Source organism: Phacochoerus africanus, chromosome 15 (genome assembly GCF_016906955.1).
Source record: "Phacochoerus africanus isolate WHEZ1 chromosome 15, ROS_Pafr_v1, whole genome shotgun sequence".
Lineage (NCBI taxonomy): Eukaryota > Metazoa > Chordata > Mammalia > Artiodactyla > Suidae > Phacochoerus > Phacochoerus africanus.
The window spans coordinates 122,606,654-122,678,742 of record NC_062558.1 but is presented as its reverse complement, the minus strand read 5'-3'; positions in this window follow the sequence as shown (position 1 = coordinate 122,678,742).

The window sequence follows — 72,089 nt, the reverse complement described above, 5'->3', positions numbered from 1 at the left end:
GAAAGCCCTCTGGTGGGTACTTCTGTTGGAATCCTTGGCTGGTGCAGTGCTCTTGTAATTTTCTACCTCTACCCACACAGACCCTTGGTCTTTGGCCGTAGATTCTGGCCTCTTTCCTCATGGATCCATTTGCATGCACTCATTTTCTAGCTCATTATTGCAATGGCCATTATGATTACAACTGGCTTCTTAATTCATAGCTGGTTCTAATCATTAAGACAATTATGGTTAATTCATAGCAGCTCTTATGGTTATCATTATTATTCATCTATTCAGTTTCATTTTTAATATAATTATGGCTTCAGCCAGGACATCTCAGGCCTACAAGAGGTGAGGGTACACCATGCAGTGCAGTGCAATCAAAATAGCAGGAGTCTCTTTATTGCAAAAACAATATTATAATAATAAAGGGAAAAAAAACCTGCCTAATTTCACCACTCTTGCAAAACTGTTTTAATTTTTTCCTAATTCTTTCTAAAGCACTTGAATGCTTTTACTCTGTGGTAATTACAGTGTGAATATGATTTTGTATTTTGTTCCAGTTAACACTACACCAAATACAGTTTTTCATGTTGTTTTACTGGGTCCATCAATTTTATGATGGATTAGAATTTGGGTCTCCAGCTGCATGACAGTCAGCCTGTTAACATAGCCTTTCTGAGCTAAACTGATAAAAGTTTATGATGCTTTGCTTGTCTATTGAGGTTTTTTTGAGGAGTCAATGGGAGGACATATAGGCAAATCATTAGAAGAGGACTCAGAAAAAGGAGTGTCAATGCCTGTTAGCTCCTATTTTTTTTTCTCTCTCTCTTTTTTTTTTTTAACAAGATATATACCCAGCAGTGGGAATTGATGGATCATATGTAGTTCTGTTTTTAGGTTTTTTTTGAAGAAACTCTGTATTGTTTGCTATAGCAGCTGTACCAATTTATATTCCCACCAACAGTGTACAAGGGTTCATTCACTTTTCTCCACATCCTTACCAAAATGTTATTTTTAGACTTTTTGATGTTAGTCATTCTGACAGGTGTGAGGTGATACTCCATTGTTTTGATTTGCATTTGTCTAATAATTAGCATTGTTGAGCATCTTTTCATGTACCTGTTGGGCCCTCTGTTTGTCTTATTTGGAAAAATGTCTGTTCAGGTCTCCTGACCGTTTTTTAGATCGAGTTATTTATTTTTTTTGACATTGTGTGAGCTATTTAAATATATTTAAATATTAACCCCTTGTCAGTCATAGCATTTGCAAATACCGTTCTCCCATTCCGTAGGTTGTCTTTTCATTTTGTGGATGGATTCCTTTGCTGTGCAAAAGCTTTTAAGTTTAATTAGGTCCCTCTTATTTGTTTTTGGTTTTATTTATTTTGCTTTAGGAGACAGATCTAGAAAAATATTACTACAATTTATGTCAAAGAGATTTCTGCCAATATTCTCTTCTAGGAGTTTTATGGTTTTAGGCTTTTACATTTAGGGCTTTAATCTATTTTGAGTTTAGTTTTATATGTAGTGTGAGGTGACTAATCTCACTCTTTTACATGTAGCTGTCTCTCTTAGCTCCTGTTTTATCTCCACCAAGGTTTTGACTTCAGTTTTGACCTTGGAACAATATCTTATCCTTTGGGGCTGAAAAGCTTGGTCGTTGAGATTCCTCTAAAAATGAAGATATTTCTTGGAGTTACTGAGTATTATGAATTAACAATTGATTTTTGTGAGCCAAAGCCACTAAGACATATCCTTGGGAAGCCATATTTGGCCATTTTGCCAGACTGGTCCTGATCATTTCTGGACTATAACTTGTCTTTCTTAAGTCTTCTTACCTTCATTCCAAAAAAACAAAACAAAACAAAACAAAAAACCCTGATGTCTATATGATTTTAAACTTTCAATTCTTTAATTTTCCTGATTGCAAAAAAACCACAATGTTAATCTTTAAAATACATTTAAAATTTTTGAAACCATCCTCCATAACTTCACCACATGCAGACAACTGCTTTATTTTTAGATAGTAGTAATCCCGATCCCTGTGAAATGTGGTATGCCTTTTCACCCTGCCATGGAGAGCTGTCCCTTTCATCTTTAATGCCTGCAATACAGTTCATCAAGTTAATGGCCTCTATTTACTTGCTCATCCCCTGGTGGTTGGACATTCCAGTCGTCTTCAGTGTTCAACTGTTATGCATAATACTGCAATAAGCAGCTTCACCTCATGATCATTTTTCTTCTTTTAAAATACTTCTCCAGGACAAATCCCCAGGAGTGGGATGACAGAATCATAGGGAGTAAGCTTCTTAATAATGCCCGAAACATACTGATGGGACTTTCCAGAAGATTTGCACCAATTTTGCTCTCATGTCTTTCATACAGCAAATGCTTTGCTTATATTCAGGGTGGCCAATTAACATCAATTACTGAAAAGCATAGGACACTAGATTAAGGAGAATATTTTAAAATGAAAAAGTGCAACCCTGTTTGAGTAAGTGAATAATCATTAATAATCATTCAGTGTTTCCTCTCTCCCCTTTGCAGTAATCTCAGTTGTGCCCTCAGTTTGCCTTAGGTATCAGAAGTAGAGAAGTGAGTAAAATAGAAAGGGAGAATAGAAATAACTAAGATTGATAGGATGTGTTTTGGCTTAATGACAAATAATTTTTTGTAGCATGGATTTTAGTAACAATCCTATAAAGGCCTAAAGGCAAAGATTAATCCCATTTCACAGATAATAGAACTGAGACTCAAGGAAGTGCCATGACTTGGCCAGCATCATCCAGCTGGTCAGCTGCCCAGCTTAAATGTGGACTCTCATCTCTTGGTCCTCTAACTTCTAAATTGGTGTTCTTTAGATGGCATGATTTCTGTTGCCATTACATGGTTTACCTATGAACCAGGAAGTATACAGTTAAAGTGCTGATTTCTCTGATAATGATGATAATAACAAAACAAGTTAGCATTTATTCAGTGTTTACTGTGTGCCAGGCACATGCGTTATCTTGTCCAATCTTCATGACAGCCCCAGAAAGTATGTATTAATATTATCTTTACAGATGAGGAAACAGAGTTACAGAGAGGTTAAGTAACTTACCAAGATCACAGAGCTAATAAAGTGTCAGAGCCAACACTTGAAACCAGAAAGCCTGACACAGCTTCTGCTCTGGCACCTGCTATGGGACCTTGGCCACATGTCTTCACTTTGCTGAGAACAAAGTTCCTGTTCCAAGAAGGGACCTCCTTCCACCTGGTCCTGGTTGGAGAAACAGGGCCAGGACTGCCTGCAGTGTCAAGGGTGGAAGTGAACAAGCAGAGGAGCAGACCAGCGCTTCTCAGGCACTCCGTACTTAGATTGTCTACTGAGTGGCCTATGGCAAAAAAAAAAAAAAAAAAAAAAAAAGCGATTGTGAATTCCCTTTGTTCTCCCCTTTTATGTTGCCCAAAGGAAATCCAAAGCAAAAAAAATGCCCTTTGAAGCCATTCTATATGAAAAAATAAACAGACCCCTTTACAGTGAGAAACTCCAGCCTCAGAGCAGAATTTCAGGAAAGCTGCCCTGATTGCTAATGTCCCCGAGGAGGGCACCCCCAGAGCCCATGGCCGAATCCTTCCATTTCTTTATCCTATTCACCAAATCCTATTCCTGACAATTTCCATTCTTTTTAAGTTGCATGAACAGAGATGCTTAGAGCATCCTTTAAATAATAAAAAAGTCCATGCATATTGTAACTATGAATAAGCTTGATTCTTTTCTTGTGCTCAGAATGGCAGTGGCAATGGCCGTGCTTTGAATTGGTGGAGAGGATGTGAAGGGGAGGGAAGGAATTGATTTGAAGAGTGGTCTTGGCGGCACCCGCTGGGGTCCTAGAAGACATTTTCTTGCTCATTTCCCTTTCCTATCAATGTGCCTGTGTGCGCGCGCGCGCGCACACGCACACACGCACACACACACACACACACGTTTCTTTGATGACAAGAATGGTTTTGGCTGTTGTGGTCACTGGTTACTCTTAAAATAGTGGCCTTAACAACAAAAGATTCCCACCCAGAATGAAATATTGAGTCCCCAGAGCACAGAGGCTCAGAGACTCTACCTTTGGCTCCCTTTGATCTTGTACTCACAGTGCCCTCTGTGGGAACCTACCATGTTATGCCCTTCATTCCACTTTCCCCAAGTCCCAGCGGAGAGCTGTGGGTCCCAGTTGCCTCAGGCTCTGACTTGGATCTGTGTAACACTGATTTTGCTGTGAAGGATTTCGAGCCTGGTTAAGGAGTAAAACAAAGATCACAGCCTAGTGGACCTGCTGAAAGCAGCATTTTGTTTGACCTGTGTGAGGTTTATGAAATATTAAACCTCATGAGAGTTTACAGGAAAGTGGATGAATCAGAGCTACAGCTGCTGGCCTATACCACAGCCACAGCAATGCCAGATCCGAGCCACATCTGTGACCTACACTATAGCTCACAGCAATGCTGGATCCTTAACCCACTGAGTGAGGCCAGGGATTGAAGCCGCAACCTCATGGATCCTCAGTTGGGTTTGTTAACCACTGAGTCAAGGGAACTCCTCATGAGGTATAAAGTGGAAGATTTTGTTGGGATGTTGGGTGGCCTCACAATGTGACATCGGCCACCTTCCCTTTTTGACAACACGTGATTAGCAGCTAGGAGCGGCAGCCCACTCCCTTCACCACAGTCCCCACTTGCCCCTCTGGATGCATTTATGTCCCCAATTGGTTCCCTCAGGTTTAGGCTTTCAATGCCTGACTTGAAGGTCTGAGGGTGAACATAGATCCTGGAGTCTTTCTGTCTCTGTGATCATGGCCATGCTGGCCTGCCAGAGTCTATCTTGTCCAGGAGTCAGCTGTCTGTCATTTCTCCCTGAAGGATGACCTCTGATTGGCCAGGACAGAAGTGGTGTAGCTGGTGATGTGGAGGCTCCCTGCCCATTAATCTACAGGGCATGTGCCTTGCGCTGGTCACCCTGCACAGCATTGTTGCCCAGCCCTGAGCTGGGCTTACAGGGGTGAGTGTGCAGAAATCATTGTCAACGTTCCAGGCACTTACCTCTTTCTTAAGAGCCCATTCTTGTGTTGCTATGATCATTATATTAGTTGTTAAGAGATGTTTTTCTGCCAATGTCAGCTATTCATTTCACGCTATATCCCCCCTTTCTGTGTAAGTATATAGCTTTACTTAAGCTATAGTGCATTTGTTTTGCACATAGATATACACACACAAACACTCTGCCTCACCCTCACCTTCCCCAACCCCAACCTTCCCCAGGACGGGGGTTTAAAGGTAAAGGACAGGACAATAAAGGAAGTGGCTCTTAGTCCTTCTCTCCCTGAACTCCAGGACCCCCTCACCCTCTGGTCAGGAAAGTGAGCTCTTTCTAATATTATTATTATTATTACTATTATTATTTAGTGGCATGAAAAGACAATCCCTCTGCTGCTCTGAGGCAATGCTTAATGGTATTTGGTCATGTCATTAAGGATATGACACCCCATTCTTTGCTCTAACCCTCTTACCCAAGTAATTATCTCTGCAGCCAAGTTTTTGTTTTTTTTTTCCCCCAATCTGGAGTGTTCAAACCGAAAGTACCATGTATTTCTAATTTTGCCCAGAAAACGGCACAGGCTACTTTTCCGCTTCCTCCCTCAGAAGCTTTTGGTTCATTGAGAGGTCAACATCAAAAGACTGTGATCCAATCCTAGTCCACCCATGGCTGTGAGGCTGTTTGAATGCAAATGATTGCTCTGCAAATGATATCACTCTCACTCTCGTGCTCACGTTCTGATCACTAATTATTCCTCATACCAGGTATTATCCTAGGGGGTCAGGATGATTATAGAGGAAATTCTCTCTCTAATCAAGTCTGGATGCAAACATAAAATAGAGCAAATAACCACCCTGAAAGGCTACTGCTAACATATGCCTCTTTTTTTTATTAACTTGCTTTACTGGTTCAACAAAGAAGAAACGGGTAAATTTCCTAGCCTCCCATAGATGCAGCTCACTGAAATTGGGCTCTGGCCCACATCTCAAAATTGAGCTAGGCCACTAAACACATTTCCTTTGGCCTCTTTAAATCACATGTAGGAGAAAGGATTGAGAATGCCACAAATGAAGAGTTTGGTGGTGTTTTTCTTAAAGTAGCTTGAGCAGACAGAGTCAATTGTTTATAGAGAGATTGAGGAAACAGCATTATTATCAGGGCTGGTACCTTCTTTTCAATTCACTGCTATTGATTAAAACTTGGCAACATGTTCATTGTTCATTTGCATGGCGTTCACATCACATACCGTCAGATGACTGGCTGTGTCTCCTAATTCTATCCTTTAAAACACGAGATGCCAGATAGCATGATGGATTTGCTCTAAATTGGCTTAATTTCCAGCCAAAGCCCCCTGAAATCTGAAAAGTTGGTGAGTCGAAAATAATGTCCCAGATAAGTCCTAGGGAATATGAAATGCTTTCTAGTACAGCTCAATTTTGAATCATGTTGTAAACCTGATTGCATATTCAAACCTGGATGGAAACAGCTCCTCAACTGATCATTAATTTTCTCTGTTTCGTAATAGAGATGGGTAGACATTGCATAACACATGAGGGTCTGATGTGAGTAGTAGAGACTAAACCCCATGAAAATTTGCTGCATGCATTCTGCTCTTATAGGTAAAGAGATTAAATGGCATTAGATATTTCTATGTAAATTTCACACAGGCTCCATGAGAATTACCTGCTCAAAACTCATTTTTCTCCTGTAAACCCTCTTCCTTCTCTGTATCACCTACCTTGATGAGTAGCCCCATTACCTATCCCACAGCCAATCTAGGAATTGAGTCATCTCTACTGACCCCTTCCTACACCTTCAATATCCAGTCTGGCACCATGTTTTCCTTGAAAGTTCTCCGTACTCTGACACCTCTTTTCCACCCCTTGTGTGGGGTTCTTGGTTTTGGTTCTCATCACCTGGAATAATAGTTTTTAAGTGATATGCCTCCATCTTTCTCTCAATACTATGTCCTCCACCCTAATCTTGCCTCCAGAATGAAATTCTGAAAGTTAGGTCTCCTTCCATCACCACACCAAGGTATGTCTCCTTACACACCACTGAAAACAACTTTTAGTGGATTCCTGTTTTCTATGAGATAAATGCTCCGATGCAGAAGAAGGACTCAGCCTTTCACGCCCTTGCCCTAATCTACATTTATGGTCTATTTTTTTTTTTTTGTCTTTTTGCTATTTCTTGGGCCGCTCCCGCGGCATATGGAGGTTCCCAGGCTAGGGGTCTAATCGGAGCTGTAGCCACCCGCCTACGCCAGAGCCACAGCAACGCGGGATCCGAGCCGCGTCTGCAACCTACACCACAGCTCACGGCAACGCCGGATCGTTAACCCACTGAGCGAGGGCAGGGACCGAACCCGCAAACTTATAGTTCCTAGTCGGATTCGTTAACCACTGCACCATGACAGGAACTCCCTGGTCTATTTTTTTTTTTTTATCCTTTGTCACTTTCATTTTAGGATTGAATCACAGCAAATTTCTTGTTCTTCCAAGTTTCTGGACCTTTGCAATGTTCCCTGCTTGAGAAAGCTTAAGAAGCTTCAGGAGTAACCTGAAAATATGGACAGGCATTTTCATCTAATTGCCTGGGTGGCATATGCAGTTACTATCATTGTCTTACCTGTTACTATCCCCCAGTCTTCTAACACCCTGTCTTGTCCAACCTGTAGATTTGGCCATATAGTGATGTCTGTATTCCCTTTCATATTTGTAGTTAGAGTAGAGCCAGAATTCCTTTCCTTCTGCTTTTTACTGAAGCAGAACCTTTAGGATTCTAAGCACCATTCTCTGGTATCTAGAAATGTTTAGCCTACAGGTTCTCAAACTGCAGTGAACATCAGAATCCTCTGGGGATCTTCTTAAAATGCAGATTTGTTGGTCCCCACCCCCAGAATTTCTGATTCAGGAGGTCTGGGGTGCAGCCTGGGAATCTGCATTTCTAACAAGTTCCCAGGTAACGCTGATGTTGCTGACCTAGAGACTGCACATTGAAAACCACCACGTTAGGCATTGCCCGTCATGAACAGAAGATGCGAGGTGGATTCTGAGAAGACAGACACCTCTTGGGGACAGACTGGGCTAAACTGTTATTTTCAGGCTATTGGTTCTGTCTTTGGCTTGTGGTGAGATGTGGATTATTACAGAATGGTGCCAATGGATCTCTGGAAACAAACTTGTCTCTGTGAACAAGGGAACAACCAGTATAATTTTTGTCAATGTGAGCTCCACAGAGCTAGACTCTGGGTGTCACTTCTCCTGTTCCCATGCCAGTGGTAATCCTCAGGCCAGTAAACATCCTTAAGAGTCAGTGAGCCCCACAGCTCTCGGTCCTTCTTTCCATTGTCTGGGTATCCTGACCATGGTGATGTTGGCCACTGCAAGTTTGTGTGCTTGATGCACAGTGAGGACAAATAATACCAAAATGCCAGAGTTTGGAGCGGAGAAAGATTTATTTCAAGCCCATGCAAGGAGACATGGATTTGGGACAAGAGGTAGCTCATGCACCAAACCCCCAACTCCTGAAAGCTTTCAGGAAGGATTTTTATTTTTTATTTTTTTTAATTTTTAAATTTTTTTGTTTTTTTATGGCCGCCCCCATGGCGTATGGAATTTCTCAGGCGAGGGGTCAAATCAGAGCTACAGCTGCTGGCCTACACCACAGCCACAGCAACTGGGGATCCGAGCCGCATCTGCAACCTACACCACAGCTCACGGCAATGCCAGATCCTTAACCCACTGAGCATGGCCAGGGATTGAACCCTCATCCTCATGGATCCTAGTTGGGTTCGTTAACCGCTGAGCTACGAAGGAAACTCCTCAGGAAGGATTTTTAAAAGCCAGGTGAAGGAAAGGAGTAGCAGAATATGTGATTAGCTTGTGCCCAATTCTCTGGCTGGCTGATAGTGAGGTAACAGGGCCATGTCGAAAGGGTTAACATCAGTCCTTGGTTCTAGGAAGCCAGTGGGCTATATATGCGTCTCGTCATCAAGTAGTTAATAAGTTCCATTTGGCGGGGAGTTCACCACCATAAAACAGCTAAGGAAATGTGCATCAGAAAATGTTATCCAGATACTTCATTCCTGCCCCTCCCCTCTTTTTAGGGCCACACACGTGGCATATGGATGTTCCCAGTCAGGGTCCAATCAGAGCTACAGCCCCATCTTTGACCTATGTTTTGCAGCAATACCAGATCCTTAACCCACTGAGCAAGGCCAGGGATTGAACCCACGTCCTCATGGATTCTAGTCGGGTTTGTTACTGCTGAGCCACAGCAGAACCTCCCCTAGATACTTCAGAGAGGAGCTAAAGTGGAGAATGTCGGGGAGGGGCCTCACTGGGAGGGCCCCGAGGGTCCTGCTCTAGTACAGTGATAATTTTCCCTCTGCCTGGGTGGTACTTTTCTCTGTAATCTCCTAGATATCTTGAAGATGGTGCCAATATATTTTCTGCAATCCTTCCCAATCCTTCTAGGATATTTATTGACTCCCATGTGTCCAAAAAAGCCTGTGTTTTTTATAGCACGAATCAAATGATATTATAATGATTTGGCCCACAGATTTAGCACTTCCATCCTAGAATAGTAACTCCTTGGAGGATAGAGTAGATATATATTTAGATGTGTATGTGTGAAATATATATACGTATACAATATTTCTTCTTTTTCTCCTCAAAGCCAACAAATGTTTGTCAAATGAATGAATGAGCCTAACTTCCATGCATGTTGCAATTGCCCCTTTTTCAAGCATGTAAATCTTGTTTGGCTGTTGGATTTCAGCCTCCTATATGGGGGAGTACAACATGTTCTACTTTCCCTGAGCCCCAAATTGAATATACAGTCAGAATTAAAAAAAAAAAAGAAAAAGAAAAAGAAAACTTGAGGATAAATTGATTTTCATCTGCTTCTGGGAAATGGGAGAGCATTAGCAAGGAGGGTTTCCACTTTCTAGCCATCCCTTCTGAAAAGATTAAAAGCTGTCTGTTGCTTTAAAGTCAAGATGTGTATGTGGAAGCTGGATGAAAGCACTGTACTTGGCCTAAGAGTCTATCTCTGATTGAGATAACAATGGCCTTTGAAAGATCAAAGAGTTGGTCTTTTCCCTGGAGTCATTACGGCTGTTAATAACCCTTGCTGACTTTTTCTTGGGTGAAAGGGAGGGCTTTCTTACCTCACTTTCATCCTGACCGTGTAGCTCTCTGCTGGGTCTCTGGGTCTTGTTTTGGCTTAACTACAGGTCTTCTGTGAGAGCGGGAGTGGATGGGAAGTGGGGTCAGTAGGATGTGAAGACCCTTGTGAAGGTAGCCGTGAGGAATTAGAGGATGGTAAGCTTATCTCTGACAAAGGGCTGTGTTGATTGGAGGAAAAAAAAAAAAGCACAACATAAAAGCTGAGAATGTTAAGCAGCAGACTTGTTTGGGACTTAAGCTCAGGAGGCATCCTGTGAGATAGCTCTGAGGGATTGTCTGAAGAGGTAAGGGGGGAGCCAGGCCATACAGGAGTTTTTGCAACAAAAACCAGGTCTTCTGAACAGCAGAAGATCACTGCTAGTGGTGGGGTTGGGTGTAGGAAATCCTCTGGTGTTGCTCTCGTGCTCAAAAGCCTACCTCACAGCCGGCTAGCATTCAGGGGTAGTGGACATTTGGCAATGAAAAGTGAACATATTTGATTGCTTCTTTTCCTGCATCTTTTAGGATAGAGGCTTATTGCTCAGTCTTTCCTCTTTGGAGTGTCCTTTGGCCTTTGCCATGGATTTGCCTCCAGGCAGAGAATATCTTCCTGGCAGCTCTGGTTCTTGTGACATTTCAATTTCTCTTCATGTTAACATGGAGCTTGGCCTTCTGGCTTCAACATCAGCCTCTCTTAGCTTGGGTTAACATGAGTCAGTGCCAGATCATTGGGTCCGCTCTTGCAGAGCTGACAAAAGCCAGATCCTGAGACTTCAAAGGCAGGTGCTAGAGGTGAGCCATGGTGAATTCATCAAGGCAAATGATTTCTTTGGAGTCCTCTGAGCAGCTGGCCCATGGTCTCCTTGATCTTGCTGAACAGTGTTCTGCTCAAGTTGTAACAGATTTTAAAGTTCATTTTAAGGTGACCTTTTCTACAGAATGAAATAATGACCCTTCCTGGAGGCTTTGTTCCTGACAATAAAGTTCAAGTCTTTATGGATTTATTGCTACTCTTTTGGATACAAATAAGTGGTTTTCTATTTTAAAAGGGAGAGGAGTTCCCGTCATGGCTCAGCAGTGGCAAATCTGACTGGTATCCATGGAGGATGCAGCTTCAATCCCTGGCATTGCTCACTGGGTTAAGGATCTGGCATTCCTGTGAGCTGTGGTGTAGGTCACAGAAGTGGCTCAGATCTGATGTGGCTGTGGTGTAGGCCAGCAGCTATAGCTCCAATTCGACCCCTAGCCTTGGAACCTCCATATGCTATGGGTGCAGCCCTAAAAAGACAAACAAACAAACAAAAAAACCCAAAAACCCACCAAATAATTATTTATGGAGTTCCTGTCGTGGTGCTGCAGAAATGAATCCGACTAGGAACCAGGAGGTTTCAGGTTCGATCCCTGGCCTTACTCAGTTGGGTTAAGGATCTGGCGTTGCCGTGAGCTGTGGTGTAGGTCACAGACTCAACTCAGATCCTGCGTTGTTGCGTCTGTGGCATAGGCTGGCGGCCATAGCTCCGATTGGACATCTAGCCTGGGAACCTCCATATGCCACTGGTATGGCTCTAAGAGGCAAAAAAATAAAAAAATAAAAATAAAAGGGGGAAGCACCCCCCCCCAAAAAAAAACAGTAGATCTCTTTAAAAATTTTACTTAGAGGCAGATAATTTGTACATGAAAGAGATAAGAGAAGCTGCTCTTCAGAACAAGGCTGAAGGCCTAATAGGACTGGCCTAATAGGACTCAGTGGGCATCTGTTTGAAAGTCATGTCTAATCCATTGAAAAGGTTGGAGTGGGGAGAAAGTAAGGTTTTTATTCAAAGCTTCTACCATTCTCAGTCTTTAATATTGGCAGATGCAGAGATGGAGCTAGCTATGCTGGCTTAATTCAGACTGAAAGCTGAACATTGAAAAGTTCACGAAAAGTTCTGTAGCTGACTTTTTTTCCATTAGTGGTGTTTAGTCAATGCTATGACTTCAAGAATAATCATTTTGATGTTCTGAATTTCTCTGCAGCACCTCATTGACTCTTGTAGGATCTGATATCAGAGCCCATCTTTGTCTTCTCTGCCATGACTTAACTTCTCTTTCATCTGCTAATGGCCTTAAGACCAAATGCTGTAAATTTTCTCCGTAGTGCACCATGTCATTTCTGCATTGTCTCTATAATTTATATAATATATTGGTTTCTAAACTACTTAACTTTATGAGTAGCAAACGACACACATTGCCCAATAAGGGCCATGTAAAATAAACTGTGGCCAAAGCACACATTTTTTCATTTTGCAGCAGTTGAGACCAAGGAAGAATGCTGGGGCCATTTCAACCCTACCTTGTTATGAAGTCCTGCTGCCTTTAAACATATTCCCCCATTGCAGGAACAGAAGGAGACCCTGTTGCTAAAGGCATGGCTTAGGTTTTTAAAAATGGGATTTTGAGTGGATTTCCTGCTGTGGCACAGTGGGTTAAGAATCCAACTATAGCAGCTTAGGTCGCTGTGGAGATGCAGGTTTGATCCCTAGCCCTGCACAGTGGGTTAAGAATCCAACTATAGCAGCTTAGGTCGCTGTGGAGATGCAGGTTTGATCCCTAGCCCTGCACAGTGGGTTAAGAATCCAACTATAGCAGCTTAGGTCGCTGTGGAGATGCAGGTTTGATCCCTAGCCCTGCACAGTGGGTTAAGAATCCAACTATAGCAGCTTAGGTCGCTGTGGAGATGCAGGTTTGATCCCTAGCCCTGCACAGTGGGTTAAGAATCCAACTATAGCAGCTTAGGTCGCTGTGGAGATGCAGGTTTGATCCCTAGCCCTGCACAGTGGGTTAAAGGATCCGTGTTGCCGCACCTGCAGCACAGGTCACAGCTGTGGCTTGGTTTTAGTCCCTGGCCTGGGACTTCCCTATGTTGTGGATGTAGCTTTGAAAAAAAATCAGCTTTTGGGAAGAAAGCAAGCAAGTTTGGTCTTTAAGACAAGGAATCCTTAACCTGCATCTGGCGTTGCCCGTGGCTCAGATCCCGAATTACTGTGGCTCTGGAATAGGCTGGTGGTGACAGCTCCAATTAGACCCCTAGCCTGGGAACCTCTATATGTCATGGGTGTGGCCCTGGAAAAGACACACACAAAAAAAGAATCCTTAACCTAAAAACCGGTTCCAATCCCCAAAATTAATTTGTAAGGTGATTGTCAACATGTTTGTCTCCTCAAAATGAATATATATATTTTTTTTTTTTTATGCTTTTTAGGCCCACACCCATGGAACATGGAAGTTCCCAGGTTAGGGGTCGAATCTGAGCTACAGCTGCCAGCCTATGCCACAGCTACAGCAACACAGGATTTGAGCCATGTCTGTGACCTATACCACAGCTCACAGCAATGCTGGATCCTTAACCTACTAATTGAGGCTAGGGATTGAACCTGCATCCTCATGGATCCTAGTCCAGTTCGTTAACCACTGAGCCACAAAGGGAACTCCTATGGTTGCTTTTAACAGCAAAGAAACACTGCCTCATTTTCCACCTTGCCTGCTAGGAAGCTCAGTGTGAAAGTTGGTGTCATGCAGATTTCAGCTTACATGGCCCTTCTTGAGAAAGGTAACTTAATTAATTGGGTCTAATTACGTTAGCTGGGTGTTCTTCTGCTCACTCTAATTTACTGTATCTATTTCCCTAGGACTGTTGAAATACGGCACCACAAATTGTGTGGCTTGGCACAAGTGATGCTGATTAGCTCACAGTTCTGGCAAGCTAGAAGCCTTAAATCACAGTGTCAGCAGGGCTAGTTCTCTCTGAAGGCTCTAGGAAGGAAGCTTTCCGTAGCTCTTCCGAGCTTCTAAGGGTTCCCGGAGATCCTTGGCCTCCCTTGGCTTAGAGCAACCTCACTCCAGTTTCCGACTCCCTCTTCACCTGGCCATCTTCCCTCTGTACCTGTTTCCTCTGTGTGTTCACATGACCTTCTTATAAATATACCAGTCCCTGGACATAGGGCCCACCCTAATCCAGATGATCTCAGCTTTACTTCACTAACTCTATCTGCCAAGACCTTCCTTCTAAACGAGGTCACATTCTGAGGTCCCAGTAGAAATGCATTTTGGGGAGATGCAACCCACAGTACACATCATGGTCCATATTTCCTTCGCAGCACCCATCACAATCTGGAGTTATTATTAACAAGGTCTTCCTTGTTTACTGTTTGAATCCTTCCACCATGTTTCCTATTCTAGCACACTAAAATATTAGTTTTGTGAGAGTCTGGGACTTTTCCATCTTATTCCATACTGTATGCCTGGCATTTAGTAATAACTTAAAACTATTCTTGTTCGATTAATTATTCAACTGATTTAGAGCTCAATTTTAATAGCGTGTCCCTGCTACAGTGTGTGTTCTTCCTTTTTTTTTTTTAATGGCTTTTCAGCTAACCACCTAAAATCCTTTTGAGAAGAAGAGGTGGAGAAGAAATTGTGAGCAAATAAAAGGCAGTTGTTTGGAACTCACCATGTATTTTTCTTGCGGAATAATGTGATGAATAATGATGAGATTCCCAGGCCATCTTTTAAAGCTGAAAGTTTTTAAAGATAAAGCCTTTTAAACTTTAATGTACCAGAAATATTATATATTGGCAATGAACAAAACTAAAAAATGATGTATTCAGTGTAGTTTCTTTTACCATTGCAGGTACCTGGCATAGAGTAGAAGCTAGGCAGTATCTGTTGAATGAGTAATAAAAACAAAAGAAGCCACCAAGATACGTGGACCACTGTAGGTTCTCTTTTCTCACTAAAGAAAATATGGTGAGGTGTTGAGGGTGGAGTGGAGGCAAGATCTGAATTCTTTTTTTTGTTGTTGTGTTTTTTGGTTTGTTTTTATTTCTGCCTTTGTTTTTGTCTTTTTTCTTTTTAGGGCTGCACCAGCAGCATATGGAGGTTCCCAAATCTGAATTCTTGACTTGTTGTTACTTTGGGCCATCTGCTGTTTTCAGCTCACCTGGAGAATGCTTACCTGGGCTCTGGAGAGACCTTCAGGTTCAAATGTCCTTAACAGAGGCACAGCTTGGTCTAAGTCTTCCAAATCATATCTTTCCCTGAGCCCCTTGGTGTTATGCTGAGAATAGTGAAGAATTTGGAAGCAATCCTTCATGAAAATGAGTCTGAAACGTGGTATGGAAATGAAGCTGTGTCACAGTTTATACATTTACTTTATTTATTTATTCACTTATTTATTTTTATACTTCTTTAGAAATGACTCTTAGAGTTCCTGTTCTGGCACAGTGGGTTAAGAACCTGACAGTCTCCATAAGTGTGTGGATTCGATCCCTAGCCTCATTCAGTGGGTAAAGATCTGGTGTTGCCACAGGCTGTGGCATCGTAGGTCACAGATGTGGCTTGGATCCGGTGTGGCTGTGGCTATGGCTCCAGCTGCAGCTCTGATTTGGCCCCTATCCCAGGAACTTACATATGCTGCTAGTTCGGCCCTAAGGAAAAGGAAAAAAAAGACTCTAAAAGGGGGAAAAAAAAAAGTGAGAGGTAGGTATGAGATGGGGGTAAAAGGTAGAACATCTATTGTGTTTGTTGTCTTATTTAAATAGATCACTAGAGAAACAAACTCTAGAATATTCTAGAAGGATTTTGCACTATAGTAGTAGAGCCTTTTATATCTCCTTTGCTCTTTTTAATGGAATGAAAGCCTTTAGCTCTGGAATAGGTGAACCATCAAAGTTAAGTCACAGCCTCGGTCCCCTTGAAAGAGGACATAGGATTGAGTGACAGTGACTGTTGAGTCCATGTTAGGAGTTCAGAGACACATTTCAGGGGTTCTGACAGATGACATCACCTACTGCAATGAACAATTATATTGGGAATAGAACAATAACCTTTCTCTTTATGACTGCTGCCTGAAGTCGCTGACATAACTCTCTGAAAAACATTTCCTTTTCAAAGGAAAAAGTAAAACATGTCCTATGGCCCTTGTGGAGTCAATTAAGGGCTGGAGTGACTGTGAGTGCTGTGATTGGGCCCCATCGGAGGAACACAGAGCTCTTCGCCTGTATTCTGTGTGTCAGGTGAAAGCAATCAAGCAAATCCAGTGATTCATCTGACTATCCAGAGTCCTTACTAAAAGCAAGATTACGTAGAGCAGCATTAAGTTTATTCCTGTACTTGATGATGTCTTTTAAGGGGCATCCTGCCCTTTTTTGGGGTTGATCTTTATTAATTGAGGGAACATGAGCTGTTTTACTAGATAACCCCCACGTTCTATACAGAGCCAGGATTTGAAATCAGAAACTAGCTTCTTGGCCAGTTCTCCTGGCCACTTCATTTATGGAGCCCCATATCAGGTCCTAGAGAGGCAGAGCAGATCTCAAGATTGGCCGATTTAGTAAGTCAATAGCTCTCATGTGCGCTGGTTCCTTGTGGATATCTCATCTACCGTCTCTGCTCCACCTTTTGGAGTGAAAAGAAAGAGGCCACCAGCAGCAGCCGAGATGATGCACTTTATGTCTAACGGGGGAGAGGGACTAGTCTCTTTTTCTTATCCCTGAATCCGCCTCTCCTTAAGAGTCTTGGACTCAGACGGGCCCAATCTGCCTCCCATCCCTGAACCACAGGGAAGGGGATGGGTTAGCATGACTGGCTTAGTTTTAGTCAATTGTTTGGTATGCAGTGGATGATGAAGGGTTAGCCACAAGGTCTCCTGCAGATGCCAGCATTTCTAGGTACAAACCTGATTCTGATTCATTCCCTTGTTAGCTTAGACAAGTGTTAGCTGGAAGTTCATGGTGTTTCCTTATAATGCAATGACATTTTAAAATATTGGAGCACGTTTACATATGTTGTCTTATTTCCCAGCTACTAGGCAGGACACATTTTATGGCTCCTGCTTAAATGAGGAAATAGAGGATCAGGGAAGATGTATGTTTTTCAAAGTCATACCACACTGCTAGTTAGCATCGGAGCAGAGATTGAAACCTATTTCTCTTCACTTCTGGTATAGCCAGTTATATGTCTGTCTACTAGATACAAAGTCACACACTAATGAGCAGTTCTGGGTAGAGTAGGTATCTAATGAGGTCATTTTATGTTGTTGATTTTACTTACTTTTAGATTTCTATACCAGGACTTGAGCATTTTATTTGTCTTAATTCTCCTAGGCAATTTCTAACTAGATTTTTGCCTCTTAGACCAAGCCTGAATGCTCTAGTTTTTCTATCCCCAAGGACTTCAGCAGTTAAAAATTCTTAATGCTGGAAGCTTTTTATGCATGAAGAAAAAGTTGAGGAAGAACATTACAGCAGCCAAATCTCCAGGATATGATGCACTTCCTCTGCAAGGAATTAAAACTTTTTGAACTTCTTTGTTTCATTAAAAGTATAAGAACAAGCATTAATTAACAGGAAAATTATTAAAATAATGCATAAAACATGTCCTGCTGGTGGCTGGAATCTGACAGTCTTAATTTTCTTTTTCTTTGGCTCTGTATGTTCTATAAATGGTACACAAAACATAACCAGCTTGCCACAAATTAATTTCATTTGGAGAATCTATGTGTAATAGGGGTGTGATTTTTAGAATTGTCATATTGAGAGATAGTGGACTTTACTTTGCAACAAAGCAGTGTCAGAGGACCCTAGTAGAGCAGATTAAACACACACACACACACACACACACACTCAACATGTGTGAATAAGCGAACTCTCACCTTTTTCAAATGACAAAAATAAAACCAAGACTGGTTCAAATTCTTATGGTCTTTTATGGCAGAGCCAAAGCCAAGATTCAACACTTTTGATTCCTAGTCTAGTGCTCATTTTACCAAGTTAGGAGTTGGGGAAAGCCCTTCATGCCAGTGACCCAAAGAAGGTAATTTAAATGAAATCTGTAAGTAGATAGTTATGCAGAGTTAGGGGAAAGATGCTCTTTATCTGGGCAGGTCCTTCCATGTGGGGTTTGATTAGACTCATGTGAGGATCACGATAGAATTAAGTTTCGGATTGGTAGAAGAAGCTAGGTGAGGATGTTAAGATGAGGGTTTCAAGGAGTCTTAGTTTTCAAACTGTCTGTCAATGCTTCCTATTGAGGAATTCAGGGAGGTTCCTATAAATGAACAGATGATTTGCCTGGGCAAGAGTCTCCTGGAATGGTGAAGCTGAATTGATGGAAACTGTGGGTTGTAAAGTTATGTTAATGCAGGCAAAGTAGACTACATAGTGTAAACAGCTTCGGTTTTCAGAAGGGGTGCAGATGTCTGGAGAGTGGGCAATTCAGAGAGCAGCCAACGAGATGAGCAGAGCGACTAGTGCCGAAGGATGCTCTCTCCACTTACCATTCCTTCTTGGGTGTGAAACTTTCTGAGGAAATCCTAAGAATTATTTCTTCTGGAGAGTTTAGGATGTCAACTTTCCTTAGGCGCTAAGGAAATGAACAACAGCTTTAGAAACTTAAAACTTAGATATCTTCAGGACAAGGCTATGTGCTGAAACATTATTGAATAGCAAAACAAAACAAACCTAAGCAAAAAAAAAAAAAAAAAAAAACCAGCTACAGCAGCAAAAACAACCAAAACACTGTTCATTTCAAATGAATATTTCATTTGCAACCTTTGGAAGCAATGGATGGTTAACTGGTCACTCCAAAATTGTTTTCAAATGATTGGTGTCTAGGGCATAGTTAATCCTTATAAATCTGTTAGTAGATGTAATACTTACCTATGGCTTATATTTTGCAGTTTAATGTCAGAAGGGCCCAAGAAGAGGAGTGGGTCTACCTGCAGTATATTCCAGATGCAGTGGGTCAGTTGATCCCCTTCCAGTGAGTTCTCCAGAACCACTCTTGGTTTTGTACGTTCATTGGAATCACTGGGCTGGGCATCATAGTGAGGTTTAGTTGCAAAAGTCTAGAAAGAGTTAATGGTAGATTCTATTGTGAGGTTTTCAGTTTATCAGATACCTTTGTTATCTACTGTTTTCTTGTTTTTTTTGGGGGGGTCCTTTACTTTAAAAATGCAAAACCAGTTGTTTGAGATCCTACCAGGTTAATTTCCTTTGTTTCTAGACCTCTTTTTATTGCAATCCCTATTCTTTCTTCATGATTCTGCTACAAACAATAAAAATAGAGGTAGCTTTTCTCTAATACCCAAGGATACCTAGATTGCTCGGCCTGGAAGCACTGGACTTATTCAGGAGAAATTGGTTAAATTTCCACCTCTCCATTTTTCTCCTCCCTCCATCACAATTTTTGGCTCTCAGATGAAACTTTGAATGTTGTGACATGGGAAAAACTCCAGTTTGCAGTAAGGAATTGGTGAAATCAATCCAGGAGGTCCAGAGCTGAAACCATTTCCAGGCAGCTCCCTGGCCCAAGAGACAAGCAAACATTGCTGAAATGTTTAAGAAGGAATTGCCCCTCCCCCAGAGTCCCTTTTGACGTCTGTGTGGCTCAGATGAAGAAATTGAGGTCCCCTGTTCAGAAAGGAAAAGTGATTTGCTCCAGAAAACAAGAGACTCTAACCTTTTCCAACATAAAAATTGCCATTGGCAAAACAATTGAATTGTAAGCCTTTTTTGCTACCTTCTTTGCTCAGAAATGTTATCATTAGTATGTGTAGTGATATTTGTGATTATTCACAGCATTAGAAACAACAGCTTGAGTACAGACTGTCTTTCTTCTGAGAATATCAAGCCACGTTTGGGTCTTTTATCTCAGCTGGCAGAACCTGACACATATCATGCTCATTCTGGCAGATCCAAGGCTTATTAATAAAATATTGATATGTGTTATGTATTTATTCATATTTCATTGTAAACATATTTACCAATTCTGTTCCTCTCAGATAAAACAGTTAATGAGTTCAAAGGAAAAGATGTCACGAGGGCAGCATTAGCTGCTGAAGATCAAATACAAATATCAGAAGGTAACACCAACTGTTTTCAAAGTTGTTCTTTCAGTATTTGAATAGTAATGTCATAGACTTCCTGCAGTCATTGAAGTCTCGAATCCTCATTGGATGGAGGGATTCTGTGAAACCTCCCCCGGCTGAAACCTTGGGAAACCTAACTAAACATTTCATATGTATAGGTGTTCCCTTCCTGTTTTTTCTCTAAAGATGGGAAGAAATGAAGTGCATTACATTAACAAGATTTTTTTTTTTTTTTGTAAAAGAACAGAAACTCAATGTTGGAGGATCTCTTTCCACTTTTTTGGGGGTTATCTTCCCTGCCCCTGAACCTTAACTAATTGAAAAAAACTGCAAGACTGGCAAAACCAATTTTTGAAAGTAATACTCTGACTGTATAAGAACAGTAGTCCACCTTGAGCAAGAGGCATGAAAACTAGAACCTTACCCACTGTTCCAGCTAGTTTTTTACCCATTAAAGACAACTACTACACAGATGCACGTCTTTCTCTATTTCTTACCCTTACTGAACTCCAAACCTGCTCTGACTCCACATCTTCCCATCCCAAGGAGCTGATGTGCATCAACTGGATAAAGCCTTCATTCTATCCACTTCAACTATTTTCTTCTCATGCTTTGAAAATCCTTGTCACCTTAATAGCGCCTCTTGCTAATCCTGACTCATGCCTAAGGACTAGGTGAATGCCTGCCTTCTGTTCTCTCCCAGCCCATCTAGATAATCCTTTATTATGGCCTTTAGCATACTGATGACAATTGCCTCTGTTACTTTCAAGAGAACATAAGTTCCTTGTGTTGAAGGGGAGGAGACACTTATATATTTCCCAAATGAATGAATGAATGAATGAACTGAGTTATGTAGACCCAAAGTGGTGATACCTTCTTACTAAGCTTGCTTGTTTGAATTTAGCTATGCTTCTTAACCTGGCCAGACGTCAGGATTGAACTGGGTCAAAAGAATGTGTATATTGAGATTTAGGGTAACTGGAAAGCTGCTAGTTATCATCAATTGCTAAGGAAAACTCTCCAGATTTTACTTCCATGATTCAATTGTTACTTCATGATTCAGATGATGTTTACAAAAAAAAGTTAGCTATTATTGATCAGTTCTTGGAAAATTACTGCTGGACATTCAACCTAGTACAAACATTCTCATCTTAGGGTTCTCTCTGTTCACCTTGCCCACCTTCTTCCCTCTGAGTTGTTTCGGCAGCCTTAAATATCATGGATGTTTTAAAATTCCTGCATAGGCTCAGTAGTATTGACTTGATGAGTTCTGGTTCCTCTGGATGAATGAGTGCTGTCATTTTCTAGGCTGGCTGTTACTTTGAAGATCCACGTCTTTAAAATATGAGTCAGTACCCTTGGGCATGAGGTCTTGACGGATCTAATTTCTTAGCCTTTGCTAGGAAAAAGGCTTCTGTCTCTTTTGCTTTCTCTGTTATAGTATATGGCTCTTTGGAGTTCAAGTGATCAGCTAAAACATGGCACACGTTTGAATGAGAGGAAAAGAGACAAAGGTCATAGTCATTGTAATAAGTCATGATAGAAACGAGAGACGAGGTGTCATCAGAGGTTAGATGAGCAGCAAAGCTCTCTCAGTCGTATTTGGTGCCCTCTGTTCCTCCTTTTCATCATTTGTCTTCTCCTTAACTTTATCCTGACAGAAGAATCTCCCAAATGATGTCATCAGCATTTATCATTCATGTGTGTGTGTGTGTATATATATATATATCTGAGTCACTTTGCTGTACAGCAGAAATAGGCACAACATTGTAAATCAACTATAATTTTATTTTATTTTTTGTTTTTTTTAGGGCCGCACCTGTGGCATAAGTAGTTTCCCAGGCTAGGGGTCAAATAGGAGCTGCAGCTGCCGGCCTATACCACAGCCACAGCAACTCAGGATCTGAGCTGTGTCTCTGACCTACACCACAGCTCACAGCAACGCTGGATCCTTAGCCAACTGAGCAAGGCCAGGGATTGAACCTGCATCCTCATGGATGCTTGTCAGATTCGTTTACACTGAGGCATGATGGGGGACTCCTGCTAAGATTCTTTAATACGCTAATATTTATGGTGAATCTCAAAGGGAGGGGATTAATGTGGATTATCCCCAAATTTAATTAGGATTATCTCCCTTCCCATTCCACCTCCACCCCACCCCCACCCCCCTGCCAAGCATTTTAGTAGATTAGCTTATGAGGAACAAACTTGGGAATTTTGCTTTTGAGATATGACACCAACAAAACCTCCTTATAAGAAATGTTTTGCAGCCAGATACTTAGCATTAAAGGACTAGGGATTTTTAATCTTGGAATTATTGGTGATGAATAGTTTGACTAACCTGCCATAGTTTTCAAGGGGTGAGAAACTCTGAACCATTCATTGTGAGGTCATAGCTTCAGCCTTACTGTGGATGACAGTCCTACTGTGGAAGATGGCTTTGGTGAGCAGACAGTTACGCAAATGGTGGGATAACCTCAGTCACTAAGACCCTGGCAAAGAAGTAAGAGCGAGGGTCAACACAGAAACATTGTAAACCTCGTGGCTTTGATCAGAAATGTAACACTTTGCGATCTAGAAAGACTGCTATGATTCCCATTTAATAAATAAGGTAACTAGAGCTTTCAGAAAGGTTAAGTGAAGTATCCAAAGTCACATGGCTAAAAACTAAGTCGAGGGCCATGGGCTTTATCCCCCTCCTAGTCCAGTGCTCTTTGCTCTGCTCTGCATTGCTTCTGTGTGATGCAGGAGCGAGGGGATTGGCATTAATTAGAGAGGGAATCTGGGGGTTTGTATTATGGCTCTTACCTTGGTGTATCTTTGGATAGAAATAAAAGTCTGTTGGTTTCCCATTTCTGTCATGTTCTTACTCTTTTTTCCTTAACCACATTATGGTAGCCATGGCAGTGAATGAGATTTTCATCCCAACATGTCTTATGTCGTGACCTCTTCTCTCTACTCATTTATATCTTTCTGAGAAATCCAATTTGTGGACCACATGTTTTTTGTCAGGGAGGGTCTTGAGTTAAAATTTCTTTCTTCTTCTTGAATTAAAGGAGCAGGGGCAATAGGGGTTTTTACTTAAGCCTTAGGTGTTTTAAATAGAGAAAGCTTAATGATCTAAATAGAGAACTAGGAACAAGTTTTCTTGCCATATCTGGGAAGAGAACCCACTGGAGACCTTTAGAAAGAAAGTAGAATGAATGATGAAAAGCTGGCCTCAGAGTTTTTCTTGCCTTAGAGTTTCTGTACAATAAATATTTGTACTATGTCACTAACACAGTTCAACTGTATGTCACTTAGTCTTTCTCTAATTTTTTTGTAGTTTTCAATATGTCCAATTCTCTGAAGATGATTTTAAGAGATTGGGACAATGACAAGTGGCTTTCTGAACCTTGAAAGTAAAATAAAAAGAAAACAAGGACTTAGTCACATGGAAATTCTGATTCTTGGAAGTGGAGTACGATGCAGTGGTTCTTAGGCCACGTTCTCCCATGAGACACAGGATGGGTAATGCTTCATGATGCCTGTTGGCCTACCTAACACTGATTGCCGTGTCACTTCCTTCTCTTTTATTCAAGAGGATCTATCCTACTAAAAAGTAATTGTTTGCAAATTTAGCAATTTATCACTCATTTTATTTTTTTAAAGTGTGTATGTAAAATTACTCTTCATCAATCAGGAAACCCAAAGTTCAACAATGCTGTATGAAGACAGGACAATATTACTGATTGAGAATCAACATGTCTTAAAGGCTGTTTCAGTATTTCCATGTCAATGGAATAAACCACACACAATAACATTTTAATGTAAAATTCACGCACAATTTGGAGTTTTCTCTACAACCAAAATGTTGATTTAACATTTCTGTATTATGGGGGCAAATCCTGCCAACAATGAATGTTTTGCTTCTCTGTTATAGTCAAGATTCTGAGTTCTTTTTTTTTTTTTTTAAGAGTATAGTTGATTTACAGTTTTGTGTCAGTAGTTACAACAGAAATTGACACTAATGTTACTTTAAATCAATACATTAACAATAATGTTTAAAAATAATTCAGTGCTAAAGATTCCTCTCTAATTGCAATGAATGATTCTATATGTTTGTAAACTTTTTAGCTATGTACAGAGATAAGTAAAAGCTTCCCTTCCCCCCTACTCTTTCCTCCCAATTCTGTTCCCTTCCCAAAGTAATCACTATTTATGGTTTTCTTTCTTCAACAGGAGAACATTTAGGTGGTGTTGTTGTTGTTGCTGTTTTTACCTTTACAAACAATGCTGCATTTTGTGCACATGGCCAGTATTTCCCAGTCTGAAGAGAGTGCCTGTTTTAAACTTTGACAGATGCTGCCAACACTGCCAAAGGACTAGAGCAACATACCCAGGCATCAAAGTCTAAGAGATGACCCCTTGCCCCCTGCTTTGCCAATACTGAGTGTTAGCACTCCGTATTTTTCTATCACTCTGTATTTTTCTAATTTGGTGGTAGAATGATGGCAGGGTTGTTTCAATTTGCATTTGCTTGGCCACTAGCGAGAAAAATAAAATCTTAATAATCTTTTTGGCCATTTCTCTTCTTGTAGGAATTCACTTTTTGGAACTCGGCTGGTTATTTACCTGTTGTGTCTCAACTCCAAATCCATTCTTTGCATTCTGCTCTGTTCTCCTGGAACTGGAACTGTGAAAACTGGATTCCTCTGTAATCTTTGCTTCCTTGGGTCTATGATTAGGAGGAAGTCTATACTATAGGGAGATTGGAAAGTGGGAGAAAGGGAGAAGGGACCTCATGTTGCTATTAGCCTTTATCGTCCAGCAGTAGTTGGCTCCAGCGACTGGCTTCCTGCAGCCTCCCTAGAGCAAGACACATCACTCTTCCCCTGACATTTGCACCACCACCTCAGGTTCTGGTTGTCCTACCTCTTGATTTTCTTGTGCCTCCAGGACTAGCAGTGATATTGACTTCCTATTTTATCTAGGTTCCCTCAGTGTCTCCTCTTTCTTCCTTCAGCAGTCCAATGCTTGGGTAACCAATTTGCTGTATGAAATCTGCTGTTTGAAACACCTAATGTGTTTCTTTCTGGTCTCCTCACTGACCTTTGACTACTGGCTGATGTTTTAGTTAGGATTTCTGTATTACTCATACTAGTTTGCAAGAGCTTTTTCTGATTTAATACTTTGTTTCATTTTGTAACTACATTCTCCCAGTCATCCACTTGTCTTTTAGCTTTTCCTACATTGTCTTTTTTCTTGCAAAAGTTTTATAATTGGGTGGGCGGGGGTTAAATCCTGTTCTTTATTTCTGAATCTTATGTTTTGCTAAAACGAAACAAAAAGACCCCTCTATCTTGTAGTATAAGACATATTTTTCTATATTCTTATGTCTTATGGTTGTCTTTTTTATATCTAGTTTTTCAATTCATATCAAACTTACGTTTGTGTAATGATGGAAGCTAATAACCTTTTTCCCCCAAAATTAACAGCCACTTGTCATGACTTAGTTATTGAATGGTTGGTACAGTCCCAACTATTTGAAATGTCATGATTGTTATATGCAAAATTTCCATTTTCTTTTGTTTGAGTCTTTGCTTGAATTCCCTAGAAAACACAAAAGCGTGAGTCAAAGATTATATGAAAATGATTTAGTAGAGGATGCAAGCCTTGGCCCTCAGAATGTGGGGAAATGAAAGGTCATGAGAAAAAAAAGGAGAGGAAGAAAGTACAAAGCGGTTAATTACTGAACTGGCCACAGCCTCCAAAAAAAAAAAAAAAAAAGATTATTTCTCAGTCTTTTGAGGCTGGCAACAGCATAAATAATGACTGTGTCTTGGTATCGTCTGATGGAGGCAAGAAGATGAGAAATTTATGTACAGGCTTCTTTCTTAATCTTGTCTGTTATCTCTCATTGGTCAGATTTTGCCCCACTATACTTCACTTTGGAGCACTTTCCTGTTCTCTGAACCACTGTTGATCTAAAACAAATAGACCACTATTTCTTCAGCAAAAATGGGTTTATTCAGACTCAGCAAAGAGTTGTAGTTCAGGGTCTATAATCATGGTGAACCCTGTGCAAGAGCAACACTCTTCTGTAGAGACAAAAAGGAAGTTGGGAGGGCTGTAGTAAACAGGGCCCATGGCTTTTCGTTGGCTAGGATGTGACAGTCTTTCATTGGCTGAGCTCTTGCTAGGAAAGAAAAGAAAATCTTTCTTCTTCCTGTTGGACTCTGCCATTATCTTACGGTGTGAGAACCCTCCTTTGTCTTTGAGTTTTGTTCAATTGAGGTTTCTGCTTATTGACTTTTTCACACTATCACCCCTATTTTCGGTTTCCAAGGAAGTCAGAGCAGCTGTGGATAAGACACAGTCAATCTTGGGCCAGTGACTGTGACCTCACTGCAGCAGGCACAAGGATGCTATGCTGGAACCCAGCTGTAAGTCTCTCAAGAAAAATGAGACATACATCAGTATTAGAAGAAAAGTGATGGCTGGGGGCTCCAGGGTCTCCACTGAGCAAAAAGTCCAGACATGGGGAGCAGGTGTATCTGACTGAAATTTAGGGATGTGCATACGCTCTACACTGTGGATCAAGAGAGTACAAATGGGTCTATTTCTGTACTCTACAGTCTGTTCTACTGATCCATTTTTCAATGTCTTTATATTTGATGACTCCATGTTTGGAAAAAGATCTTTCTCACTTCTTTGTATTTTATAGTCTGCATAATATAGGATCATAAATCTTCTTGAGATTTTTATTAGAAATGAGTGATTTCTTGATTAATTTAAATAGAACTGACATTTTAAAATCCTTTCTGGAAGGCAAATAACCTCTTTCCATGCATTGGGTGTTATTTGAGCTTGTACAATTAAAAAAAATATTTCCTTCCCATCTTGCATATGACTTGTTGATTTTTTTTAATTCCTTATTTTTCTTGTATTTTATAATTTTTTTTCACATGTTATTATCTACTTGATTATTTCTGGCTTTTTGTATGTTGTTATTATTCAATTCAGTCAATTCCCAGATCTTTCCTATTAGTAACAATAGTTGGCCAGTGTTTTTTAATTGGATTTTTATGTAGATGAAAGCATTGATAGCTTTATCTCTTCTTTTCACTGTTTATACACTTTGTTTCTATTTGTAATTTATTTACTCATTCTCCAGTTCAATGTTTGTTAGTAAGTGTAATCCTTAATCCTTTTGAGAAAATGCTTCTGGGAATGTTTTACCTTTAAAAAATGTTTGCTTAGATTTTTTTAGAAATATTTTATAGATCTAAGGAAAGTAGATAGTTTATCAAACTAGCTTATTGAGAGGTCCATTGATTTGAAAACACAAAATATTAAATTTTATTTAATATTTTTATAGAATCTTTTTATTAATGTGAGTATATTGTTCTTGTACTTATAATCAGCTAGTTGTAATTTTTTTTTTTTTTTTTTTGCTTTTTAGGGTCATACCCACAGCTTATGGAAGTTCCCAGGCAGTGGTTGATTTGGAACTACAGAGCCACAGCAATGCAACACAATGTGGGATCTGAGCTGAAACTGCGACCTACACCACAGCTCACGGCGATGCTAGATCCTTAACCCACTGAGTGAGGCCAGGGATTGAACCTGCATCCTCATGGATACTAGTTGGGTTCGTTTTTGCTGTGCCACAACAGGAACTCCCTAGTTGTAATTTTATAATAGTAGATTTCCTAATGTTAAGCATCCTTTCATTATTGGGACATAATGGTTATAATTTATTTTCCTTTAGTACACCACTAGATTGGATTTACTAACATTTATTTAGGATGAGAAAGATATAAACTTGAGTGTAATTGACCTACTTTTCCTACTTTTGTTTTTTCTATATGTGTGATAAGTACTGGGTTGAACTGGGTTTTTACATTGAGTTGACAAGGTTTCTAAGTTTTCTATTCTTGAAGAGTTTATAACAATAAGAATTACCTATTTTCTAGAAAGTTTTGAAGAACTAACCAAGGAGACCATTTAGGTGTGGTAAAAATAGAAAACTTACTACTTTTTTTTTTTTTTTTGGTCTTTTTAGGGCCGCACCAGCGGCATATGGATGTTCACAGGCCAGGAGTCAAATCGGAGCTGTAGCTGCTGGCCTAGCACAGCCACAAGTAACTCGGGATCTGAGCCCCATCTTCAACCTATACCACAGCTCATGGCAAGCCAGATCCTTAACCCACTGAGCAAGGCCAGGGATCAAACCTGTGTCTTCATGGATACTAGTCAGGTTTGTTTCTGCTGAGCTGCCATGGGAACTCCAAAAACTTACTACTTTTAAAGTAACTCTGTAGCTATTGGTTTCTTGAGTTAAATTTGTAATTTATATTTTTCTATAAATTCAGTTATCTCAATACTTTTCAAATAATTTTTATAATATTATATAGTATATACTTTTGAAAATCTTCTGTATTTTAGTTATGACTATCTTTCTCATTCCCAGATTTTGTGCCTTATTTTTTTTTTTTCCCTCAAGGAGTTAGCCTAAAATTTTGATCAATTCTTTGGTTTTAAAAACAAAAGCAGGGAATTCCCTTCGTGGCTCAGTGGCTAACGAATCTGACTAGGAACCACGAGGTTGGGGGTTCGATCCCTGGCCTCGCTTAGTGGGTTAAGGATCTGGCGTTGCTGTGACTGTGGTGTAGGTTGCAGACACGGCTCACATCATGTGTTGCTGTGGCTCTGGTGAAGGCCTGCAGCTACATCTCCGATTAGACCCTTAGGCCTGGGAACCTCCATATGCTGCAACCGCAGCCCTAGAAAAGTCAAAAAGACCAACCAACAAACAAACAAACAAAACAAAACAGTACAAAAGCAGGAGTTCCTGTTGTGGAGCAGTGGAAACAAATCCAATTAGTATCCATGAGGATGCGAGTTCGATCCTTGGCCTATCTCAATGGACTGGGGATCTGGCGTTGCCGTGATCTGTGGTGTGGGCTGCCATGAGCTGTGGTGTGGGTTGCAGGTACAGCTCAGGTCCTGCATTGCTATGGCTATGGTGTAGGCCAGCAGCTGCTGCTCTGATTCTACCCCTAGCCTGGGAACTTCCATATGCCATGGGTGTGGCCCTAGAAAGCAAAGGAAAATAAAAATAAAAAAATAAAAACACAAGTAATTTTTAATCAATTGAGACTTTTTTGGCTTGGCATTTTATATTATTTATATATGCTTTTATTCTTATTAAGTATTTATTTCTATTTAAATTTGTATTATAGTTCTTTCTTAGCTTTCAGTATTGAATGAAAACTTCATTTCCAGTTGAATGACTGGAATTATGACTCTTTATCTTCCTATAAATATGGCTTTAGTCTCATTCAGTGGATTTACTATGTAATGCTCACTTTGCCATTTACTTAAAATATATTTTAATTTAAATTTTGATTTCCATTTTTAGTAGCTTATTGAGGTATAATTGGCATCTGCCCATAGGTAAAATGTAAAATTCGACAAGCTTCATATATTTACATTCATTAAACCACCACCACAATCAAAATAATGAACGTATCTACTATCCTCATTTTTTTTCTTTCCTCTTGTGATTCCTCTCTTCTGATTACCCACATGCAACCTCTGATTTTCTTCCTGTCTCTATAAATGAGTTTGATTTTTCTAGAATTTTTTATAAGTGGAATCTTAATATATTCTTTTTGTCTGGCTTCTTTCATTCATCATGATTATTTTGACATTCATCCATGTTGAGCTCCTGCTTTTTCATTTAATATTACATTGTTTGGATATACCACTATTTATCCAGTAGACATTTGGGTTGTTTTCAGTTTGAGATTATTACAAATTAATATGTCCTTATATGGCCATATTTCTCTTAGAAAATATCTATGAGGGGAATGTATATATGGGCACATGATTAACTTTTAAAAACACTACCGAGTTATTTTCCAAAGTGCACCTGAAATTAATACAAAATTGTAAGTCAACAATAAAATTTAAACAAAATGAAGTGGTTATATCATATTACATTTTTACCGGTAGAATATGAGATTTCTAGTTACTCTAGTTTCATAAACATTTAATATTGTTGGTCTTTTGAAATTTGAATGTTCTAGCAGGTATGTAGTATGTAGTAACATCTGATTAGGGTTTTCATTCTTTATATTTTCCTAATGACAAATGATGCTGAATATCTTTTCATGTGTTTAATTGCCATCTGCACATCTTTAGTAAAGCATCTGTTCAAATATTTGTCCATTTTTTATTGGGTTTTGTTTGCTTAAGTTGTGAGTTCTTTATATATTCTAGACACATGGCCTTTGTCAGATCTATGACTTAAAAAGATTTTCTTCTAGCCCATGCCACCAGTTTTAGTCTCTAAAAGCTGTTTTTTGTTTTTGTTTTTTAAAGAGCAGAAGATCTTAATTTGATAAAGTTCAATTTATCAAGTATTTCCTTTATGGATTGAACTTTTGGTATTGTGTCAAATTTTGCCTTACCTATTTTCATAAATATTTTCTCTGTTTTCTAAATGTGGTCTAGTTCTGCGATCTATTTCGAGTAGATCTTGTATATGATATGGAGTTTGGATTTACCTTTTATTTTCTTATTGATATCAAATTTTCAGCACTACTTGCTGAAAAGACTACCATTTCTTTGTTGAATTGCCTTTGCACCTTTGTCCAAAGTCAAGTGATTTTATGTGTGTATGCACACCTTACTCCAATATCACATTATATCTTGATTATTGTCTTGATTATTGCAGATTTACAATAAGTCCCAAATCAGGAATTTATTGTACCCCACATTCTTGTTCATCAAGGTTGTTTTGTCAATTCTAGGTCCACTGTATTTTCACATGAATCTTAAAAGCAGCTTGTCACTGTCTATATCAAAAGCCTGTGGGCATTTGGATTAATGTTGCATGGAATCTACCATCAATTTTCGGTGAATGAATGTCTAAAAAATATTAAATCTTCTGAAATAATATTAATTTATTCAGGGCTTCTTTAACTTTGCATAGCATTTTTTGTTTTTAGTTTCCAGTGTGTAATCCTTACACATCTTTGATTTATTACTATGTACGTCATGATTTTGATGCTATTATAAATGGCATTGGTTTTTAATTTAAATTTATGATTGTTTAAGGCTATCTAATAGAAATATAACTTGAGTATTATTAATCTAGGCTAGATCACATTCTGGGCCACAAATCAAGCCTTGGTAAATTTAAGAGAATTAAAATCATATCGGAGTTCCTGCCATGGCTTAGTGGTTAATGAATCCAACTAGGAAGCATGAGGTTGCGGGTTTGATTCCTGGCCTTGCTCAGTGGGTTAAGGATCTGGCGTTGCCATGAGCTGTGGTGTAAATTGCAGATGCAGCTTGGATCCTGCATTGCTGTGGCTCTGGCATAGGCCAGAGGCTACATCTCTGATTCAACCCCTAGCCTGGGAACCTCCATATGCCACAGGAAGTGGCCCTAGAAAAGGCAAAAAGACAAAAAAAAATCATATCAAGCATTTTTTCTGACCACAACACTATACAACTGGAAGTCAACAACAACAGAAAAAAATTGGGAAAAAAAACACGTAGAGACTAAGCAATATGCTACTAAGCAACCAATGAATCACTGAAAAAATCAAAGAGTAAATTAAAATATACCTAGAAGCAAATGACAGCAAAGATACAACAATCCAAAACCTATGGGATGCAGCAAAAGCAGTTCTAAGAGGGAAGTTTATAGCAATACAAGCCTACCACAGGAAACAATAAAAATCTCAAATAAACAACCTAACTTTACACTTAAAGCAACTAGAGAAAGAAGAATAGACAAAACCCAGAGTTAGCAGAAGGAAAGAAATCAAGATCAGAGCAGAAATAAATAAAATAGAAATAAAGAAAAGCATAGGAAAAAGTAAAAAACTAAAAGATTGTTTTTTGAAAAGATCAAAAAAATCAAACCCTTAGCGAGACTCATCAAGAAGAAAAGAGGACTCAATAAAATTAGAAATGAAACAAGTTAAAACAGACATCACAGGAATTCAGTATAGGCAGCTACATGCCAATAAAATGGAAAATCTAGAAGAAACTGACAAATTCTTAGAAAAGTACAATGTTCTAAGATTTAACATTGTTTAGATATTCATTCCCCCAAAACTGATGGTAGATTCCATGAAATATTCATCAAGTATGAATGAACCAATCACAAGTACTGAAATTTAAACTGTGATTAACAAATTTCCAACAAACAAAAGTCCAGGACCAGATGGCTTCACAGGCAAATTCTATCAAAAATTTAGAGATGAGTTAAAACCTATCCTTCTAAAACTATTCCAAAAATTGCAGAGGAAGGAATACTCCCAAACTCATTCTATGAGGCCACTGTCACCCTGATACCAAAACTAGACAAAGATACCACAAAAAAGAAAATCATAGGTCAATATCATTGGTGAATATAGATGCAAAAATCCTCAAAAAACTACTAGCAAGCCCAATCCAGCAATACATTAAAAGGATTGTACACATGATCAAGTGGGATTTATCCCAGGGAATCCAAGGATTTTTCAATATCTGCAAATCAATCATTGTGATACACCATATTAACAAACAAAAGAATAAAAACTATCTGGTCCTCTAAATAGATGCAGAAAAAAGCTTTTTACAAAATCTAACCCCTATTTCTGAAGAAAGCCCTCCAGAACGTGGGCATTGAGAGAACCTACTTCAACATAATGAAGGCCGTATATGACAAACCCACAGCTAACATTATTCTCAATGGTAAAAAGCTGAAAAAATTCCCACCAAGATCAGGAACAGGACAAGGATGTCTACTTTCACCACTATAATTCAGCATAGGTTTGGAAGTTCCAGACACATCAATCAGAGAAGAAAAAAAAAATGAATCTAATTGGAAAGGAAGAAGTGAAACTGTCATTGTTTGCAGATGACATGATACTATACCTATAAAGTCCTGAAGATGCTACCAGGAAACTGTTAAAGCTCATCAATGAATTTGGTAAAGTTAAAAGATAAAAAATTAAAACACAGAAATCAACTATATTTCTATATACTAACAATGAAAGATCAGAAAGAGAAATTACAGAAACCATCCCATTTACCATCAAAAAGAATAAAATACCTAGGAATAAACCTTCCTAGAGTGACAAGAGACCTATACTCTGAAAACTAAGACATTGATGAAAGAAATCAAAGAAGACACAAACATATGTAAAGATAATACCATGCTCTTGGATTGGAAGAGTCAATACTGTCAAAATGACTATACTACCCAAGGCAACCTACAGATTCAGTGCAATCCCTATCAAATTACCAATGATAATTTTCACAGAACTAAAAATATTTTAAAGTTTGTTTGGCCACACAAAAGACACAGAATAGCCAAAGCCATCCTGAGAAAGAAAGATGGAGCTGAAGAATAGTCTTCCTGACTTCAGATTATACTATCAAGCTACAGTCTTCAAAACAGTATGGTTCTGTTGCAAAAACCAAAATATTAGATTAATGGAATAGGATAGAAAGCCTAGAATTAAACCCACGCAGCTATGACAAAGGAGGCAAGAAAACACAATGGATAAAAGATAGTCCCTTCAATAAGTGGTGCTGGGACAGCAACATGTAAAAGAAGGAAATTAGAACACTTCCTAACACTATACACAAAAATAAGCTCAAAATGGATTAAATACCTAAATTTAATCCTATGAATCTCTTAGAGGAAATTTAGGCCTAACACTCTGTGACATTAAACTACAGACCCATTTCCTAGAGTAATGATAATAAAAATAAAAATAAACAAATGGGAACTAATTAAACAACAGTTTTTGCACAGCAAAGGAAACCCTATTCAAAATGAAACAACAATCCACAGAATGGGAGAGAATATTTCAAATGAAGTGACTGGTAAGGGATTAATCTCCAAAACATATAAATACCTTCTGCAGCTAAATACCAAAAAAACAAACAACCCCATAAAAAAATGTACAGAAGATCTAAACAGTTCTCCAAAGAAGACATACAGGTGGCCAAAAACACATGAAAATGTATTCAACTCACTAACTTTTAGAGAAATACAAATCAAAACTACTATGAGGTACCACTTTGCACCAGCAAGAATGGCCATCATAAAAATGTCTACAAAAAATAAATGCCGGAGAGGGTGTGGAGAAAAGGAGAAAACTGTTGGTGGGAATGTAAATTGGTACAAGCACTATGGAAAACAGTATGGAGATTACCATATGATCCAGCAATCCCACTCCTGGGCCTCTATCTGTAGAAAACTGTGACTTGATACATCTACTCCAGTGTTCATTGCAGCACTATATATAACAGCCAAGACATGGCAGCAGCCTAAATGTCCATCAACAGTGGAGTGGATAAAGAAGATGTGGTACATATACACAATGGAATATTACTCAACTATAAAAAGCAATGAAATGATGGCATTTGTAGCAACACAGATGGACCTAGAAATTATCATGCTAAGTGAAGTTAGCCAGACAGTGAGACACAAACATATTTATATGTAGAGTCTGAAAAATAGGATACAGTGAACTTATTTGCCAGAACAGAAACTGACTCACAAACTTTGGAAAACTTGTGGTTACCAAAGGAGACAAGTTGTGGTGGGGGAGGGATGGGCTGGGGTTTTGTATGGAAATATTGTAAAATAAGGTTGTGAAGATGGTTGCACAACTATAAATATAATAAAATTTATTGATGTAAAAAAACAAGGGAGCAGCTTGTGGCAATGCAGGATCCTTAACCCACTTAGCGGGGCCAGGGGTCCAAGCCACATCCTCAAAAAAAAAAAAAAAATTACCAAATAATGACTATATTTCACCTGTGCTATACAATATTACCTTACTGCTTATCTATTTTATACATAGTAGTTTATATCTCTTAATCACATTCCTCTCTTCTGCCCTACCCCCTTCCCTCTCTCCGGTAATAACCACTAGTTTGTTTTCCATAGCTTGAGTCTGTCTCTGTTTTGTTATATACATTGATCTGTTTTATCTTTTAGATTCCACAGATAAGTGATAAAATGAAGCATTTGGCAGTATTTGTCTTTCTGTTTGAGCTATTTCATTAAGCATGGTACTCTAGGTTTATCCACACAGTTGCAAATGGAATTATTTCTTTTTTTATGGATGAGTCATATTGCATTTCGTGTGTGTATGTGCACATATATTTTTTTTAAGGGCCACACCCACAGCATTTGAAGGTTCCCAGGCTAGGGATCCAGTTGAAGCTGTAGCTGCAGGCCTATGCCACAGCCATAGTAATGTTGGATCCTAGCCACATCTGCGACCTACAACACAGGTCACAGCAACGCAGGATCCTTAACCCACTGAGCGAGGCCAGGGATCAAACCCTCATCTTCATGGACACTAGTCGAATTTGCTACCACTGAGCCGTGATGGGAATGTCTGTATACATCTTTTTTATCCACTCATCTGTCAGTAGATACTTGAGTTGCTTCCATTATAAATAATGCTGTTATGAACGTTGGGGTACATGTATCTTTTCAAGTTAGTGTTTTCATTTTCTTTGAACATATACTCAGCAGCGGAATTGCTGGATCATGTAGTAGTTCTATTCTTAGTGTTTTGAGGAACCTCCATACAGTTTTCCATAGGGGGTGCAGTAATTTACATTTCCATCAACAGTATGCAAGTGTTCTATTTTCTCCACATCCTTTCCAAAACTTGTTATTTATAGACTCTTTGATATTAGCCATTCTGGCAGTTATTAGGTGATATCTACTTGTGGTTTTGATTGTATTTCCTTGTGGTTTTGATTTGAATTTCTCCAATAATTACCAATGCTGAGCATCATTTCATGTGCCTATGAGCCATCTGTATGTCTTATTTGGAAAAATGTCTCTTTAGATCTTCTGCCCATTTTTTGGATTGGTATAGAGTTGTATGAGCTGTTTATATATTTTGGATATCTACCCCTTGTTGATCATATCATTTTTCTCCCATTCTGTAAGTTATCTTTTCATTTTGTCAATAGTTTCCTTTGTTGTACAGAAGCTTTTTGTTTAATTAGGTCTCACTTTAAAATTTTTGCTTTTATTTATTTCGCTAAAATTTATGACAAATAATATTCTGCATGTGTTCTCTTCTAGGATTTTAATAGATTTAGGTTGAACATTTAGATCTTTAATCCATTTTGAGTTTATTTTTGTATAATGCAGTCCCTATTCTTTGACATTTTCACAGAACTAGAACAAATCATCTTAAAATTTATATGGAACCACAAGACTCTGAATTTATAAATCAATTTGAGAAAAAAAAATCAAAACCTTGAGGTATCATGCTCCCTGACTCAGACTATACTACAAAGCTACAGCTATCAGTTCAGCATGGTACTAGTGCAAAACCAGACATGTAGATCAATGGAAAGGAATAGAGAGCCCCAAAATAAACCCATGTGCCTATGGTCAATTAATCTATGCCAAAGAAGGAAAGAATATACAATGGAGGGGAAAAAAGCTTTTTAAAAAGTGGTGCTGGGAAAACTGGACAAGTACAGGTAAAACACTGAGATTAGAATCCTGTCACACTGTATACAAAAATAAATTCAATTATGTGTTTGTTTATTATGTGACTCTGAGTAATGCTTTGCTTTAACATTTCTTGTAGTGTATGTTTGGTAGAAGTAAATCATTTCAGATTTTGTATGTCTGAAAAAGTCTTTACGTCATCTTTGCTTTTGAAAGATATTTTCACTGGGCATTGAATTTTAGGTTGACAGTTATTTCTGAACTTTGTTTATTTATTTTTTTGTCTTTTTAGGGCTGCACCCATGGCATATGGACGTTCCCAGGCTAGGGATCCAATCAGAGCTACAGCTGCCAGCTTTCGCCACAGCCACAGCAACGCCAGATCTGAGCCACATCTTTTAACCTACACCACAGCTCATGGTAATGCCAGATCCTTAACCCACTGAGCAAGGCCGGGGATCAAGCCCGAGTCCTCATGGATCCTAGTCAGATTTGCTAACCACGGAGCCATGACAGGAACTCCTATTTCTGAATTTTGAAATGTATTGTTGCACATTTTTTTGACTTGCAATCTTTCTAATAAGTAATCTGCTATAGTCTTTATCTTTACTTTTCTATACATAATGTCTCCTTTTTTTTTCTGGCTCATTTATAAATTTTTCTTATCACTGGCATTAAAAAATTTGATTGTAACGGACCTCTCTTTAGTTTTCTTTTTTTCTTGTGCTTAGGGTTTGTTGAGATTCTTGGATATGTGTGTTTATAGTTTTCATCAAATTTGCACACGTTTTCATCACTATTTCTTTAAATATTTTTTCTATCCCTCTTTTCTCTTTTGGGGATTCCAATTATACATACACTTTTAAAGTGTATTGCCAAGTGTTCCATCCTCTTCTGTTTTTTGGAAGAGATTGTGTAGAATTATAACCAATTCTTTGAATGTTGGATAGAATTCTCTAGTTAAATTATCCTTTTTTGGATATTTCTTTTTCAGGGAGTTTCACAATTATCAACTCAATTTCTTAATAGGTATAGGCAATTATGTATTTCATATTGAGTGAGTTGTCATAGTTTCTTTTTTAAGGAATTCATCCATTTGTCTACGTTATAAAATTTATGCAAGTAGAGTAGTTTATAGTTTTCCATTATCGAGTTGTTTTTAATGTGTATTGCTTTGGGTTGGATTTTTTTTTTCCCATTGCTTATTTTGCTATAATTGTGTTGGCAGACAATTTAACATTTCCTGTCTGCTACCAACAGGAGATTCAGCAGCATTTTCCTAGATTATGATTAATGAATGAGGTCGAGAGACCAATTAGAATTATAATCCTCAATCCACTAGGACCTATAAATTTGGATTTATGTAAAAACTTACTGGGGGAATCGCTCTTTTGGAGCAACTGCGTATGATTCACATATTGCTAAACCAAGTGGAGACAATCCATACCCTTATGTGGCAACACATCTGTCAATGAAGGGATGTCTGAATTGACTCATGTAACTGGGAACACCATGATCACAGCCCACAGAGGCAGTAACCCAACTGATTCCTTCTCTGCACATAATTAATCTTACTGTGGAGAACCCAGTAAAGGGCTCCCACCTATAGGTAACAAATTTTTTTGGAGTAAAGGTGTTTTACCTTTTTTTGTCTCCATCTTTCAGAAAAACAGGAGGTAAGCTTATCTGATGTAAGTGAAAGAAGTTAGAAGGGGTGAAGGATTCGGGGGAGTGGAAATGGTTAGAAGCCATAAGTGTGAGGAAGATCAAGGGAGGCAAGAAGTTTAATAGCCTTAAGAGCTATTGGCACAAGGGGCCAAATTTTGTCCTCTCTTAGTAGGATGTGAACTCTTTAAAGGCAGGATTACACCTGCATGATCGGCAGGATGCTCAGAGTAGTGACTGATACCCAGTGAGTACTCAGGAAGTACATTTTCATTGAAGGAAGATGGAGAAACAAAGTTGTATTTTGACTAATAGTCCAAGTTATCCAATTTCTTAGAAACTTATGCTATCTTTAAGCACCTACAGAGCCCTACTAATTACCTCCAAAATAACTTTAAGGCAGTGGTTCTCAACTTTGGCTTCACCGTCGAATCAGTTGGTGTGGTGATTAAGTTAACATGCCAGCTTGGCTAGGCTATGGAGCCTGGTGGTTTGGTCAAACACCAGTCTAGATATTGCTGCAAAGGTATTTTGTAGGTGCAATTAGTGTTTACAATTGGCTAGCTCTAAGTAAAGCAGATTATCTTCCAAAATGTAGGTGGGCCTCATCTAATTGGCTGAAAGGCCTTAAGAGAAAAAGCTGAGGTTTACCAGAGAAGAAAAAATTCTGCCTCATGACTATAACAGGACATCCTGCCTGACTTTCCAGGGCTACAGGTTTTGTACACATGAATGCAAGGGCAACTCTTGCCTGAATTTTCAGCCTGCCAGCTTACCCTGCAGATTTCAGTCTTGCCACCCACTGTGATCACAGGAGCCAATTTTTTAAATAAATCAGCCTCTCTTTCTCCCCACTTCCCTTTCCTCTCCCTTCCCTCCTCCTTCCCCGCTCCTTCTCCCTCCCTCTCCCCCCACCTCCTCTCTCTTTCCCTCTCTCTCTCTCTACCCCCCTCTCTCACTCCCTCCCCCCATCCCCACCTCTTCTAAATAAATAGCTAGCTAGATAAGTAGATAGGAATCTCCTATTCTAGTTTTCTGTAGAACACTGATCCATTCTTTTGGCCAACTAAAAAAAAAAAAAAATTACTTGGAGTTCCCATTGTGGCTCAGCAGTAACCAACCCAACTAGTATCCATGAGGACTTGAGTTCAATCCCTAACCTCACTCAGTGGGTTAGGGATCCGATGTTGCCTGAACTGTGGTATAGGTCACAGACATGGCTCAGATCTGGCATTGCTGTGGCTGTTGTGTAGGCTGGTAGGCGCAGTTCCGATTCACCCCCTAGCCTGGGAATCTCCATATGCTGCTGGCGCAGCACTAAAAAGACAAAAAAAAAAAAAAAATACAAGATTCCCGGGTTTTACCCTCTGCGATCCTGTTTTTGTCTGTTCAGGGGGTGATTCTTTCTCCTTTTTTCACTGTTTACCTTCTCTGTCCTCTAGCAGTATGCTCTGTTCATGATAAAAAACTTTTTCCCTCAGAAAATATTTGCTTAATGAAAAGAAAACTTTCATTTAAAGATTAGACTTGGGAATTAAAGTCAGGTCCTGTTTCCTGAGATAATCTCTTATTTATTCTGCGCTAAAAAAGGAAATACTCTAACTCCATATGTGTGTTCCCATCACAGTGGAAGAGCCCTTGTCCCCTCTCAGGAGCTTCTGGTTGGTGTTTGTCTGCAGGCTCAACTTATGCTCAAGTTTCTTCTCTTGAAAATGCAGCACCTGCACCACTGAGCTATGAGCAGTTGTTTTCTCTGCAAAACAATGAGTTTCTGTACTATGGAGTGAGTGCAGAGCCTAACAGCAAACTGAAAAAAACAAGTGATCTTTGAAAGAGTAACAGGAGAGGCTAAGGAAGGGACTCCAACAGAATAAGGTGCCTTGCATTTGAAGGTAGGACAGATAATCAGAGGCAAGTTCTTGTTGCTGTTGTTTTAAAACTTTTATTTGTATTTATTTTTAGCAAATGAAGAAACAAAAAGCAGTTTGTGGAATGAGCAGTTTTGCTCTTGTGGAATGGCAAAAAAAAAAACAAAAACAAAAAAACCCCCAAAAATGGCTGTTAGCAGAATTTCTTCTATCCTAATAGCTGTGAAGGTCTAAGAAAGAAGAAGCGTCGCATACAAGCTTATAATGAGCGCCAGGCAGCATGCAGAGTGTGAAGGCAATTTAAAGGCAAGAGAAAGCAAAGGCTCTTTTGATTAGTTTAATCACCCTACTGAGAAGGAGATGGAGCCTTAAGAGGGAGAGGGGCCCACCTCCTAGGAATTTTCCTGCTTCCAACCACAGAAGGAAACATAGAGTCTTTCAGTATCAACACTGAAAAGACTGCTTTATTTTCAGGAGCCAGGAGAGAGGGCCCTCTTTATAATCCCTAATCCTGGAGATTAAGTGAAGATGTGTCTTTCTGTCATTGATGCCTGACATTTGCATGGCCTCTCTTCAATGAGTCCTAAGTCTGGGATGGAGAAGAAGACACTGCCGACATTTTTATGTTCTGGGGCTGAGATTCTGCACTCAATGTGAAGTCTGAAGAGGCCAAACAGAACCTATAGAGCAATGTCCCTGGAACACTTAGTTCTTTGCTGGGCTCTGGGAATAATGAACACCATCCATCGAGTGAGGATGGATAGGGAACGAGGTCTCTTTTGAAGTCCAGACAATTTTTGATCAAAGCAACTTTGGTTTTCTTCCCAGAAATATTAAATTGTGGTTTAGTACCTTGTAACTTCTCTATTGCCTGCTGGGAGACCAACCTTGACTTCAAAGAAACATAGGCTTTGGCTTCACGTGCTGGTGAACTCTCTTGGTGGGGAGGGGGAGCCCTGCTTTGCAGCACTGGCTGATTTCCTTGGTAAATACTCCTGACTGGTTTCAAGCTGTCAAGATGAAATGACTGACGGCAGAAATGGGGAGAGATGTGTACACCGGGCTCTCGAGAACAGGCGGAGGCTGCTACTGCACATCATGGGTAGATGAATGACAGGCTCCTTTATCTCCCCACCTCTGTGGGGTTTCCCATGGAAAGAGACATCATTGGAAGAAGACAGCTCTGTGTTTATGTCTAGCTGGGTAACTTGACTTCTCTACACTCAACAGGAAGACCAGAACATTTATACCACTCCCCCAGTGCTTTAAAAGGAAAAACTAAATATACAGGGTTTATTATTGGTTTATTTTTTGGTTTTTAGGGCTGCATCTGCAGCATATGGAAGTTCACAGGCTAGGGGTTGAATCAGAGCTGCAGCTGCCAGCCTACAGCACAGCCACAGCAATTCAGGATCTGAGCTGTGTGACCTACACCACAGCTTACGGCAACACCAGATTCTTAACCCACTGAGGGGCCAGGGATTGAACCCAAATCCTCATGGAACTAGTCAGATTCATTTCCACTGTGCCACAACAGGAACTCCCTAAATCTGCAAGTTTATTATCAGAGGGTCCAGTACACAAGAGATGCTCATCAATGTTATTTCTATCTCTTCTCTTAATAACTGTTGTTTTCTTAATAACTTCTAAGATGGAACACTGTTTAATCCACCCGTGGTTTGAGGGACTAGAAAGCCCCACCCTTTGGGTCACATATGTGAGGAGCTCCTTAAACTGGTAGGAGAAGTGCATGGTAGTGGGGTTCCATCTCATTCTCTTTTCTGACTTTTCGTTCCCTCTTAACATCTTTCTTCTTATTTCCATAAGGGCGGCTTTTATGAAGTTCTTCAGAGATGCTAAATGATTTCTTCATTGGCACACAGAAAGTCAGTAGCAAAGGCACAGATCAAAGCCAGTGTCTCTTATTCCCAGTCCCACTTTCCCCATGGCCCTTGCTGCTAAAGCTGGATCCCCAGACAGTCTTTCTCTGCATGGAGGCAGGGACCAGGATTTGCCATCTACACTTGTGACCAGCTGGCTTTTCCTCCGCAAGAAGGTAGATTCGTCATAAATAATTGCAGCAGGGCTTGTCTGTGTGTAATGAAAAGACAGCACAGGGAGTGTCAGAATGTGAAGCTCTGAGCCCTGGCTGTGCTATGTGTTATCTTCTGAGTCTGTAAAATGGACAGGGTGATGCTTACCTTGCATATCTCCTAGGACAGTGGGAGGACAGCCTCCATCATAGAGAAAGTGTTGTGTAAGCTGGAAAGTTCAGAGCCAGACACTCACTGTCAGAAGCAAGCCCACAGCATGGTGGCCAGCATCTGTGCTCAGGAGGCAGACTGGTCTGGGTTCGAACTCTAACCCTGGGCGAGTTCCTGGTCCTATTTGAGACTCCACTTCCTCTCAGTTACCTTGTTTCAGGGATGATCCTTCCTACTTCAGTTGTTTTTTAGGGGGTTTACATGTGAATGTGGTACCTCTCCGGGCATGGCGCCCAGCATCTTAAAGTGCTCATCAGCTGTCAGTTACTGTCATTATATGTTGCACTTTATCCTGGTCTTTACTTAGAACAGGGCTTTCAGAAGATGGACCCAGAGGGGCACAGAGGGAACACTGCCAGGGTAAGCTTGCATCCTTTCCTGGTTTTGCACTGATGAACCCTTAGCTGAGGGCATAGAAAGGACCTGCCTTTGCCACTGCTGCTTCTGTGGTCAGTTCCCATCTCTGGAACCTGCCACATCACACACTGTTAGGCCGAATGGCCCATTTCTTCACAGTAGCCCTGGGGGTGGTTACTGTCACCCATCCCCAGATGAGTGTATCTCTTTGAGTGGTTAAAGTACTTCCATGGAGTGTTGCAGTTGGTTAGCTGAGCTGTGAGTTACATTCAGACATAGCTGATGGCAGAGCTCATTCTGCCTCCTCCTCTGTGGGTCAATTGGTCTTGGATCATAGCACTGAAGTGTGGTGCCTGGACCAGTAACAGCAGCATCACCTTATGCTTGTTAGAAGCAAGTCGGTAACTCAGAGCAGGGAGGGTGTGGGGTCCAGCAGTGTGTGTGTGTGTCCTAATAAGCCCTCCAGGTGTTCTGATGCTTGCTGAGAAACACTTGTCTGTGGATCCTTCTGGGGACTTTCTTTCAAACTCCTCCCCAGCCCCAGATTCTGGGAGCTGTGCTTTTGGGGTGAATTGCCTTCAGTGTCAGTGATGAAGCAGCATTAGAGCTGCCTTTCACTATTCTATTTCTCTTTCTAGGGAAATTCCCTGTAGATCAGGGCGTTACTGTAAGTAATTAATTAGGGTAAATTAACAGCACCTCTTACATCCTTAGCATGCACCTGGTGCCAATATTATTTTTAATTTTATGGTGATATTTCCCCAAGATGTGCAGCGTAAACAGGGCATACATACTGATTTTTCAAATCAGTCTCTGACTTTGCTGGCAGAGGAGACCAGGTTGCTGCCCAAGCATTCCGAGAAGAACTACTGGTACAATCATTACTATCTGTTGTCTCCTTTCATCTGAGCACAACAGCTTAGAAGCTACTATCTCTTTGATATACTCTCTTCTTCCAGGAAAAAAAAAAAAAAAGTGTCTTTTTTTGACCTATCTCTCCAAGTAGTTTGAAAGTTAGAAAGAGTTGGAATAAAATATTCTGTAGGAGACTGAATTTTGTTTGCTGCCATGAGAATAGGTGGAGGGTGGACAAAATTGCCACCGAAATGCTGTCCAATAATATTGAATTTATGAATAATCCACATCTATAATTATCTTCGAAGGGGGAGCTGGGTTTCTAGCATTTCCTTCCTAATTTTCTGCATCTGGCCACTGATGCATTTGGGTGGGAACTGTCTAACAGAAGGCATGAAATGGCATTATTTCAACAAAAGCTGTAGGCGTGCAAAATTCAAGCCTAAAAGAAGTAGTACGATGTTTAAGGTCACTGGTTTGGCCCACGGAGTAGCCTAGACTACACCTTAGTACAAATGTGAGGAAATGGAGTTCATTTCTCCCCATTGCCCTCTTCTGGGGATTTAGTTTCCTTTGCTTATGTGTGGTAAGGGAGGGGTATATACCCACTTTGGCATACTGGTTATTTTGAGCTCTAGTCACTTGAAATACAGCAAATGCAGAGAAGCTTTCTTGAAACTCCCCTTATCTGCCTAAAGACAGATTCTCCAAGAGGAACTCCATTTTTATAAATCCCTTCCCTGAGATTTCTCATCAACCAGGGAAGACTGACTCTTGTCAGAGGAGAGGACATCCTACCCAGATAAACTTTGTCACATTCTATCATACATCTATGCTTCTTACTCATCTTTCTTAAAGATCATTTTCTCTCCCCTGTGAGATCTGCATTGCCCCAACCCTCCCCCGAACAGTATGGCATTTAGCCTGAATTCTGAGCCATCCCTTTGAGTTAAACATTTTCCCTTGGGTGTCTCCCAGGTACATAGGAGGTATGCATGTTGATAAACTTTGGTTTGTTTTTCTCTTGTTAATCTATTTTTTATTATAAAGATCATAGCTAAGAACTCAGAAAGATAGAAGAAAAATTGTTTTTCTTCCCTTGCAGTGGAGTGCACTGAAGACCCTGGGTTTCATAGATGGAGCCACACTCCCCTATTCATTTTCATCAGCCACAGCACAGGGAATGTCTGCTGGGGCTGAGCCATGTGCTGCTATAGGAGGGGAGAGGTGGCTGGGATGACACTTCTGGGCAGGTGTCAGGAAACCTTGCTGAAGTGACTGAATAGGTGAATTCAGACAGGAGTTTTGGTATCTCAGTGCCTGTTCTCTCATCTAGAAATGGAGGTGTTGAAATTAGTCCCACTAATCTCATATGAACAGTGGGATGAGGAGCATCTGGGAGTACAAACATTAGTGTGATTTGAAAAGCTTAAAGTGCTAGATGAAGCTGGGACAATCTTTATTAAAATGAGCATCTCTCAGCCTTTGCTGAACTTCACAATGCTGGCTTTGCAGGGACCTAATCTTCACTTGTTCAGCTCCCCTCTCTCTCCCTCTCTTTTTGATGGGAGTTCTGCCTCTGCAGCTAGTTCCAAGGCTAAAGGGACAAGGGAAGAAAATAACACAGATTCTGGGGCTTGGGATGTTTTGGAGGTATAAGAGGAAATTGTGGGTTTAGGAGTGAGGCTTTGAAGAAGCAACTGATGTGCGAGAAAGGAAGGAGGTTGAAAAAGCATTAAGGAGGTTGGGGGCATATTATGAACTCAGTTCCCTTTCATGTTCTTTAATAATTAGAATTACTCAAGTATTCATGATCATTGGACTGTGTTTCTTTGACTGCAGCATCCTCTCTAGATTGGACCATATGAGGCTTCAGCTTATATTTGGGTATTTTTTTAACGTGGCATTCCTAATTGGGAGTCTAGGAAAGAAATTGTTAATTATGGAAGACTTGAAGCTTAGATGAAAGAATGATATATGTTAGACCTAGGAGTCCTATTCCTTACCTCCAGTTCCTTGACTTACACAGTGAGATGTGAATGGATGTTTTGTATACAAACAATTGAAAGCCTTTGCCTTTGTAAAAAGAAATAACCTGCTTCCAAGAAAAAAAAAAATGCCATCCCTCCTATTTCCCCTCCCACTTAACTAGACCCAGTTGCAGAGGAAAGTGATAAAATTTAGCAGCAAATTTCCAGGGCTAAGTGAAATGATCACCTTTCAGCTCACTGTTGACATTTCTTCCTTCCTGACCTCTTTCTGTCCTTGATTTCTAGGACCTCTGCCTGTCCCAGTGTTTCATCTGTTCACTCTTACCCCCTCCCAGTAATAGTGACATCTTTGCCTTTGGCTTCAACTGTTGACTGCATACTGAAGACTTTCCAACCCTTGCCTCATCCCTGGCCTCCCTCTGGAAGCCCAGACCTCCATGTTTATAGACTTCTGATCTCCATCTGATAATTCACAAACTTGACGTGTTTAAAAGCCTGTTCTTCATCTTCCTCTCTTTTGTTCTTTCCTGAGTGAATGCATGACTCTTTCCAATTCTTAAAATCAGAAACTGGGGAGTCATCATTGACCTTTTGTCTTTTTGACTCTTACTTTTTAATCTATCACCAATTCCTCATAATTCAATCTCCTTAACACCTCTCAACTCAGTCTTTGTCCTTCCAGCTCTCCCTGTGGATACAGTAGTTTCACACCATTAAAAACAATCTGCTCTCTATCCAATGAGGGGAGGGGGAGAGGTGGGATGGATGGGGAGTTTGGGGTTGGTGGATGCAAACTATTACATTTAGAATGGATAAACAGTGAAGTCCTACTGTATAGACAGGTAACTATATCCAGTCTCTTGGGATAGATCATGATGGAAGATAATATGAGAAAAAGAATGTGTGTGTGTATATATATATATGTCTATGTATATATATGAACGTGTGTGTATATATATATACATATATGACTGGGTCACTAGGCTGTACAGCAGAAATTGACTCAACACTGTAAATTAACTATACCCTAATAAAAATAAATTTGATTTAAAAATTAAGTTAAAAAACAAACAAAACACCCAATTTGAATTATTTTAATACTTCCTAATTGCTTTTCCTACCTCTATTCTTGCCCAATCCATTTTGCCCACTCCCATCTAAGGCATTTTTCTAAAATGCATGTTAAATAATTTCAGATTTCTTCAGTGGTTTAAATTTCTTTATTGGTTGCTCATGCCTTCAGAATAATGTTCAAATCCTTGATCATGATGTTTAAGACCTTTCAGGGTTTTGTTCCTACCTACATTTCTAGCTTCATTCTAGCTACACCAAATAAGTTCCCCAAAAGTACCTGCTTTTTGTACATTTCCTTTATCTGGGGTGCCTTTCTTCCCTGCCTTCCCCCTCATCCCTCCTTTAAGTTTTCAAATGTCTTGTGTATCCTTCTCTAATCGCAGCTATTTCTGTAGATCTTGGTTGAACAGCTGGTTTGTGGGGATGCAAAAATTGTTTTATTAAACACTGTATTTCTAGCATCTGGAACTGTCCTGGCATGTAATAGAAAATCTGTACGTATTTGTTCAAATTGTGAGATTGACCAGGGATTCTGGACTAGGTCTGTAGGAAGTCAGAATTCTTTCTGGAAGTTTATTTCTTCTTTTCTTCAATTTCTGAACTCCAACTCATTGAATCACCAATTGGTCTCCTTCCACTGTCTCTGGAGAATATTGAAGACAGTGTTGCCCAAAGAAAAGAGCATTGAAAGGGGGACCAAGAAAACCATTTTCCATTTCATATTCTGATAATCACTAGGTTACCTTGACTAAAAATACCACCTTGTTTTTCTCATGGGGTTGATTTATAATTTGGATAACTCCAATAAGTGCAGTTTTCTATATTATAAATTTATCTATGAATGTTAGGGTTTTTGTTTTTGTTTTGATTAGTTGAGGAAGAGTATTTCCAACACCCTTTCAGCCTCAAATAAAGGAACTGAGATATTTGGGAGTCTGTGTTAAGGTTTCATTTTTTGTTTTCTATTTATGCTCTAACAGTCATGGGGTTTCATAGTTCCACGGCAAATAACCTAGTGGATCATGAAAAATGCCTTTGTCTTGGGGACACACTTGCAGGTGTTTGTTGCAGCTGATTTACGTTTCTGATCATGCTTGTGCACTGGCCTCGCTGAAATGAGTGTGTTTCCTGGACCTGAAGGTCAGCAGCACAGGGCGACTGTGTGCAGTGGAAGGAGAGTGAAGGTAACCTCAGCTGAAAGAGCAACAAGGCTGCAGGAGGCAGAGGGGGGCTAATTGTGAAACCTTTTGAAACTTGTTGATTTCAACACCTGACAATTAGCTTGTCAGATGACTGGGGCTCCAGGAAAGGATTTGACAGTTTAATGACAACTGGTAACTTCAGTGCCACTCAGCCTTGTAGAGAACACCCAATTGCTACTTGGCAGCTCGTACCTAAAGCAGGAAGGAACCCTGTTGGAGTCTCTGTTCCTTTGGGAAAGTTGATAATTGAATGAAGAGACTTCTGAACGCTCAACTGGCAGTGGCCCTTCACAGTTTAATTGAAAATCTCTGTGGCAAGTGATTTTTGAACAAAAATGGCTGGTGACTCAGGTGCCCTCAAACACTAGGTTTGGCTGAGTGCCTGCCACTCAGGGGAGAGCTTGGGTTTGGAATCCAGACTTGAGCAGGAATTCTGCCTCTGTCCTTTGCTTGTTGTATGACCTTGGGTGAGTTACTTTACTTCTTTGTCCCTTAGATTTCCCATAGGTCCAATGAGGACAAAAAGTACACACTTTGTTTAGTTTTTGTGAGAATGAAATGAGATTGTGCACATTGCCGGCCACATTGGGGTCTCAGTGAGTGAGCTCAAAAGAAAATTGGATGGAAATGGGTTGCTGATTGATCATCTACAATTGGGGGAATAAGTCTAGGAAGTGAGAGGAATTTTCTCTAATAATTCAAGTCCCAGGACTTTCTGTCTGACTTCAGTGACAATGGAATAATAATAGACAAAGCCATTTTACCTCTCCCTACCCCTCCCTGATTTGTCTAAGCTATAAACTGTATGGGGAAGTGATGGACTTTAGACCCAGACCTCTTAACGAGGCCACTCCAAGCTGTGCGTCATTAAGTCAGTCAGCCTCTCTCAACCTCGCTGGGTTCAGATGAAGGCAATAATATGTAGCATGCAGTCTATTGGGAAGGGTTAAAAAAGAACATGGGGAGTTCCCATCATGGCGCAGTGGTTAACGAACCCAACTAGGAACCATGAGGTTGTGGGTTCGGTCCCTGCCCTTGCTCAGTGGGTTAAGGATCCGGCGTTGCCCTGAGCTGTGGTGTAGGTTGCAGACGTGGCTCGGATCCTGTGTTGCTGTGGCTCTGGTGTAGGCCGGTGGCTGCAGCTCCGATTCAACCCCTAGCCTGGGAACCTCCATATGCCGTGGGAGCGGCCCAAGAAATGGCAAAAAGACAAAAAAAAAACAAAAAACAAAAAACCATGAATGAGAATGAATCTAACGTGGTCCCTGGCTCCAAAAGATGAGGGTTTACTTCACTCTATTTTCCCTCGCTTTCCTCATGATGGAGCACTTGGGCCTTTCCAACAGTCTAGCGCAGGGCTCGGGGGTGGACCGTTCCAACAACCACGATAAAGAGGAACAGAGGTGATGTGAGTCATACGTCTTATTAGGAGTCACGGTACTAACCTCTTATTGGCACTTTGAGATCGGTGAGTAATTTTGACAATTTAAAGGCTGTAACAAACAATCAAGTATTAAGACTTGATTATGGCACCAGGAAGGTCTGCTGGGCAGAGTTAGATCAGGACTATGAGCCTCTGCTTCTCCGGGCAGCATTTCTCACTCTGGCTCTCCATTCCCTTTCCGTGTAAAGGGGGCCGGTTCTCCCCTCATCCCACTGGAGATTCAGGAACCCAAAATGACGTACCTTCAGTGTAAGCCTGATACCCTGAAAGTAATTTATTATAATTCCACAGCTACTGAATCAAAATCTACACATTTAGTAGATATATAGAAACAGAAGCTAATTTCCTGGGTCTCCGAAATCTGGCCTACCACTGCCTCTCAGCCTCCACCTCTCTTACATGCAGGCTGGTCTAATGTTCTCTATTCCTGCTATTCCCACCAAATAGAAGGAAGCCTTACCTCTTCTCAACTCAGTGATCATTCTCTTCCTGTAGCCCTCAAGTTCTACATCCTCCATGGAGTTGCCTCTGAGGCTGTTACTTGACTTTTGCCAAAAACAGTGCTTTCTCTTCTGGCAAGGCTAGGATTAGAACCTAGTGAAGCATTTACCATTTATTACAAAGGGTCTTTGAATCCACGTGGGTATCGCACATGGTCTGTAGACTGAGTTAGTAGAATGTCTGGCATATATTGAAAGGTTATTTTTCAAATGTGTAAAGATATCTTTGTGACTGCTCATTATGTAAAGGTGTTGCTGAATTCATAGTTTCCTTTTGTCACTGTGTGCTAGCTGACAGTGTGTACATATATACTGTTCAGGTAACCTGATAGGCATCTGCTGACTCAAAGGCTTTTCCTGGTTCCTCTGACCCTAGTAGGTCAAACCTCAATAGAGAATGAAGCAAAGATCTGTGTTCCATTAACTGTGGGTGATTTGGAGTAAGCCACAGCCCTTCTTGATGCCTGCAATAAACATCTATTGAATTTCTCTAGTACATACACATCTGTGTTCTAGCTGGAGAGTAGCCTTATTTTCCTTCAGTTACTTCCTCTTCCCTCTAGCTCATGGTCTTGGCATAGACCAGGTCCAGGTCTGGTGGCCAGTACGTTCCATCTACTCCAAGTACATGACAGTATGGATCTATGAGTCCTATTGTCTGAAGAGTGTGAGCCCTGGGGCTTTTGCTGGACTTCTAGGGAAGAGAGCTCTCTTCCTGTTGGAATCCAAGACTAGATGTCATGTCAGCCATCTTTGTTTCGTCATAAAGAGATGCTCATCTAAAACTAAGGCAATGCAGAGACAAATAGAATGAGGGATTGAGACAGATCATGCCAGATGCTACTGCCTAAGCACTTTGATCTGCCCGTATTGGAAGCTTGCCTTACTCTTGGACTTTTTCATTACTTGAATAAAAATTTCTTTTTGCTTTAGGCCCATCTGAGCTGGGGTTCCCTGTCATCTATATCCTGACTGATAAGAGTGTGTTTCTCATCTCTAAAATAAGATTGGACTGGTGAGTCCAAGGGCATTGTCGGCTGGAGGATGTCTTGTATTCTAAAGCTGATTTTCAAAGTTTATTAGCAGGGGCGTAAACCCTCAATTATTGGAAGAGAACTGACTACAGAGTTCTAGTGAAGGAGTTAATTTATCAATTTGGGATTCCACAGTGAAACCTGTCATGGAATCTCAAAATACTCTTTGATGGGAAATGTCTTTGAAGAGCTGATTCATTTTGCCTGGAGATTTACTTTGAAATATAGATGGGATGAGAATCATCTCATCTTTTCTATTTTTTCCCCCCAACACCCCTTCACTAGCTTATCTGCATCATCATTTTTAAAAAGCGAGATACACACCCACAAATTCCAATATTCTTTTTCCTGGGTGTAACGTCAGGCACTGAGGCCATACTTTGCAGGTGTGTGTGGAGGAGGGTGTCTAAACAGGTCAGCACAGATCCTGGAAGGAAGTGTCTGAACTTTGTTTTTGAAGCTGGCCTTCTGTTATCCTCACCTCTGGACCCTGTCTGATTAAAAAAATAGATTGTATACCATCATCACAAATAAGTTACACCCCCCCCCCCCATGGCAAAACAGATTCCAGGTGACATAATGGAAATTTCCAAACTGTACTCCTGATAGAGTGCTGAGAAATAAGTATGGGAAAACACTTTGGGAGGGAACTCTCTGCTATCTTGCTCATACTTGAGCCCTTTAGCTGCTGATCTTCTTACAAAATCCTCCTGTGAGCAGACCTAAACTCAAATAGCTGTATGCAAGTCCTGAGAAAAATCTTCCTTCGAGTTTGCACTTAGGGACCTTGATTATGTGCTGGAGGATAAAACTTTCACTGGGAGATCCCTGACTGCTCTGATTCTCCCGTAGAAAGTGACTCTTAATGTCTGCGAAGGGTCATAGCCAAGCGACTCTGAGTCTGGCAAGTACTACGTGTATATACTGATTGTGGTGAAAATAGTTACAATTGGCTGATCATCTGTGTGCCAAGCACCTTCCATGTATGCCTTCATTTAAGTGCATTCTCACATCATCTTGAGCAGTGTGTAACATGACCCTCACATCATTGAGAAGGAAACGGCCTCACAGAGGTTAAGATCTGAGGTCTGAGCTGGATTCCAAAGTCTGTCTTTTCATCCACTAGGCTACCTGGCTTCCATGTAGACCCTTCCATAGAGCCTGTTTAATTAGCAGGCAGAGCCGTTCCCATTTTCATAACTTCAGGTTTCTCTTGGAGGGACCCTGGTTCTTTTTTCTGCTTTTCCCTACTGGCGTGTCATTGAGGTTAAATGGCACCGCCGAGTGTTCACAATTGTGTTTAGGATGTATCACTAGCGTGATTATTTGCAGAAAGCCAGTTGTCTCATAAAAGTCCTTTATGTGGCACTGGGAGATTTATAGAGCTGGAGTTTTTAAAAGCATCTCATTAAGTGAAGGCATCTGCAGCGGTTTTACAATACAGACATGAACACCATTAACTGGCAACCTTCTAGATGGGTGAAAACAAGTTTTTAAGTGAAAGACTTCTAACTAATGAGAAGGTTTCTATTTTTTATTTTTGATAATATATTGCAGATGAAAAGAACTACCGAGTAAATGATTGATACCAAGCATCACTAGGGCATCAAATACCCCAACAGATACTAAATAAAATAGGTTCTGTTCCCAGGATGTACTCAGAGAGGCAGCAAGGGAGGGAGCCTCACAGCTAGCCATTACCGAAGGCTTAGTAAGTGCCAGAGCCTGGATTAAGGATTTTACATATCATCTGCTCTCACATGCACAGTAGCCTTGCTCTCTAACTCGGCTCCATTGACCTGGGAGGTTCTCTGACTCATTCTAATTTAGGACAGATTGTTTTTTAGGATCCTCTTCTGTCCATCATACACCTCATGAATCCTCCCACGAAGCAGCTTGATAACATTTAGTTGCTGCAGGCTCTGCAGTGGACACAATTCAGTTGATTGTCTGCATGAAGAATGGGGGAGAAAGCAGAATTAGGCTGGTCTTTCTGAGGCAGGACGTCAGAACTCAGGGAGATTAATTGGAGCTGCACTTGCCATAACAGGAAATTATTTGCAGCTGCAGTAGCATCTCCCCAGGCAAGGAGCGCTGTTTCCCCACCTTCCTTGACCTGGTTAACTCTTGCCTGTCCTTAAATACCCAACTCTGGTGTCCAGGCCCCCACCCCCACCCTCCAAGTCTGGTGTCATCTCAGGCTTCCTTTCTCTTGTACTCTTTTAAACGTCCCCTAAAATGTGCTTTTACAAGCTTATCCTCAAGATGAGCAATGTGCTCTTTTGCTCTATGTCGAAGTATACGTAGCCAGATCCCAAACATCCGCTGCCCTTCCTTGCAGACGCCTGATTATGCCTCCTCCACCGAGGAATACCTTGAGTGTTTTTGAAGCGCTTGGTTTTGATGTACACATCTAAATGTGTAGGGGAAGACACAAGTACAGAATCCTTGACTCACATGTCCAAACCGCTCTAACTTAATTTTTGTTCTTGGAGGGTCACCAGCAAGCCAGGCTGCCTGGTGAGGTGGTTTATTCTTCTTCTCTCGGAGCGATTAGCCCTTGGCAAAAGCGCTTTGAGAGTGGGGAGGCTGGGCACTGTGATTTTGCTCTGTTAAGAATCGCTGCAGCTTGAGGTTCCTGTGGTTTCTAGATGTCTCCACAGGATCATTTTCCCACATTGGCGGAGTTCCCTGAACTGGACCCTGGGACGGGATCCTGATTCTCATTTTAAGGCAGGCAAAGAAATAGAACAGGTTAGAAAGAGACCAGAAGGGCTTGTAGAGAGATTGTCCTTTTAGCTGAGCCCTTCAGGGATGTCTCATCCATGCCTCACCACTAACAGGAACAACTGTGAAAGACTTTGCAATGGGCTAAAGATTACTGGAAATCCTGTTGATGGATCCTACGGCTTGACTGAGCATCCTTCCAGCATTAGCTGATTTTACAGGGGCCTGAGCCTCCCATTGTCTTTCGCTATTTTGCAGCTCTCTAGAGATAGGAGTTAACCTGTGGAGACCTGATGAAGATGCAGATGATTCTCAGTGATAGAAATGCAAATGGTTTTTGTCCCATGAAGATGCATTTGATTTCCTTCCTGTGGAAGAGGCCCCTGTTGAATCTATTAGACATTCTTCTTGCACATCCCCGAATATCTATGTATCCTTCAGCTTCTCCTTGGAGCCAGCTATCACATCTTACTGGTTCTCTCATCATTAACTAGACTAAAAAGAAGACCTTTGACATGTGTGCTTTCATATGTGTGTGAGTAATGACTTTACCATTGAAAAAAATATATATCCTTTAAGACTCTTATACCCTATTGGTTGTTGTAGTAGGAAAGCACTAAATTCAGAATCTCAGTTGCCAGGTTTAAGTCCCTACTTTCCATTTGCTGGTTCAGTTTCTTAATGTGTAAAATTATTTTATGGTTTGTGATGCTGTGGCTGAGAATTATAAGGACTTATAGAACTTTTGGAGCTGGAATTAAATAATCGGATACATTTGTCATAGCTTGGAATTTGCCCCTTAGCAGTTGGGGGTTCCTGAAGCTTTTAGGATAAAGAGATAAAAGGGAAATCTGGTGGGTAGGAATGAGAAAGGTTCTCTCCTGAACCAAGTGAGTGAGGCTCCTCTGAGCTCACTTTGAATTATGCCCCTTCTGTCAGTATGGCCTTAAGAGCCCAGTTTTAGCAAGCATACTGCTAAATTAGCTTAGCCAGAACCACACCCCACTCCCCCACCTCCTTATTTGGTCACCCTTGATATCTGACCATATTTCACATATCTGACCATACTCCCTGTGATGTCCAAGCACCTTGGCACTCTGGCCTCCCTTCAGAAGCAATCCTGGTAGGTCGGGTTTAGCCAGAATTCCCCTCTTACCCTTGATATTTTCTCTTAGTAATTATCTACCCACTGACCCTCTCCCACAGAACCCTGCTTCTGGGATATAAAGTCATACATTTTTTCACGTTGGGTTGTTTAGAGTTAAGCCCAACCTCTCTGACCTATTACAAAACCCCATTGCAGTAGTTCCTATACCTCTTGACTTAAGACCACTATGGTCTTGCTCTTGAATAATGTCTGCCTTGCTCTTATAACCAGTTTCATGAATAGTTTTTTCTTTAACAGGAACTCGGGACAATTTATTGCCCCACACTCTCCCCATAATATCCTCTAAAGTCTCCATGGAAAAGAGCAATATAACCTTCGATTTCATATTGCAGGAGGATATTTTAACCCAGGTGTAGAGAGACCACAGAAACCCTTTTTCTACTACGTGGAGTCAAAGAGTAAGATTTGATGTCTGTATTTCTTGAGTATCATATGTTCTTTATGACCCTTTAGAGCAGATGGCAAATTAGAACATCTTCTGACCATCTCAGATGTTCTTTAGAGAGAAGGTCAGCAACTCACTTTGGAAGATCCCACGTGTATATCTCGTCCTTTTCTGTGCCAGAGCCAATGCTAAGTTGGGAATAATTATACAGTGAAATACAAAACAGAGTTGATTCCTTCTGAGTATCAAGTCTAGAGGGGAATATAGAACCCTATTAAGACCTTAAAAGGTATATATATGTAGAAAAACTTTGGGAAAGTAGCAGGCAGCCTATAAATATTATCTCTAGTGATCAAGGAAGCAAAAGGAAAGACGCTATACAGATTTCTGGGTTAATAGGATTAATGAGAAATGGGGGAAATTCTCTGCTTGCATCGTTTACTCTTTTCTATTTTTATATTTAGCCCTTGTAGCCTTCATATATTTATTTCCTAAAGTTATTCACACTGAGGTTTACTCATTTATTCAACAGGTAAATGCAAAGGACCTTTTAACACACCAAGCTCTGTGCTGGGAGCTGGAGAGAAAATGAGGATTCATAAAGCCCTTGCCCTAGATTAGCTCGGAGTCTAATGAATTTACTCACTATTCTTCCCAAGAGAAGTATGTGGTCTTTGTGTGCTTAACCCCAAAGAATGATTTGATGACCGTGGAATTCTAGGCATCAGTAACAGTCCAGGAATGGAAATATTTAGCAAGGGTGGCGATGGTTGGTAGTGCTAAGAGTCTCCAAAATCCCTGCAGAGAGCAGACTATCTGTTCATCTTGCCAGTCTTGCCTTAAGGGAACAAGACGTCTGTGGCCCAGCCAAAAAAAAAAAAAAAGTGGGGGAGGGAGTTTTGGAGGGTCTGAGCTCAGTTTTATGATTTACAGTGTGACTTCTGGTAAATTAATTTCTCCTAACTTCAGCAGTTTCATCTGTCAAATGGGAATGGAGATGTCCATTTCACAATATCATGGTGAGAATGTCGTACAATAGCCTATGCTATTATAAACATATGCAGAATAAACAGCATGGACCAGTTCTGTGCACTGTTCACCAGTTAACCAGAGTTTCTCAAACCATGATATTCTGTCCCCACAATAGAGAGATTCCAATCCACAGCTGTCATTTTGTGGCCCATTTCTTTATTTCGGTATGTTTATCTAGGTTACTCTTGACTGAGAGGTTCTTGGAAGGGAATGGAAATCATCATAACATTGTCTCAAATTGGCACTTGACCTCTTGAACCGAGAGCGTGTCCCTAGTATAGATTGTTGGTGCCTTGCTCTGTCCCCCTCAGCCTACCGGAAAGTCAACAGATACTCTGGCATCCTGAGCTTCCTTGTCTGAAGACCTTCTTTGGGCGCAGAATATAGTCTGCCTGGAGGGCAAGCTGGTCCCCTCCCTAGAGGTCATGCTTTAGGAGAGACCCTCAATCAGGGAGCAGAGATGGAACTTTTTGGCTGCTAAGTTTTCTAGCTTCTTCACTCATCCAAGGGACAACTCTAAGGTGTCTCCATGCTTCCCTTGGGCGATGCCTAGTGGGGTTGAGTACAAGTTGTCCACATAGTAACCTATTCATCAATACACCTTTTCTTGTTGGATTTCCTATTGTCCATCACAGTGCTTTTTGAGATTGTCTTGTACCCAAATCCTGTGTCAGTCCAAATTGGGGAAATCCAAACTGAAACCATCCCTAAGGTGAACTGAGACAGCTTGGTATAATCCTGAGAGATGGGCTTTACTTAGGTCTGGAGCACTCTTCTCTGAATATCAAGTCTAAGGGATCCATGGTCCATAATCAGAAGAAAGACAGGATTGAGATCAAATCTGATGTAGGCTGATGTGTTTTCAACTTGGCTTTATGCCCTAACTTGGATGCAGGGTATTGGGTAGATCTGAGACAGGGAACCGGTGGTGGCAGTAGCTGGATATTGGAAATCGTAGTTGGGTAGCATGGCCTCTTCCACCTCCTTCCAGAAGGAAGAGCTGTCTATTTTGTCCCTGTTCAACAGAACAGTTGGTTTTTGTTGGTGGCACTGTGACTGCAGAGACTTTAATATTTCATTGGCAGGTCCCATCCAGAAATGACAAACCCCCCCTCTCTGGATGGGATTCAGTGCAAAAGCTGCTGGCTCATGGGAGCTCAGGGACTGCAGCGGATATTGGGATCTATGCAGATAAATTTTTTAACCTTGATGGAGTCAGTGGGAGTTTAATGAGTAACAGAGATTATAGCAAAGGAGATAAATACGTAGGCGACCAGGAAATATAATTATAACATTTCCTTACTTCACTAGTCTTGGGAAACTAGAGGAATTCAATAGTGAAACATATTCTAATTCAGGGGAATACGTGGATGAGAATGTGACGGCTTTCCCCTCCCCTGCCACTTCTCCTCCATCAAGAAAATAAAAATGAGCATTTTGTGCCATGATGCAGGAGGAATTTAATTGGGTGCTGATGATTCAATTTAGCTTGTAAATTAGCTGCCAGAGAGTCTACAAGTGCCAGAAGAACCAGCCTCGCTGTCTTTCTGTTAACTTGTTGACATGTTTGACGCAAATGAGCCATTGATTTATAGGACCACAGATGACTGACTTCCTAAAGCTACCTGGCACAGGTCCTGCAGAGTGAATGACCAAACTCAGGCCTAAGAAAGGTGGATCAGCTGATCTGAATGAAGCCAGCTTCTTTAGGGCTGCGCTTCATTTCAGTCTTAAAGATCAAGTGAAGAACAGGGAACTCTTCATCTTTGTTACCACGTCAAAGTGGTACCTCGGCTCTTGGAAGAAGTGTCATTTCTTTACTTACCCAAAACAGAGACCTGGGAATTGAGGTGTGCTCCCAGCAAATGCTGGCTATCTCTGATCCTATATCTGAGCTAAGGAAGTACTCGGCTACTCACTTCACAACAATGATCAGAACCTCCACAGCAACCCACTGAGATACTCTTTTTATTCCCTTTGTCAGATGAAACAGATTCAAAAAGTTAACTAACTTGCCCTTTCTCATGCTGCCAGCAAAGGGCAGAACAGGACCTGAAATCCAGGAAGTCCAACTAGAATCCCATCCTCGGAGTCCCACAGAGGATGCTTGCCACCCTGCCACCTGACTCTGCTTGGATTGGATATCCCATAGGCATCTTTGTTACTGTCAGACAGCTCTCCCTGGCTGTATTTTTAAGCTGTCATATTCCAAGAGGCCTTTAGAAATGAGAGCTAGTGGGTTCCATCTGTACTTCTGAACCAGACCTCATCAACTGGTCAGGCACTTCTCTAGTGGATGTTGAATCTCTTTCCTCTTAAATTTAAATTCTTTCAAATTGGCTGGGCTTCTGATAAACATGACGACATGGCATCCTGATGTTGGGGAAGCCACCTGGGGTAAAGGTAAGGAAGGTGCCGCCAGGTGTCCACCTCCATGCTAGCCTCTGAGCTTGAGATGTTCAGGAGAAGACTCACTGCACAAGCTTGCTTCTTAATGTGTAAAATAACGCAATCACACAGCTCCACTCAGCTTTTCACACCCCCTACTCTGTTACTCAGTAGGGACATTGTATCTGACGCCCCTGACTTTTTTTTTTTGTCTTTTTGCCATTTCTTGGGCCGCTCCCGCAGCATGTGGAGTTTCCCAGGCTAGGGGTTGAATCAGAGCTGTAGCCACTGGCCTACGCCAGAGCCACAGCAATGTGGGATCCGAGCCACGTCTGCAACCTACACCACAGATCACGGCAACTCCAGATCCTAACCCACTGAGCAAGGGCAGGGACCGAACCCACAACCTCACGGTTCCTAGTCGGATTCGTTAACCACTGCGCCACGGCGGGAATTTCAGCCCCTGACTTTTTAGTGTCTTTCCATAGCTGGTACCATTCCTTTCTTCCAGGTTAAGCAGATTTGGGAAAGAATCATGGCAATTGCCAGTCTGGCTTCTAATTACGTCAATGAGTCTCTCTTTCCATTTATAAACTTGGCAGCAGAAGTCGCCAAAGAAAAGTCTGCCTGTTAATGACAGCTGACGTCATTCATCATCGTTTTATTGCTCTAAACACATTCACCTGATAAGCCTGTGGTGCCTAATGAATCCAGAGAATGCATACCCATTCTCTCAGGGTTGGGACTAGTTATTTATCACTGCTTCTAAATATTTGAAATCTACTGCTTTTTGTTGTTTCAGTTGCTCTTTAGCTTTTCTCTTTCCATGATGGAAGATTTTCAGGATTCCGATTGAGAACTCAGTGACTTTCATGTGGCCTTAGGTTCTGTATTCCCCCACTGCTTTTTCCCTGAGACAATGAGTCCCAAATCTGTTTGATAATCTGAACTGTCTGGGAGGAATATTTTTTTGTTCCCCACCTCAGAAATACAAAATTAGAGTCAGGAGCAGGGGTACGTGGCATTTCAAATTGCTCCCTTTGGGTTTTCCATTATAAGCAGGTTTGAACATCACTGTTCCAGTGATCTTTGCACAGTCCAGCACCTCTCCCCTGTACCAGAGTAAACTCATTCTCCACAAAAGCATGTAAAAATGCATTAGTTTTCCACCCAAAGCATGCATTCATTTGTTCATTCATTTGCTTAATTTTTTGGTTGGCACTAGGGCTGATCATTGTAGGGGATTCATGTGTGGGTAAACTAATCCCTATTCCCCCAAAGCCCTGTTGTACATCTTGAGAATAAGTGTCATAAGATAAAAGGAGTTTCCAGCCTACCCTTCCAGATATGGGTACATGATTAATTCAGAACCGGCTTGGTTATTTCTGTCTGTGCGAAGGGCTGGAAATGAATTAGTCATTATGGTTGATAGAATGAACAGAGTCTCTTTCTTTCTGACCTTGCTGGATTGTTCGGTGAGTCTCGGCCAGGGATCTCATCAACTTTACCCAGTCTCTTGAGAGAGATACGTCCTATTCTGGAAGACTCTTTCCCTATCTTGTTTGGGAAAGTTGAAAAAGAAAATTGCTGCTATTTGTATCAATGATGTGTTCTCAGTTGACTTGGCATTGATGAAGCATTCCAAAGACTGATTGAGAGAGCGAGAGGCTGAGTGGTTTTACTGCCTTGATACTTTAGGAAGTCCTTTGGACAGGTGTGCATGCTTTTACTGATGACCATTCAGCATTCAAAATACATTCAAAAAGCCAGCCTGTGTTTCTCACACTAGGTGCATACATTTGTACGTAGGTTTGAGTAGATGTGTCTACCATTCACTAAGCTTCCACCATGCACCTGGCATTGCATACCTTTTTTCAGTCCTTACCACCTCTCTGTGAGTAGGTAGGTATCTTTGGCCCCATTTTACAGGTGAGGCTAGGTTCAGAGAGGTTACATAGCTACCTGGTGAGTAGGAGAATCAGCATGGCCACCCAGACCTGTTTGAGTTCAAAGCCCACGAACTTTCCCATGACAGTGTCCCTTCAACTCTCCATCTATACACAAGCATAATATCTCCACTGGAGACACATTTAGATGGGCATTTATAAAAAAAAAAAAAAGAAAGCTTAACGCAAATTTAGGACTAGAACCTATAGGCCAAAGTACATACAGTCTTTCATCTGAAATAAAATCTTTCATTTATTAGAGTGCTACCTTCCAGTTAGAGATAATGTACTTGAAAATTTCAAGGATGAGCAAATTGCCATCTTGCATTTCCAAGGACCTGTCTTCCCTAATATTTTCATAGAAAAACAGTTCTCCAAATGGCCCTGTTATTTAAACTGACAGTTTACTTCCCTTTACAATAGAATTACAATAGGTCTTACATTTTATCTAACGAAGAATTCAAATAAAAACTATTTCTTGTTTACAGGCATCAGTCTAAATGAGAGTTTGAATGTATGTACAGATACCATGCGCAGATCCAATAGTTCAGCTTCTGCTGACCTCTGTTCCCCAATAGAAATAAGGTTGTCTCTCCTCCCTAGCTGTTCTTTCCACTTAAAAAAATCTGCCTCCTCTGTCTACTCTGTCAATGTTGACTCATCCTTCTGAACCCTCAGATCAGGCCTTGATGCTTCCGTGACACTTTCTCAGACACTTCTGCTCATAGTCATCTCACCGCCCCCTCAACGCCTGTAGCTCAGCAATAGCCCATAGAAATGTAACACAAGCCGCAGATGCAAGTCACATATGGAGTTGAAAATTTTCTAAGAGCCACGTAAAAAGTAAAAAGAAACAGGTAATGTTAATTTTAATACTTTATTTCACCTAACCCAATATACCCTAAATATTATCCTTTTAATATGTAATCAATATAAAATCCCTTATTAAGATACTTTGCATTCTTTGGCTTATATGAAGTCCGCAAAATCTGACCTGTATTTTACGTTTCCAGCACGCATCTCAATGTGGCCCAACCACAAAGTGCTTGGGGGCTACATGCTTGAGCCCTGTCTTCTTTGGTCTTCCCATGGCACTGATTTTATGTTCTGCTAGGTATGCCATTCTTAAGGCAGCACAGGGAGGAAAAGAATCACCCTGAGTTAGAACCTCTGCCGTTTACTAATTGTATGACCTTGGGCAATATTCAACCTCTGTAAGCATCAGTTTCTTCATCAGTAAAATGGAAATGTTTTTACTGCAGCCTCTAACACACTGGGCTGTTGGGAGGAATAAATAAGATAATGTATATTTAGCACTGAACCCCAGGCCTGGTGCACAGTATGGTACTGAGTAAATATTAGCCTGTAACAGTAGGAGGGATGGCAGGAGAATCTACTTGATACAATTTTTTATTCTAATATTTCCTGCTCAAATTCTGTCTTCCCATGAGCCCTTCTCAAAATATTCAATGTTGAGAGACTTTATTTTGGCAAGTATTATACTACATTACAGTTATCATAACTTTGGATTTTTGTCATTGATACAGAAGTTCTTCTTTCATGCCTATTTTAGACTCTGAGCCCCTCCATGGCAGAGTTGCCATTTTGTTTTTTTCTTTATTGGAGAACCTAGAGCAACATCTACCAAAGGAAAAAAAAATCAATACATAGTTACTAAAAAGGAATGAAAATTAGATTTTACCGTTATTCATTTTTCTTATGTGGATATCTGGCCTCTACAATAGGAAGTGGATGGATTTTGGAGTTATCCATTGAATTAATGAAAAATTGAATCATCAGGCTGTAGTAGTCTTTAGATATGGAAGACAAGTATCAAGAATGGTTTCTGACTTGAGATTGTATTACTGGAGGCATCTTTCCTTGAAATACAGATTATAGGACACAGAACAAAGTTGGGAGAAATCGTGGGTAAGTTTTAGACATGTTGGATTCAGGTTTCAGCTGGAAATCAAAGGATCTCCATCCAGCAGGCAGTTGGATATTCAGGTTTGGAGGTCAGAAGAGGAGTTTGGAGTGGTGACTTTGAGAGCAATCTCTCAAATGCCCTCCTTGAGATCATGAGTGAGGATAAGATTCTAAGTTTCTGCCTTTGGCCACATTCTCTTCTTCCTAAGCAAACACTGTTTCCAAGTGTTGGCTGGAGAAAGAATATGAGATAAAGACTGAGAAGGAATACTAGATATTCAGGAGGAGGCCCAGCAATGAGTAGTGTCAGAGAAGCCAAGGGAGGAAGTTCTTGAGACTTTATAAGGTCTGGGTTGGTCAAGCTCATAGTTCAAGTTCTATGCCATTTAAAAATTTCTGATTTCTTAGACTTCCTTCCTTCTAGGATGGCTTTCAGTTTCTCATTGCTCTTGTGATGCTGACTGTTTCTTCCTGGTGTAAGTCAGTCATAATAGTCCTTTTGCTTAATGAAGAGCTTAGAAAATTGTTAAGGGCCCCAAGAAGTGGGATGTTGGTTTTACTTGGTCTATGTGACTTCCAATAGCTGCCCTTTGAGGTGCTAGAATGGATTTTCATTAATAGTAATAAATCCATTTCCTCTCCTGTCTTAAAAAAAAAAGGTAGGGACAGGGATGAAAAAAACATTTTTTATTTGGTGCTTGTAGCATTCAAATCACTGTGCTAGGAACTTTATGCACATCATCCTATTTGATTACTACCAGTCACCCTGTGAAATCCACATTATCCACACTCTTCAGAAGAGGAAGTTGTAACTTAGACAGGTGGACTCTTACCTCACTAGTGAAAAGTAGAGGCCATACTTGAACTTGGATCTTTCTGACAGAGAAGCCCCAGGGTTTGTTCAGTACTTTCACCTAATGATTTAATGGTGTCATTTTTACTTCACTGGTTCATATAGAAAAATAAATTTTTAGGACAGATGCCTTTTGGTGGCGTATTCAGCCTTTATATAAATGCAAATTTAACTCCTCAGTTGGGATTTGCATGAGCTCTAAATTAACATGAAACCCAAGTGAGTATATTCTATTCATTAAAAGGTATGATGCCTTGTTCTTCCTCAAAAGGCATGATTTTCTCAGGAGTACTTCAAGTCTGAGTTTATTTCCTTCAGGCTTCTCCTCAACAGGCCTGCAATTTTAGGTGTTCCCTGGGAATGATGATTCAGATTTTTCCAAGATTTCAGCTAAATAGCTGTCTAGCATATATACTGCAATATCTGTACTCATTTCTACCTGAGCATTCAGAGGAAGCAACAGGAGTGAAAAATGTACAGCAGAACTTTTACACTAGAGTCAAGTTGGCAAAAAGTGTCTTAGAGTGCCACGACTAGGAATTTGCTCAGAGCGCCCAGGTACTCGTGGATTATCCACTGGAACAATTTTCCCATCAGGCACGTGCTTCGGTTGCTTTTCTATCAGAGCTTGAGCCACGTAGAATCAGAAACTAGGTTGGTGTCCAGTCCTGCCCCTCACACCTCTTATAGTACTCACTTCTTGACTGGCTCTATGTTCAAGTTGCTTGGGAAGTGTTTTTTGTTTGTTTGTTTTGTTTTGTTTTTAAAAGCAAAACCAGAGTCCAGTCAGAGTAAAATAAAATTTCTGGGGGGGCACCTGTGCATTAGCCTGTTTTAGTGCTCCCCAGGTGATTCCAGTTTACAATCAGTGATTGAGACACAATGTCTTTGAAGTTGGAGGTGTAGGAAAAAGGTTTTCAGCTTTGGCTGCATGGTAGAATAATCTAGGCAGCTATTAAAATGCATATTCCCATGCCCCACCTATGATTTAATTGGTTGGTCGGTGGGGGAGGGTAGGGAATTAAGCATCAATAATTTTAAAGAAATTTCTAGGTAACTCTAATGTTCGGCAGAGGTGAGAACCTCTGATCTACAATGAGCTTGAGTAGTGCTCTCTAGATGGCTTCTCTTACCTGAAGGTACCTGTGAATCCCCTGAGGGTCTTATTAAAATACAGGTGGCAGTACCTCACCCCCAGAGATTCTAATTCAGTAGAGTTTGGGCAACACCTATGATTTTGTACTTCTGACAAGCTCACAGGTAATGCTGCTCATCCCCAGACCATTCTATAAGTAATGCTGGCCCAGCATCCTCCTTGCAATGCTTGTCAGCCAGTGAGATCCTAGTGAATGAGGTAGAGCAGACGAATGAGAACATGCTCCCTCCACTTCAGACACCTGACAGGTATCTCATGTCATCAAGGACACTGACTTGGGATGTACAAGTTCTTGGGTTTGTTCTCCATTTCTACTTTAGTGTTTTCTTGCTATTGGATATAAGCCAAGGCAAGAGAGGTTATTTATGTCTCTTCAGCTATAAAATGGAGATGATAATAGTCCCTACTTCATAGAGTTACTATAAGGATGAATAAAAACGGTGCACGTAAGGTGGTTAGCACAGTGCTCGGCACATCCCAGGCATTCAGTAAGCAGTAACCAATATGGTTGTGCATCCATTAAATCTGTGGGACATTAGATTTTCAAGTAAATTTTAGTGTCAGGACCCTTCCTTTAACTTACATAGGTGATCCATTTATCTAGACTGCATAAAGTTGGGTCCATTTTTCAAGTAGAGATGTCTGTACAGCATCTGGAACACCTGGGCTTCTTCCTTAGCCTTCCACATCTTTAGCTAAGGCAGCAGATGACATCTTCTTTGAATATACTATGTCTAGACCAACCTACTTATTTGAGAAAAATACCCAAAGTCATGCAACTAGTCAGTGGTAGAGCCCAGACTACTGATTTTAGTAAGTTCTCATTGGTCATCATATATTCTTTTTAACAAAAAGGGGCTTTTTTTTTTAAAAAAAAATTAACTAACTCTTAATACACATCAGTACATACTTATAGTAACAAATAGTTAAATACAAAAGGAAAATGTAGAACCCCTTTCTCCATTTTTATTGCTCCCATCCATGCTTCTAAAAGGCACCATTGTACATAGTTTCTTAGATGTTTTTCAGAAATTTTCTGTGTTTATATAATAATATATAAAATATATATATCCTTTTATCCAAATGAAACAATTTGTATGTACTATCCTGTTTCTAGTTTTTCTGCCCTTAAAATATTTATCTTCAAATCATTGTACACAATACATACAGATCTACCTTATTTTTTCTCCTGGCTATAAATTATTCACTTTTTTTAAAGTAAGTCTGTCTCCTTGGTGATGGACTTTAGAAGGCTTATCGTTTTAGCTGTGGCAAGGCTTACATAGTTGAGGGACTATTTCTAGATTCCTAGAAGTAGAATTTGTTGGGGGATGGCATCTGCACATCCAGTGTTGCTTCAGCTTTGCTGTGCTGCACTGTAATTTCCTTCCACGGGTCTGTGAGTTAATCACCCTTGGAAAAAAAATATAGGAACTTCCAGACCAAAGTACGAGACTCACTTCACCAACATTAGTCTTTTCATCTTGGTCCTGCTTGTAGAGTCTGCAAGTTTCAGAACCAGCTGTGGGCATTTTGTTCTGAGAGCTAAATAGAGTGAATGTTCTAACCTAATTCCCACTGAACAACTAAACAGTTATTTACAGGCTCAAATGGCCCATGGTTCACTCACTACCTCCAGCCTCTCCAGCTCTCAGGCTCTCGTCTGACCAGTAACTCCAGTGCCTCCTAAAAAGCACAAAATTTTATATATATATATATATATATATATATATTTTTGTCTTTTTGCCATTTCTTGGGCCGCTCCCATGACATATGGAGGTTCCCAGGCTAGGGGTCTAATCAGAGCTGTAGCCAGTGGCCCACGCCAGAGCCACAGCAATGCAGGATCCGAGCTGCATCTGCAATCTACACCACAGCTCACGGCAACGCCGGATCGTTAACCCACTGAGCAAGGGCAGGGACCGAACCCGCAACCTCATGGTTCCTAGCTGAATTCATTAACCACTGCGTCACGACGGGAACTCCACAAAATGATATTATTTCCCATTAATAATTCTCTCTACCCACTCTGGGGGTGGACCTGAAAGTGAAGGCCTCTGAAACACACACCTTGATCTATGAATTTTTTAGTGGACAGACTTGTTCAGTGATTTTTCAAATAATGCAACTAGAGAAGAAGAGGTGGTTTAAAGCCATGATTAATGCCTCTGTGATCCCGGATGTCTCACTTCCTCAGCTCATCACTGTAAGTAATTACCTGCCTGATCCTGGACAAGTCCCTCTGTTTGGCTCAAGTCAGCTATTGATCATTTATTTAAGAATTGCATACTCCAGGGAAGGTGAAAAAAAATTCTCTAAATTAATTTTTTGAGCCCACTGTGGTCATGAATAAATATCTTTCATTTCAGACAATTTACATCAGCAACTGCTAAGAACTGGGAATTTGTTTACCACTTCTGACCCGCTCCTCCGAAAATTGGTTTTCTAACCACTCTGAGACTGGCAGTTTTAAATTGACACATTAAATTTTCAAAATTGTATTTGACTTATTGTCTCCTGCTTGCCGTGTAGCTCAGTGTGTTGGCAAATGTATGCTGTGTTCTGGCTGTAAAGCTGGAAGGTGCTCCGATGCTTTGTTGGGGGGAGCACAGGTTTATCTCATAGGTTGGGACTCTGGATAATAGTTCTCTTAAAGATGCAGGCATGTGATTACTTTTGAATTATCATAGTTTGAAAAGTAAGCAAAAAAACAAGTTATCCAAGCCATCCATTTTAGAACCTGCTTGTGTTTATTTTTACTGGAGCTCCCTAAATGTGACTCCTTATGAGCGCGGAATATAGTGTAGTAGAAAACGGCTTTTAATAATTTAAAAATGTTTCTAAATGTGCAGCCTGAGATAGGTTGCCATGATAGAGTCCTTCCTTCTTTGTAGCGTGTATGAATCCTTGAGTGCACGTGGGCACATCTGCCACCTTTGTCATGCCGGGCCATCTTAGTGTTAGCACATTCCTATTACTCTGCAAGCAATTTCTTCTTAATTCAGTGCCAACAACTCCCTCAGGTTTTGAAACAATCTTTTTTACAAGGGATTTGCTGGTACTTAGAAACATAATCCTATACCACCCTTTAACAGGCAGGTCAGAAGTTTCCCTGCGTGCACACCATTCGGTTTGATTCAAGCGCTTTCGTGGGTTAATACGTGTAAAAGGCAGGACTCGAATATTGGATCAATAGAGTTTTAAAAAGTTCCCAGATTCAAGGAAGGAATGCAGACTATGACAGTAGAATCTAAGTAAGTTACAAATGTATAAAATTGTTTTACTGAAGGAGGTAGGGGAAGACGGTGCTGACCTAAGTAACTTTGGAAATGAGTGGCATTTGTGAGGCTAATGACCAAAGAAATTGTAGACAAGAATTTACTCTAGTAGATAAAATTATTTCCCATCAAAGCATGGGTTATAAATTCTGATACTGCTCTATGTACATATGAACAATTAAGTAAACGGGTGGTGGATGGTGAAAACCATATTTCTCACTGTTTAGAGTGATAATTTACAGATAAGAGAAGAAACTAGACTGATCCCGTGATGGTGGTTTAGAGTTGGCGACATCAGTCCTAACTCATGTTTAGCCTGATATAGATATAGATGGTTGCACATGGAAATATTCTTAGATACATGTATATCTATAGGTTAGTATATGCTCATATATTTGTTCCCTCATTTGAAAAGGCTTAAAAGAAATGATACCTCAGTAGCAATGAACATATTCAGCATGCGAATCATGGTTTCTAAAACCATTTTTTCAAAAAAAAAAAAAAAAGGGAACCAGGGTTTCCTGGAGAAATATCTGTTACTAGGACTGGGGCAGGAAATACACAAGATGATCCTGAAACATCTTATAATGTCTTAGGAAGTAAGGAAGTGTTCAAAAACCAAAAAAGAACACTGAATTTCTTGAAAAATTTGAGAAACAAAGAAAATAGTATTGAATTATAACCCAAAGTATGCCACAGATATTCATGAGTCTACGTTGATTTAAATAAATGATTGGATAGTTAATAAATGAGTGGATAAATCAATAAATGGAGAAGGGGAGTTAAGGCTCCTGTGTAGAAATAATCCAAATAATTTATGTAGATACTCCACCCTAAAGAGGGGAAGCATTAACTCCCCACTCAAATGCGTGCCATGCATAGTGATCTCCTTCCAAAGAGAACACTATGGAAGAGAGGCTAAGTAAAGAGTAACTTTCAAGTGGAGAAACCTGACAAAGATGACCTGACCCTGGTGATCAAGGTCAACATCAGTAGTGATGTTATTGTTGCTGAAACTCAGCCTCTGTCCCACTGGTGCTGAAAAGAAATACAGAGACAGAGTGTGGGGCAAAGGAGAAAAAAATTAGCTTTATTGCTTTGTCAGGCAAAGGAAGCCCCAGCAAGCTAATGTCCTAAAGACAGTGCCCTCCTTTGGGAGAGAATAGAAAGTGGTTTTATAGTTTGGGGACTGGAAAACAGATAAGGGTCAGGGTAGATGCAAGCTTGTATTCTTCTTTAAAGTTGGTGTTTAGTGGCCCCCACACTGATTCTGAATGTTCTCCTTCTTTCTGGAATGAAGAATGCTTCATCAAGGAGTTAACATCTTTCATTTGTTGGGGTTGTCATTCTGCAGAAGAGCTCAAAGATATTGTTATGTATATTCCTTGAGGAGAAACCAGGACCCTGGCTAAGTGTACTGTTTTTTCTTGACTGTTCCTCCTTTGTCTCTGCATCCCCTTTCTACCCTGATTAGCAACTGCTTGAACCTAGACTTTGGAACTCAGGGAAAGTCATGAAGCTGAATGAAGTCTTTCTCCTACAGACAAGAAATGGGGGACATAGAAAGGCTTGTCCCCAGGAGCCCTGCAGGGTCCTGCTTGGTTTCATTATCTTGATGGTATATATACATACCCTTGATATGATGTGATGAAAATGGCATTTTATAACTATTAACTTCCTCCCTGAACCCATTATCATAAGGAAAAAAAAATCACTAGAGAGCTATCCTGCAATATACTTGATCAGTACTCCTCAAAACTATCAAAGTCATCAAAAACAAGGGAAGTCTTGAGAAGCTATCCTAGCCAAGAGCCTATAGGAGACATGATCACCTAAATGGATTCTGGATCAGAAAGCAGGATCCTGGAACAGAAAAAGGATGTTAGGTAAAAACTCAGGAATATGAATATAGTATGGATTTTAGTTGATAGTATTGTATCAGTGTTGGTTCATTGATTGTAACAAATACACAACACTGATGTAAAATGTTAATGCAGGGGAAACTGGATACATGAATTATGTGGGAACTCTGTACTATCAGTTTTTCCACACTCTCTTCTCAGTCTGAGACTATTCTAAAAATAAGTTTATTAAAAGAAACCCCCAATCTTAATGTCTTGAAACAACAAAGGGTTTAACTCTTATTTATGCTACATGTCCGTATTGGTCTAGGCAGAGGTTAGTCCATCCTGCCTCATTCAAGAGTGCTGGCTCTTGAGCCTCAATTTCAAGACTATAGTCAGCATGGAAGATGGGTCGATATGGGAACATCATGAACAACCCTTCAGAGAATTCTGGAAGTGACTGTTGTTTCTGCTCAGATTTCATTGGGAAAAGCAAATTGTATGACTATATCTATCTTCAAGGAGGTTGGGGAGTGCAGTTTCTCAGATGCCCAAAAGGAGAGGAACTAGGCATTTTGGTGACCAGAAAAGTATTTTCACTGCTTTTTTTCAATGCTATTCTGCAATTCCTACTTCTTAAAAACAAAGCGCCCCCTGCCAAGTCAGCACCCACTCCTTGATTTGTGGGAAATACTAAAAAACTGAAAATACAGTTCCTTCCCTAGAGGGACCTACACTTTTGTTGGGAAAAATTAGATAATTATGCAGTGACTCAGGAGACCAGTGTTAAAAAACTGCTTCAAATGAGGAGTATGGCTTTATATAGACTCTGACTCCTCCAGGGGGAGAGTTCCCTTTAGGTTGGAAAGGGGTGCGTTCTTGACAGGCAGGCTTCGCAGAAGAGGTTGACTGATCAGTGCACTGGGAGAAGGAAATAACTTGAGAAGATACAAGGGTCCAGTAGTGAAATTTGGCATGGCAGATGGAAAAACTGCTCCACTCAAATATCGGATCCTTGAGGAGGATGGACTCAATACACTTTATCTGCCTGTAGCACCATGGCTACGACTGAGGGTGGCTTCTCACAGAATTTCATTGGCTTGAGTGACATTTGGAGATGATTGTTGCTGTAGGATACTGCGATATGCCACCCCAGGGTGTACCACTGGGCATAAGGATTGTTTTGAACCGGAGGCAGTTAGCTTTCTGCCTTCCTCCTTTCTATTTAAAAAACAGGATATAAAGTTGCCTTTGCAAAAGTGTCTCCCACCACCTCTCCTACCTGGAAGAAAAGTAACCTGGAGACAACTTAGCAAAGAAAGGACTCTTACCTGCATAGCAAACCTTATTAAAACAGTCTTTATTTACCTTATATTCCCTACTCACCCTCCAGCCCCCAACCACTTTCTCCTTTGTCTAGCCTCTTCTCCACACCTTAGCACCCTTCAAAATGGTGCGTTATATCCCACACTCTAATCACCTCTTGGAATTACATTTCTTTGTGAACATCCATACTTATACACAAGTAATAATTTTTTGGTTGTTATTCATTCCTGTGAATCTTTTATCAGTTGATTCATAGGTCTCATGCATTGAGCCTAGAAGGGTAGAAGAAGATTTTTCTTCCTCCCCTGCCTTGCTCTTCAGTAACTTTGAGGGAGTAGCCCCATATAATGGCTGCACAAGTTGAGATTGGAGGCCCAAGCCTGGTAAGGAGCTAGTGATGGGTTGAAAGAGAAGGAATTTCTTCTGAGATCCTACTTTTATTTAGACTCCAATAAGCTTGGAAGATAAAACTCTAACCTCAGGTAAAAGACAATTTAGGGCATTCTTCTGGACTGCACTAGCCTGCATGAGCAGCTGAGAGTAAGGGTGTTTGACTTGGGTTTCACATGTGTTTTCCACATATAATTTTCATGGCAACTTTAGGATGTGGGCATTGCTATTCCTATGTTGTAGGTGAGCAGGGGCTCAGGGAAGTGGAATGACTTGTTCATGTAGCTACAAAGTGAAGTGCTTCAGATGCAAACCTAGGTCTCCATGATTCCCAAGCTCTCACATACAAAGTGGTGAGTTAGGCCATGACAGGTGAGGCTGGGGGACCAGAAGAGAAGCTATTGCAGAGGGGTAGGCAAGGGTGCTGAGAGGTTGCATTGACATGGTGAGTGTTGAGATGGACTAGAATGGAGAGAAGTGCAAGTACAGAGAAACACTGCTGCTCCCTGAGGACTGATGGGTGATGGAGAAAGAAAAGAAGAGGGATCAATAACTGTGATAAGATATTGCAGCCTATTTCACGAAAAACCGTGTTTTCTACTGTGGCCTCCAGAATTGTGATAAGTCCTTTTAGGCAACAAGTGTTTCCAAAGGCTGTTGGTCCTTAAGCAGGTGGGTACCAAGGCAACTGTCTCTAAGGGAGAGGCAGCACAGAACAGTGATGCTTAGTCATCGTCTTTGATTGACCCCTGGTTAAGCAAATGCTGTACGTCTTTCATTCCCTCCACTCTGAT